Genomic DNA, 72,089 nt, shown 5'->3' with positions numbered 1-72,089 from the left:
ATAGGTGCCATGTTGGCCATTGCCCAATTTGCGGTGTCCATAGTATAAAACTTCACCAGTACCTACTCCCCCTCTCTTCTCTCACAAGAGATAATTTTTCATTGGCTTTGATGTTGCTATAAGAGATGTGCAGGGTATCGAACTCACGACATCCTTCAACTTGAACACCTGAATTACTTAGCCAGTGAAATCGTAGGATGTTGCAACTAATGAATAGGTTGAGATGGGGAATGGACTTACTGGGCTCAAGGTGAACCTATCTGGGCTGGGCTCGAACCGAGCCCATGTGGGTCAATTGTCTTTGGTCTTGGAAGTAGGAATTTGGAGCTTGTGTCACGAGACTGCTTGGGTGACGACAAGTGCAACCTGCCAATGGGTCCCGGAAAGGGCTCGTGCGCAGTGTGCCACATACTAAAAAAAAAAGAGAAATTGACAAGCGTAACCTTGAAACTTGAGAAAAATGACACACCAAAATGGTAAAGGGTTGACTGTTGAAAGGGTTTCACAGAATAGGCATCTTGGTCATTTTCATTGTTATGCGGGCCAAAATTCGAAATTAGTACAATGTCCCAACCTGTTCCCAAAGATTTTTATAGGTAGAATTTCACAGTTGTAAATTGTACGACAATCATGGCCATGACTTTATAGAAAAGGACAATTGGTTTATACACCCGTCTGAGTGGCAGTGGACCTAAGGAAAAAAAAGGTGTTGACACCTTCATCCCAGGTTCGACTCCTACCGGGTGTGCAAGTGCCTTTAACGGGTGGACTCTATAAGAGCTTGGGTGTAGGTGACCCAATCCGAGGTTTACCTCACACGGTAGGCCCATTCGGTGACCCGGTTCCCAGCTTATCAAAAAAGTAAAATAACAAAACTACGGTCAATGCATTAGAATTTAGTCTGAGAACACCTTGTTGGACATAATGAGTCTGGGTCCAACCCACACGATGACCAGGTTTGACAGCCATTAGTGGGCCACATAATGGGGGTTAGTAGGTGGTCCATCATTATATAAGGGGGTAGGCTGCTACGAAGATGATGTGGGATTCGTAGCTATAAGCCTACCTAAATTCCACGTCCAGTTTACGTGGTACAGGGTCCTTCTCATCGACGACCTAAGGCCTGAGCTCATCGTGGGCGTCGATCGGCTGAATATAACGCCGAATACCCTACACATGCCTTATGGTGAATGCAGATACGCTTTTTGTGTTTGTTTTACAAAAATGACCGACATTGGGTTATGGGTCCACCACGCTTCCACTATGCATGCAGGGGCGTACGGTGTTTCCGGTGTATTGTTGTGATTGTCGCTGCAGGGCGACTGTAATAGATTGAGCCTATCAGGCTCATCTGTATTCAGTACACGATCGTCGATGACTGTTGTCATGGGGCGACTGTCGTCGTGGGGCGACAGTGTTTCTCAGCATCACATCCACAAAAACCTCTGTCGTTAGGCGATGGGGTTCTTCGTCGGCAAAGTTGTTGTGGGGCGACAATCACCAGCGGCGATGGTCGTCGTGGGGCGATAAACATCTTCGGTGGCAAATCAGATCCATATATAAAAAAAGGGTGGATCATTGTATTACCTATGGTTGTTGGACTGCAGGGAGGTTCTACCAGCATCGGGATCATCGCAGAATGTGTCGCCGGTGGGAGGGTGTGATCGTCGGAGTGCCAGCGACAAAAAATCTAGAAAGGGGTTTGAAAACCCCCCTTTTTTCCCTTTTTTGGTTCCCACGGTCGTCGGGTTGAGGTTTCGGCAGATGGTTTCTCGTTGAGATGAAGAGAATGTCGTGGATGACGACGGCCTTGTCGACGCCGCTGGATGCCCGGTGGCATCGCCGGTTTATCGATAGCTCAGACGACTATTTTAAAAAAAAATCAAACCCTTACCTATTTTCAGGGTGTCGCCGGAGGTGCGTCGCCGGGGCAGGTGACTGTCGTCGGCTGGGCACCGACGTCGGTAGCCGTGGGGTGACGAAAAGGGGAGATGCTCTGCTTCTTCAGTCTATCGGGGTCGATGGCGGTTCTGCCATGGTCGTTGGTAGGTAGGGTGTCACCGAAGGTGCGTCGTCGGGGGAGGTAACTGTCGTCGGCTGGGCACCGACGTCGGTCGTCGTACGACGACGTGGATCGTCGTGGGCCAACGAAAAAAAAAAGGGGGCAAAAATCCTTCGGTTTCTCAGTAAAATGCAAACAGAAACCCTTGGGTTTCTGTTTTGTTTTAATAAAGTTAGTCGGATCGGGTCTGGCTTTTTGACCAGGTAACAAGCTCGATCCAAACCCTTCTCACGGTGGATCGGGTATGATGTTTTTATTGGATCAGACCCAGACTCATAATGGTTCCGGGTCTGGGTCTGATCGAGGCCAAACTCGAGTCCAGATCGGATAAGGTCCACTTAGGATCGGGTCAGACCCGGTCTATTTTAGGCTGGGTCAAACCCGAGTCCAGTTCAAATCGGGTCCAACCGGGGTTTCATTTCAGATCAGGTTAGATTCGAGTCCATCTCAGACCGGGTCAGACCCAGGTTCCTTTTGGTTCCAGTTTGAACCGGGTCAGACCCGGGTCCAGTTCGGACCAAGTTAGACCCAGATCCTATTTGGACCGGATTGGATCCATGCTACTGCATGATCCAGGCACTATTTAGTCTGAACCGGATCAAGAACTGATTAGACCCTTTTCAGGACCGGTTCAGAGCTATTTTTTGATCGGTTCCGAGATGTTAAGACCCTGTTTTTCATAAATATGAGAAGATATAGGGATTTTGGTATACGGTTATAGGGCTTTATGAACTTTTGTTCATATTTGGTACCGGTTCATAAGGTTCAGAACCGGTTTGGACCCATGGATGATCGATTCTGGTTCGGGGTATTTTTTGACCGGTTTCTGCATGAAGACCCCGAGTTTTACCCATATGAGCATGCTTTTGTTATTTTTCATGCTTTATAAAGTGTTTATTATATGTGATGCATGACTTATGCATGCTAATTCATGTGTTTTGTGTTTGTTAAGTTGTACAAATGGTTTTAAGCATGAATTATGACTAAATTCATGATAATTAGTTTATGTATATTAGTTGAAGCACGAACTTGAATTTTTGTCATAGATATGCATGCATTTACATGTGTGCATGGGCGTGCTTCATAATACGAATAGGTTTTCGGTAAAATATTTTAATTGACCGATTTATGTAATCACCAAAGTGATCTGAGTCATATTGATTAAGGATTCTTTGAACCGTATTACGAATCGTTATCAAGATTGTGTGTGAATTTATAAAACATCGATTTTACCCAAAGGTAGGTCGTTGTGTTTCAAATTTACACAGGGTGTGATAGTAGATGTGTATTCCAGCCCATGAAGCATGTTTGTACCCAAAGGTACAATGCTAAATTGTCTTTGGATACATGATCTGCTAGTTTCACTAACTGAAGTCAATTCCTTGAGAATTGAAGAGACGGAGCAACTATGAGTATTGTCATTTTCACTAAAGTGGAACGATAATAGCCCAACTATACTTGTCTTAAAAAAGGTGAAAATAAAGGGTCTCACTTTTACCTTTTCAACACGAGTCTCGTCTGAGCAATAATAGTAATGTTTTTCCATTTTTGTTCCTTATTGTATCAGGTTCCTTCCTTATCGACATTTCTAATAATATTCTCCTTTTAGACGGATCTAACTTTTCATATTGGAAAGAAATTGTCATATTCACTTTGGGCAATATGGATCTAGATCTGGCCCTTAGAATTGATGAACCTTCCGCTCTTACAGAACCGAGTACAGCCCATCAGAAGGTTGCCTCTGAGAAGTGGGAGCGCTCGAACAGACTTAGCATGTTGCTTTTGTAATCTAGGGTGGCTAAGAATATTCGAGGTGTCATTCCTTAGTGTAGGACAGTGAAGGAATTTTTCAGAGCCATTGAGGCTCAATTCGTTACTTATAATAACGGTCAGTACGCTCATGTCCAAATTAGTGTCTATAAAATATGTTGGTGGCAGTCACATCCGACAACATATTTTGGAAATGAAGAATATTGTGACTCAATTGAATGACATGAAGTTCGCCATCTCTAACTTCTTCTTGGTCTATCTGATCTTAACCTCATTACCAATTGAGTATGGACCCTTCAAAATCTCCTACAACATGCATAATAATGAGTGGTCTTTTAATGACCTCTTGGCCAAGTGTGTTGAATAAGATGAGAGATTTAAGGGTGAGAGGGTGTCAAGTGCACATATGACCTCTCATAAGAATAAACAGAGGTTGAGGCCAAAGAAAAGCTCATTCAAGAAAAAGAATCAGAAGAAACCTATTGGAGAGAGTTCACACTCTCAGGCGAAAGCTAAATCCCAGTCAAAAGGCTCTTCTTTAAAGGGTTTCTTCTGCAAGAAGAAGGGGCATAAGAAGGTGGATTGTTTAAAGTATAATAAGTGGCTCAAAAATAAAGGTAATAAGAAATTCATTTTTCATGAGTGCAATTTAATTCATGTTTCATTACATAGTTGGTGGATTGATTCTGTTGCCATGATACACATTGGCAACTCTTTGCAAGCATTTTTGAACAAGAGGAAACTAATAGAATATGAAAGAAGCATCTTTTCTAGAAATAAGATGCATTCGCATGTCAAGAATGTTGGGACCTACAGAATTATATTGGAATCGGGATTCATAATGAATTTGGTCGCTACATTTTATGTTTCATCCTATAGTCAAAACCTGATTTCAATTTCAAAACGTGATAAGTTTGACTTTGTATTTAAATATGAAAATTTAAAACTTATTATTATGAAAAATTCAATGAATGTAGGTTCTGCATATATGTGTGATGGTTTGTATCGATTAAGAACCAAATTCCAAATTCAGGAATCTCACTCCATTGAGAAAACAATGATTAGCAATAAACGTGGTCTAAAGAATGATCAATTTTATGTGCTTTGGCATCAGAGGTTAGGACATATCTCGAAAGAGAGAGTCCAAAGACTCGTAAAAGAGGGAATCATTGGATCCGTTGATTTTACGAATATAGAGTCATGTATTGACTGTATAAATGCTAAATAGTCTAACATGTATAAGAAAGATGTCAAACGTGGCAATAAAAAGTTAGAAATAGTGCATACAGATGTATGTGGCCCTTTTTCACCGTGTTATATGTGTGAAAAGTATTTTGTCACCTTTATAGATGATTACTCACGGTATATATATATATCTACTTATTATTTGAAAAATCAGAAGTCTTTCAAATTTTTAGGGACTTTAAGAAAGAAGTAGAGAAACAAACTGATAAAGTTATTAAGGTTGTCAGGTTTGATAGAGGTGGCGAATATTATGGTCGTTTCACTGAGATGGAACAAGAGAAAGGTTCATTAGCGTGGTTTCTAAAAGTGGAAGGCATTGTACCTCAGTATACTATGCCTAGTAGTGCTTATCATAATAGTGTACCTGAAAGGAGAAACCGTATGCTTAAAGAAATGGTTCGAGTAACGTTGAATCACTCAAACCTTCTTTTGACCTTGTGGGGTGAAGCTCTTAGTCAGTGCATATTTTGAATAAGGTTCCTACAAAGGTTGTTCAAAAGACTCTTTACGAGTTATGGATAGGTAAGAAATCCTCTTTGTCATATATGCGCATATGGGGATGTCCGTCAGAAGCTAAATTGTATAACCCACATATAAAAGCTTTTAATCTTAGGACAACTAGTGGTTTCTTCATTGGTTATCCAAAAAAGTCAAAGAGCTTTAGGTTTTATTATTCATCTCATACATCACAGATAGTGAAAATAGATAAAGCAAGATTTCTTGAAAATAGTTCTGTTGGGATAAATGCATCTTAAAATATTGATTTTGAGAAAATGCAGGATTAAGGTTTCACACCTGCTAAGGATAAAGGCTCAATTTTTCCTATCATTATCCATTCGGATAATGTAAGAGAAATTCTGGTCAATGAACATCAATCCCAACTAGATTTGGTTGTTGATGAGGATGCACAACAACAACATGATACAGAGACTCATTTTGAACTACCTGTAACACTTGTATGGATGTCCACCAGAATCAGAAAATTTGCTATCCATCCAGACTATGTGGTGTATATACAAGAGCCAAATGATTTCATAGACATTGATGAAGATCCCTTCACATTTTCAAAAGCCTTTAAAAGTGAAAGATCAATATATTGGATCAATGCCATGAAAGAAGAGCTTGATTCTATGACAAAGAACCAAGTGTGGGATCTCGTATCTCGACCTGATGGAGTTAGAACTGTTGGTTGTAAATGGGTCTATAAGACAAAAACAGGTTCTAAAGGTCATGTGGAGAGGTACAAGGTTAGGCTTGTTGCAAAAGGTTTTACACAGATAGAGGGCGTTGATTATAATGAGACTTTTTATCATGTCTCAACTAAGGAATCATTGAGGATAATCATGGCCCCTCGTAGCTCATTTTGATTTAGAGCTACATCAGATGGATGTGAAAACTGTATTCCAGAATGATGATCTTGATGAAGAGGTATGCATACAACAACCTCCTGGTTTCAGTATAGATGACTCAAATAACTTAGTTTGCAAATTGAATATGTCAATTTATGAACTTAAACATGCCTCTCGCCAGTGGTATAAGAAGTTCAATCAGGTAATTATGAACTTTAGATTCACTAAAAATATTGTTGATCAATGTATTTATATTAAGACTAGTGAGAGTAAGTTCATAATTTTGGTTTTATATGTTGACGATATTCTCCTTGCAACTAATAATTTGAGTCTATTACATGAAACAAAAAAAAATTCTCTTATTTCGATATGAAGGACATGGGTGAAGCCACTTATGTCCTTAGAATCGAGATTCGTCGTAACAGAACTAAAGGTGTCTTTGGCCTATCTCAGAAATCCTATATCATTAAGGTTCTTAAAAGATATGGGATAGAGAATTGTTCTTCTGGTTCGGCACCTATAGTAAAAGGGGATAAATTGAGCTTAAAGGACTGTCCTCAAGATGATATTGCGAAGGCTCAGATTGATGATGTTTCATATGCTTCGGTAGTTGGGAGTTTACAGTACGTGCAGACCTGCACTCGATCTGATATAGCATTTGCTTGGTAGATATCAGTCAAATCAGGCATTGCACACTGGAAAACGACAAAGAATGCCATACACTATTTACAAGGAATAAAAGACTATATGTTGACCTACAGAAAAGCTGACCACCTAGAGGTCGTTGGATACTCTGATGCAGACTTAGGAGGATGTATTGACAGTAGAAAATCTACTACTGGATACATTGTTCTACTAGTGGGTGGTGTTGTCTCATGGAGAAGTGAAAAACAGTCTACCACTGCTGCTCATACCATGGAGGCAGAATTTATTGCTCTATACGAGACTTCGTCACAGGCCATTTGGATAAGAAACTTCATTATAGGTCTTGGTATTGTGGACTCTATTGAGAGACCACTAAAGATTTTTTATGATAATGAAGCAGCCGCGTCCTTTTCAAATAATAACAAGAGCTCAATATCGTGTCGACACAAGGAGTTAAAATATTTTATTGTTAAAGAAAGGACTGAAAATCATCTGGTATGTATTGATGTAATTGGGACGAAGAAAATGATTGTGGATCCTCTTACTAAAGGGCTAGCACCGGGATTGTATTCCCAACATGTAAAGGGGATGGGTCTTTTTTATTCCTTCTTATGTATGACAATACACTTTGTGATCACATTTATGTGTATTTGATTCTCTATGACTTTGTAAATTATTGATTTTGTATAAAAGATCTCTTATATGGGTTAGAGAGAATAGCAAAATAACAATATTAAAGGACCAATAGAATAGGTAAAAGACCAACATATTTATAAAGGTAATTTCTACATGCCTAAGCACTGAAGGTAAATTATAGAGTAGTACATGAGAATATGGCATTTCATAAAAGAGTGTTCATCTCCATGACTCATATGATTCATCCTTTTGATAAAGAATGGCATGTGAACCCACGTGAAAAATTAAATCAAGATAACGGTATACACCTCGATTTAGTATATTTTTGGTGTCAATGGGTCAAGTGGGAGAATGTTGGACATAATGAGTTTGGGTCCAACCCTCAGGGTGACCCGGTTTGATAGCCATTAGTGGTTATTTTCCTTTTTATTTCTATTTTTCTGGTTAGGATGGCTTTCGTCCAACTCCAACACCCTCTATAAAATTTTCCTTTTTATTTCTATTTTTCTGGTTAGGACAAAGAGTAGGGGTGTCAACCTGTTGGGTTTGGTTCAGACCCAGGTGAAACCAGACTTAGACCCGATTTTTGGGTATGGTATCGGAACCGGACTTGGGTCTAATCGGGTTCACTATAAGTAAAACCATACACGGACTCCATAAAAACTACATGAACCAGACTCAAACCATACCCGATAAAACCATATTTTTTATCATTTTTACATAGAAAATTTGTGGGTCTTAATTGGAACTCAGGTTGGGTCCAGGTCTGGTATAAAATTTCACAAACTATACCCGGGTCCATATATTAATCGGACCTTTGGGTCTGGACCCAGGGCTTAATCGGATCTTCTTATTTATCACCATACCCAGACCCTATAGGGTTTGGTTCGCGTCGGGTCCGAGTAAACCGGACCCATTGACACCCCTAACAAAGATGAAGCCCTCTATCACTATCTACATATTGACAGGCACCCAGTTGGTAAAACTCTTGATAACCCCTGTGCGGCTTTGACCTTCGGCAAAAGATGACCCTCTGTGGGCTTTGAAACACTATCATCCCTACCCAAGAAGGCAAAAGCCCTTATGAGCAGCATGGTATATAAGATGGCACATTTGAAGTACCCAAAAAAACATAACATGTGAAAGCACTGTGCAGAGGACCATACATATGATTGCGACTTAGTCCTCAACGTTGTCTGCGAGTTTTAGATCTTTGTTTTTAACTGTCAAGGCTGAAAATGACAGCCAACCTACCTCACCCTCTTATATAGGATAGATTTACAGGTCAATGATATAAACCTGGTCAGGTTTGTGCACAGTACTTGGACTCCAAACCTTTAAATATTTATCTTGATCAACTTCTTTTGATGATATTCTCATGTAATTTGCAATCCTTTTGTACTGGCAGGCTCCTGCGCTCCTGCCTAACCCCAGATTGCTTATCAAAAAAAAAAAAACACCAATCAAAGGGTGCTCGGACAAATATGAACAGTCCATTTTATGCCATTCATCTAGATGATGAATGGGTACTGAAAAGTTTCGTCAGACCCATCTAGATGGAGATCTATCATTTGATGGGTCCAGGGCACCTTGGACACTTTTTTTGTGGAAGGTCCCTTGGACCTGATACTCTCTCGAATACCAGCACGGCTAGGTCTCCATCTAAATGAAGTTTCTCTGGGTATAAGAGACTAGAATATGAGAATTAGAATACGAGAACTAGAAATATGGGCATTTTTACTACTTTTTTGCAAATCCAATCATGTGGATGTGCTTGGCATGGTGAATTTTATAGGAATCAACCATTGGATCGTGTATTTTGGATGAAAAAGATAATGCTTGAATGCTTGAATATTTATGAAGATGATGAGCCATTGATTTTAAAGCCTTAAAAAAATCTAGTTTATGCATCAAAATGGGATGATTCAAGAGAGGGTTCTTATAAAATCAAGCATGTAGAGCACATATGTGCTGTTAGATTCAAGAGAAAGAACAAAAAATCTATGAAAATAGTGGTTCACACATTAGTTCTCGTATTTTCAGTTTCATATTCTAGTGACTCAATAGGTATAATATGCAATAATAATAATGTGACAGAACTCAAAACTGCGGCTCAAGCTTTTGTCTTCTTTCATTTTTTTCTCTCTCTTGTCGACTTATCCCAATGTTTTTTTCTGGTATCTTATTCCCGCTTGCCCGGATCCTAGACTAAAAATCAACATCAGCATGCTTGACAGATACACGAAAGTATAGTAAATTTGTTTCAGTGAGATCTGCTACAAAAAAGCCTCAGTTAAAACTAGGAAGGAAAAGAGGGGCCATTGGTTTAATAGAGCTATTTACTTTGTGTGGGTGTACAATAACGTGAAGGGATGCATGTGTTTGTTGTACTCGGCATGTTCTCTTCTGACACCCTCCACTCTGTGACTGCCTGTTATGGCTATAGTGCATGTGGGCATGCATGCATGCACAAGGTTTGAAGACTCCATTAGCACCTAATATACAGCAAGGAATCACAATGTTTAACCTAGTGACCTGTTTTTTAACATGCTTTAGACCGGGATTCTAGCATCAGCAATCTCATAATGATAATCAAATGGCATCATGACATTGGCCACGGGTGCAAGTGAGCAGCGGGCCCCACTTAATCCAAATCAGATCTGAAGAGGTAGAGTTGGAATTCTGATCCGTAATATATGTTGGTAGGGGTGTCAATGGTTTGACTCAGCTAAAATGGGTGGGTCCAAACCTGGATTTGACTAAGTGATGCAGGTATATTCGGGTCGGTCCGGATTTTTCATAGGAAAAAACATACCCAGAACTGGTAAGAATTGCATAAACCAGACCCGGTCCATACTCAATAAAATAATATTTTTTAAGTTTTTTTACATTGAAAATTTGTGGGTTGAACGCAGGTTTGGTATAAATTTTCATAAACCATACCCAATCCGTTGACACCCCTATATGTTGCTAATACTAGATCTGTTTGGGAAAAAACTCTTCATATATATATATATATATATATATATATATATAATCAGATCAGATTTTGATCTGAGTCCAAATTAGATCCACTAAAATGCTGATCTATGATCCAATCTCGAATCCAATTTATCAAATCCAAATGCACATTGGAATCCAACTTTATGGATCTCATTGAGAAAATAACCTCAAATTCAGATTTGGGTATCTGACTATGTCCCATGAGGGAGGATCAGGTGCAATGTGATTGCACACTTTTAGTGTGCCGTTGCACCTGATGACCCTCCATCATTTCTTGGGCTCCACAACTGACAGGCCCTGTCCTCAAGATGGAGGGTGATGAGGTGCAGCGGCACACTAAAAGTGTGCAATCACATGTGCACCTGATATGTTTTCATGTCCCATCCGTGTGTGTTTAGAGATGTGACAGTGCAAATATTTCCTTGTTTAATAAATCAGGTCAATCAGTCAGTAGCACTTTATTTATTGAAAGATTTGGTTGGTTGAAAGCATCTTCTAACTTGAATTAAGTGCATTATTAACAATGCCCCTTAGTCATTGGTGCTATAGCATGTGCCACTAAACAAATGAAACTTCCATTTTAAAGTAAGAGTTCTATAAGAAAAATAAGGCCATCTACAGAAAAACTGTCATGGATTGTCTCCTCGAAATGGACACACAGTAGTGCAGTAATTGTTTAAATGGTTGCCCCTCCTTGCATAGCTGCATTAACAAGTTATATGAATAGTTGACTGAGATGCCCAAATAAATCTCACGTGAAACATAACCTCATTCTACTCACATCCTGTTGAAGTAATTAAGGCTCCGTTTAGGAGCCTTGAATCTGAGCTGTCCTGCGGTTTCCCCAGTGTTCTCATGCTCTCTGCCGTTTGAGAGTAATGGTATTGCTAAAACACTCCATTGAACATGTACTTGGCAGCCCTGACACCACATTTTAACACCAGTCACAAGAGGATGTTTTTGGAAACTACATTTTTTTTTTTGGATTTATAACCTGAAAAAACCGCGCCCCCGGCACGAAGACCTGGTCGTGTTGGCTCAGCCTGCCATACCTACTGTCGCCGTGCTGGCAGCGTAAAACTCCAAACTCCGAAGCTAGGACCCCCCAGTACCGATGCTACACTACGTTGGCTTGTGCAGAGGGACAACACCCATGAAAATCGAACCTTGACGGATCGTCTAACAGCCAAGGCCCCACCCCACATTTTGGTAAAGCCATGTTTTAGCCACACATGAAAATGGTGTTTCAGTCTCAACGCAAAGGCTCCCAAACAGAGCCTAAATGAGATGGAAGTGTGATTTCTTCTCTATTGTTTTCCCTTCAACAAACAGTCAATTTTATAAATTGGTTGGTCTCGTGTCAAATATGTCCACTCAAAATTGTATCCTATTTCATATCCCAATAAAAATAATCATTCTTCTCATCTGTCATATCCCATTGAATACAAGATTTTGTATCAAAGTCTGGTGATGACGAGAGGGTGGTGTATGTTCGCCCCCGATGATTCACTGAATCCCACGTCTGTGTTCGGGGCTTTGAATGAGCACCACGTATACAAACATATGGGGCTCGTATTCCCGTGTATGTTGACATAACTTTGCATCGGACTCTGGTGTTGTTGTAAAGACTTAAGTACCCTTTCTTGCTATTCTACTCATAAAGTGATGGTTTGAGAAAATGACAAAAATGCCCTTCATTCAAAAAAGAAAAAAACAGACAGTTCAAAAAAATGACAAACATGTCCTCCATCTAGAAAGTCGAGGATGTTGTTGACTCTTCAAAGTCTTCTTCTTTTTTCTCTGTTCAAAGAAAGGACAAACATGTCTTCCATCCAGAAAGTCGAGGATGATGTTGACTCTTCAAAGTCTTCTTCTTCTTTCTCCGTAAAACACTGTAAAACCCCCTCTCTCTCTCTCTATAGAAGAAATCAATGGAGGCAAAAAGTTCTCCCTGGAGAAGGCCATGAACATCAACCTTCTCACTCTCTCTCCCTTCTCTTTCTACTTCTGTGCACATCCAACAGACGATCCTACATTGCTCCATCGCCATCTTCTTCTTTTTCCTTCTCCGTAAAACACTGTAAAACCCTCTCTCTCTCTAGAGAAGAAATCAAGGGAGGTAAAGAGTTCCCCCTGGAGAAGGCCATGAACATCAACCATCTCACTCTCTCTCCCTTCTATCTCTACTTTTGTGCCTGATTTAGAGTTTTTGCCCTTACAGGAGGGGGGTCCGAGGGCTCCCCCCCGGCGCGGATCTGTAGTATTATCGGATTTTCCTACATCAATTTGTAGTATTTTTGGGTCTCCAACGAAACGCTATAGTGATTTGCGGAAGACACAACAAATCGTTATAGTGATTTGCGGAAGATACTACAAATCACTATAGTAATTTGTAGTGTCTTCCGCAAATCGCTATAGCGATTTGTAGTGTCTTCCGCAAATCACTATAGTGATTTGTAGTGTTATTCAGTAAGCAAATCGCTGTAAATCGCTACCCGAATTAGGACAAACTTGTCAAGGCCATATCTCCCTAACCGGAGGTCATATTCCAAATCCGTAAAAAGTGGTATCTTTGTTATTGAGTCTAGTTTATTTCTGTAAATTTTCAGCGATTTCTATTGTCATTTCATTCCTCATTTTAACTAAAAACCAGACCAATATTATTTTATGTTATTTGAGTTGCACAACACCATTCTCGCTTGACATCCACATCTTGATTCTGGCATGCTCCTTGTTGGATTTTCCATTGATTTCTGCCAACCTTGCTTGGAACAAAAATATGTCTTTCTCACCACGATACCCTGTGTATTTTTTGACCACGACACCCGGGACCCGTGCCGGGAGGAGCCCCCGGACCCCCTCGTGTAAGGGCAAAAACTCTAAATCAGACTCCATAATGAATCAAGTTGAACGATGCTACCCACGCTGGGAGAAGCCCCCAAACCCTCCTCCTATAAGGGCAAAAACTCTAAATCAAGCTTCACAATGAATCAAGTTGAACGATGCTATCAACGTTGGGAGGAGCCCACAAACCCTCCTCCTATAAGGGCAAAAAAGCTGAATCAGACTCCACAACTCATCAAGTTGAATGATGCTACCCACACTGAGAGGAACCCTCAGACCCCCCTTTCTGTAAGGGTAAAAACTCTGAATCCGACTCCACAACTCTTCAAGTTAAATGATGCTACCCACGTTGGGAGGAGCCCCCAGACCCCTCTCCTGTAAGGGCAAAAACTCTGAATCAGGCTCCACAACAAATCAAGTTGAATGATGCTACCCACGCTGGGAGGAGCCCCCAAACCATCCTCATGTAAGGGTAAAAACTCTGAATCAGGATCTACAACTCATTTAGTTGAATGATGCTACCCACGCTGGGAGGAGCCCTCAAACCTTCCTTCTGTAAGGGTAAAAACTCTGAATCAGACTCCATAACAGTCAATGTGCAGGTCAGCCGGTGCTTGATGGAGCAATGTAAGATCTTCTGTTGGATGTGCATAGAAGCAGAAAGAGAAGGGAGAGAGAGATTGAGAGGGTTGATGTTTATGGTCTCCTCCAGGGGAGATTTCTTTCTCAAATAATCCTGCAGTGCAGAGACTGGGTCTTAAATAATCATCTTCAGGGCACTTAAGTCTTTACAACCACTCCTTTTCAAGAATCGTCATTTTTTTTTGCACCAATGGATGAGAGGGTACTTAAGTCTTTGCAATCGCATCAAACTCCAATGCTAATTAATGCTGATAAACATGGGGATACGAGACGCACATGCTTACCTACATGGTGCTCTTTGGGACCCCCGAACATGAGATGTAGCTAACTGCCCTGTTCGGGGGGAGAACATATAACCTGCTTTGGGTGATGATCTATTGAACATGTTGCTGATCAAATGTGGGCCTTTCATCCAAGAACCGTCATTCTTCTGCATGTTCTCATGGACCATTATTGCATGCAGCAATAGACTAGGGAGACTGGAATCTTAGATTAGTTGACTCCTTAAGCGGATAGCTCTAGCATCCATTACAACTTTCTTCCGAAGCTTCCTGCTACATCATAAAATATTTATCACGCAACAATAAAAAGTTGGTGTTATGGAAAAAAACAATGAAAAGTTGACCAAGAAAGACTCTTGGGATAAAAAAACATAAGAAAAGAGGTGGTAGAACCATGAGCTATACAGCTAATGTTTTACTGTTATTTCTTGTGTAATTACCTTTTTTTTTACCAAACTACTGCTGCTTGATTCTCGTGGTAAAAGAATCATTCCACACACCTTAAGAGACAATTGTAAAAGGATCATTTCACACACTTTAAGGAGATCACATGCATGGAGACTGTCAACAGCACCAGAGTGTTATTGATGGATTTGTGTGTGCCTGTATATGTGTGCATAAGAGAGAGAGAGAGAGATCATATCATGTCATATTATATTGATATTATATATAATCGATTGTTCAGTTGTATTCAATCCTCACCGCACATCTCACTTTATGGAGATATGCATGGGCCCAACCACGTTCTTAGATCACAACTCATAAAGTGGTGACCCCTCATATTGCTTTTCCCAAAAGGAAATGATGGTTTTCAGCTTTTGAAAAATTTAATTGTTTAGTGACGTTAACTAATACAAAGCATCAGTGTTATTCGAAGAACCATAAGATGCAGGAGACTTAAAACTTGCTAGTGTTAAAGCAACAAACGGCACCCGACCATCATAGCCAAATTGCTTATGTCCTAGCCCTACGCAAAAAAGTGTGTTGCAAGACTACCACCACCACGTCCACAAACAAGCACAATATCTGCAAAATTTTCACTTGTATGATTAACATATATATAATAATAATAAAGTCAATCAAAAGAGAAAAGTGATGAAATTTCACTTCTAGGGTGTCCCTCTAAAGGGACCTCATATACTTGAGCACCCTTTTCTTGCAACTCCAATGTCTTCTGAGTTTTCTTCTCCCTTGGACCAACAGTGTAGAGTCCTCACACGGATTGCTGAACAATATAGTGTTGCCCCACAAGTTTCTCTACTGTGTAGCCAATTAAGGCAATCCATTTGTTTCCTATTGATAAGACGATAGTCCCATATGTTCATCAATATAAATATATTTAATTATCTCTTTAGTTAAATACAAAATTTATATGGATTTAAACATAAATATAAAAATATATAAATAAATTTTTTTTTTTGCAAAAAAAAAATAGATTATTAGTGACAGCTCAAGCCGTCACTATTCGTAAAGTGTTTTTTTCAAAAGAGACTTATAAAGCTGTCGCTATAGGTACCCCCTTGTGACGGAAGTCAACGTCACTAGAGATTTTATATAGTGATGGTTTGATCCATCACCGAAACATTTAGTGATGGCTCTCGGGGCTTTTGTAATAGATCTTGGGGGTCTTTAGTGACAGAAAAGTCTATTTTGTTATAGTGACCAGATATATATTTTATCTATATGAGCTTTCTCTGGCCGAACTCTATTTTGTTGTAGTGACTCAGGCTCGAGTCGCTCAAGCTAAACGAGCTGCTCTATACAAACCGATCATGAATAAGTTCATGACGAGCCAAACTGAGCTGAGTCACTAGCTGCTCGATTCGCTTACTAGCCCTAGCCATGTTGACTGTGAACCTGTTTAGTATCCACTGTGTAAAACCTCACGAATGCTTCCTCCTTCACATAAGGAATAGTTTCCTGTTGGATTCAGCCATGCAGCAAAGAACACACCCCAACTCTTCTATCTAACTCTAGACGTCCTTCAACTTGAATGCCTTGAACTGACCATATAGTCAAGTGTGCAGAGCTTCTTCTGCGGGCACAAAGTTAGTGAACTTATAAGTTTCAATCCATTTCCCAAGAAATAATAAAATTTGTTGTTGTATCAGTCACACACTTCGAAGGCGAGAATTTCTTGGCGCCTTTTCCCTGAGGATAACTTGGAGAAAACCATCTCATTCACTGAGTTCCTAATTGGCATAAAACCCTAGGCCCTAGGCTCTCTTTGCCCACCACGTAATACACACGACTTTGAGAGGGTGGTGTATGTTCCCCCCGGATGATTCACTGAATCCCACGTCTGTGTTCGGGGCTTTGAATGAGCACCACGTATACAAACACATGGGGCGTGTATTCCCGTGTATGTTGACATAACTTTGCATCGTACTCTGGTGTTGTTGCAAAGACTTAAGTACCCTTTCTTGCTATTCTTCTCATAAAGTGATGGTTTGAGAAAATAACAAAAATGGCCTTCATTCAAAAAAGAAAAAACAAACAGTTCAAAAAAAGGACAAACATATCCTTCATCCAGAAAGTCAAGGATGATGTTGACTCTTCAAAGTCTTCTTCTTCTTTCTTCGTTCAAAAAAAGGACAAACATGTCCTCCGTCCAGAAAGTCGAGGATGATGTTGACTCTTCAAAGTCTTCTTCTTCTTTCTCCGTTCAAAAAAAGGATAAACATATCCTTCATCCAGAAAGTCGAGGATGGTGTTGACTCTTCAAAGTCTTCTTCTTCTTCTTTCTTCGTTAAACACTGTAAAACACTCTCTCTCTCTCTCTAGAGAAGAAATTAAGGGAGGCAAAGAGTTCTACCTGGAGAAGGCCATGAACATCAACCCTCTCACTCTCTCTCTCTCTTCTCTCTCTACTTTTGTGCACATCCAACAGACGATCCTACATTGCCCCATCAAACACCGACTCACCTGCACACTGACTGTAACATCGTTCAACTTGAAGAGTTGTGGAGTCTAATTTAGAGTTTTTACCCTTACAGAAGGGGGGTCTGAGGACTCCTCCCGGCGTGGGTAGCATCATTCAACTTGATGAGTTGTGGAGCTTGATTTAGAGTTTTTGCCCTTACAGAAAGGGGGGTCCGAAGGCTCCCCCCCCCGGCGCGGATCCCGCAAATCGCTATAGCGATTTGTAGTGTCTTCCACAAATCGCTATAGCGATTTATAGTGTCTTTCGCAAATCGCTATAGCAATTTGTAGTGTCTTCCGCAAATCGCTATAGCGATTTGTAGTGTTATTCAGTAAGCAAATCGCTGTAAATCGCTACCCGAATTAGGACCAACTTGTCAGGGTCATATCTCCCTAACCGAAGATGATATTCCAAATCCGTAAAAAGTGGTGTCTTCGTTATTGAGTCTAGTTTATTTCTGTAAATTTTCAGCGATTTTTATTGACATTTCATTCTCCATTTTAACTAAAAACCAGACCCTTACTATTCTATGTTATTTGAGTTGCACAACACCATTCTTGCTTGACATCCACATCTTGATTCTGGCATGCTCCTTGTTGGATTTTTCATTGATTTCTTTCAACCTTGCTTGGAACAAAAATATGTCTTTCTCACCACGATACTCTGTGCAATTTTTTACCACAACACCTGGAACCCGTGCCGGGGGGAGCCCCCGGACCCCCCTCCTGTAAGGGCAAAAACTCTAAATCTGGCTCCACAACGAATCAAGTTGAACGATGCTACCCACACTGGGAGAAGTCCCCAAACCCTCCTCCTATAAGGGCAAAAACTCTAAATCAAGTTCCACAACGAATCAAGTTGAACGATGTTATTCACGCTGGGAGAAGCCCCCAAACCCTCCTCCTATAAGGGCAAAAAAGTTGAATCAGGCTCCACAACTCATCAAGTTGAATGATGCTACCTACGCTGGGAGGAGCCCTCGGACCTCCCTTTTGTAAGGGTAAAAACTCTGAATCAGACTCCACAACTCTTCAAGTTGAATGATGCTACCCATGCTTGGAGGAGCCCTCAGACCCTCCTTTCTGTAAGGGTAAAAACTCTGAATCAGACTCCACAACTCTTCAAGTTGAATGATGCTACCCACGCTGGGAGGAGCCCCCAGACCCCTCTCCTGTAAGGGTAAAAACTCTGAATCAGGATCTACAACTCATTTAGTTGAATGATGCTACCCACGCTGGGAGGAACCCTTAAACCCTCCTCCTGTAAGGGTAAAAACTCTGAATCAGGCTCCACAACAGTCAATGTGCAGGTCAGTTGGTGCTTGATGGAGCAATGTAGGATCTTCTGCTGGATGTGCACAGAAGCAGAAAGAGAAGGAAGAGAGAGAGTGTGAGAGAGTTGATATTCATGGCCTCCTCCAGGGAAGATTTCTTTCTCGGATAATCCTGCAGTGCAGAGACTGAGTCTTAAATAATCATCTTCGGGGCACTTAAGTCTTTACAACCACTCCTTTTCAAGAATCGTCATTTTTTTTACACCAATGGAGGAGAGGGTACTTAAGTCTTTGTAATCGCATCAAACTCCAACGCTAATTAATGCTGACAAACATGGGGATACGAGACGCACATGCTTACATATGTGGTGCTCTTTGGGACCCCCGAACATGAGATGTAGCTAACTGCCCTGTTGGGGGGGGGGGGGGGGACATATAACCTGCTTCGCACGACTTCCGCCTCACGACAAACGATGCACAGGGTGGGTTTCAAACTTGTGATGTCCCATCAACTTTTTTTTTTAAAGGCAAGGGGTTGGGCAGACCCTACAGGATACCATTGGGATTTGAACTTGCAACGTCCCAACACAAGGTGACTTGCACTAGCTGCTCCTACCAAACAAGCCCCGTCAACTTAGTGATGTTTATGAGTTACCACTAAGAGATGAGCAGAACCCTGGTAGGCTAAAAACTTCATGGCACTTTAGTTAATAACTGTTGTAGTTGAGAAAATATGATGACATGAGCATTGTGATATGAACAATGTATCTCCACAAATATTGAAGGTTTATGTATAAGATGGGGCCTATGTCACAGGGACACTTCAATGTGCCATCGTGTCGTGTCTTCTTGTATACTATTTTTAATAGAAAACTGCACAAAAATGGCATGTCTCGTGTCCTTTTAGGCGTGTCCTTGTGACATGGAGTGGGGCATGTGTCTTAACCTGGAAAGGTAGATGATGATGGAAGTAGTAGTGATTGTATGTGCTTGAGCATGCATATCCCCTAATAGGCAATCGAAAATCTTCTAGTTTCATTGAGAACAAAGGAATTGCATTATTGAAGCTTCTCCTTAGCATTTTGCCAGAATTTCCCTTACCAGAAAAGTTCATCATTGGTAATTTTCTTGGGTACCAATTTCCTGCCTCGCCAATTCAATAATAGCGCAGATGCTAATACCGAATTAATAGCAATGCATCAAGAAACCCAAGTGTTCCTGCATCATTGGCAACAAGGAAGATATTTTTTTCCATTTGACAGTGGACCCAGACATTTGGTGTGGATCCCAGACAATCTCTGTTGGTGGACCACAATCCTTTGGAAATGTACCAATAATCATGGCCCCTCATGCTTCTACTTTTCTGGACTATAATGGTGTGATCTTCACCTCCCTCTTTGTCCACCAGCTTCCTTTATTTATTCAATTATTAATTTCTTGTCTTAATGTCAGTGATAATTAAAAATAAATTTTTAAAAAAAGTATCATTAATAGACTGACCCTTAGAAATGATGCAGTGCTGTTAGAGTGCATAATCAAAGTGATATGAAGCATCCAATAGATAGATATTAGAAATCAAGAAAATAATCGTGCTACTATGTTTCTATTTTTTATTTTTATTTATTTTTGAGCACTAGATTAAGAGCACAGTACCAATTGCACGTGGGGGCCGCGATGATGTGGCACGGGCTCTATGCCAAGATCCAAACTCTCTCAAATGGAGGATTTGAGATCCGTTTTTCAAGGGTACGAAATTCCTGACTTCATGGGAGAGACAGGGATTGGTTCTCGGATCAGAGGATCTGTGATCCTCGGTTTTCGAATTTGATTGTTCGAGTCTGAAAACCGAGGCATTCACATGCACCCTTACAAATTCAGGAATTAAGACACTGATTGGATCAGAGCAGACTAGATTATAAGAGATATCACATATCAAGTACCGTATGAATAGGCTTAGGACAGACAAAACCCATGGATGGGGTGAATGAGTTGTATGATTGAGCCATGTTTAAACTAGCCATAACTGAGTTGGATCCATGTGTGTACCAGGTCCAGCATGGTTGGAAAAATCTCATCATCTTTTAATATGAAAATGCATGTACCGTACTTATTTTAGTTCCTAGTCCTTTCCTTATTGGTATAATGGGATATTATTGAGGCCCTCCTAAAGTTAGCACTATGGAAATAGGCTACTTGTGATATAAGTGAACTTTTTTCCTGCTTAAAGCAAAATCCGTTTTTCAAGAAAAAAAAGATTGAGAAAAAGAACATTGAAACCGACTCCAATAATTCATAGAAGAATATGCTTGTACTAGAGAAATGATTATTGTGCTACAATCGACTATAGCACTCAGGATTATTTTAAACTTTTCTTGTTTGACAATGTCATTGTTCTTGTTATTTTCCAATTCCAATACCAAAAGTAATTGCCGACACTTTGAGCCGTGTCTTAAATCATGCAAGTTGGTGGACTCCGCAGCCTAAGAGTTTGAACTTTGGACTGATACCACCAACCAAGCAGTAGAAGTCGAGCACAATCAGACCCAAGGCGTTTGGCATAGTGGGGATGGGGCCTAGGCTGCTTGATGGGCAGCCTAGGTTCAAATCCCATGAGCGTCACCCCCTGCCTAAGCCAAAGCTTGGCGACTCCCTGGGGTTGAGGGGTAAGCACTTAGAGTTTAACACTGACAGAAAAGCGACGACTAGGTCTGTGCGCCTGGGGTGGTTTCTCATGTAAAATATCGAAAAAAAAGAGTCAAGCACAATCTAAGCCAATCAACAAACAGGGCCATATGGTCAGTTCTGACCACATACTCGTGCACGTTTATCTCCATTCTCACATGCTTGACAGTGTGTGTCACGTCACAGAGAGAGAGAGAGAGAGAGAGAGGGTGGCCGGCGGGGTTTCAATTTTCAAGTTGGTTTTTATTTTCAGGCTCCATGTTTGACAGACACCAAGAGAGACCATCAGTATCTTAAGTTTACTGAATCTATTACACTGCAAAACCCAGACATGCAGATGACAGGACAGAGTCACCCAAGTCTGGTATGAATTGTTAATGCCATCCAAAAAGGGCCATTATAATATGTAACAAAAAAATGAAGATTAAACACTCCCAAATTTTACCATAATATATAACACAGATCATCTGAGTTTCACGAACATGAGAAATGCAGTATCAAGTTCTCAAGGGGACTTTATCTTTTCCATAACAGAGCTGGGGAATTAGGCCCCATCCCATTTACAAACAGCCTTTAAACCAACCCAGACAGGCCAGAGGCCTGTTCAGACTGCCAAGCAGTTAATTAAACCACCCGTATACCAGTGGGGTTCAAACTTGCAATGTCCCATCACATGGTGACTTGCACAAACTGCTCCTACCAGATGCTTGGAGCCCCCCGTCGGTAAGTTCTCAAGGGGACTCACGCGACATTTTTATTGTAGGACTTCCTATCAATGACCTCAAAAGTTTCAGATCCCCTGTATGTTGCAAAGCAAATAGCAGTTTAAAGATAGAAGTTATTCTTTTAACAGATGGTATAAAGTATACACAAATGGATGACGTAAATAAGAACCTGCTGTATACATGAATTACATTTTGACATGAGGCTCATGCACACGGAAAGAAGAAACCAATACGATGAGTCTAGGCTTAGATGTGCACCTCCATAGTCCATAGCGTTTCTAAACACACCGTCAAAGCTTGACAAAAACAAAAGCACATTCATTCTCTAATGTTTTAGCTTCTTTTGGTATCATACAAGAACAGGATAAGTCAAAGAGAACCGCTTCCTCTTAAGATAACTTTTAAGTCCATGTAAAACCAGACCACATAAATACAAGAGCTATACTAGACCTAGACAATTCAGTGGAATATTACTTGTGGATTTCACACAGACCACTGTAAGGAATGTTTTTTGTCTGTCCCCTACTTCAGAAACATCTTCCATTTCTCAAAGTTGATGCCTCATGTAAGCTTTACACACTTGTCTAGCGCTTGAAGAGGTGGAATTTGGCAAATGCATGCACCTGTATACATAGCCAGATAGATCATACTGAGAAAATGAAACAGCAGGTCTCAACATCATTGGTATCACCTCTAGAATGAGTTTCTTTCATCCACAATCCACCACATAAATACAAGAAGAGACTATTGTCTTCCCTATCACCATAACACTCCCTTATAATAACAGATCCAAAAAACAGTATCGCACATTTAAGATGTGGACAATGTATCCTTGGCAGCAGTATTGACTTGTTTGGCCAAGTAAGCTTCATATATCTCTACCACTAGTCTAGGGTCCTTGTCTACCAACTCCTTGTATTCATCTCGAGTAGTCAGCATGTGCATATTATCCGTGATCAGAGAAAGTGCTGCTTCCAGCAGATGCTTTGCATTGTGCTGATGTGCAAATGCAAAGCTCATCACTGCATTATCGTTGTTGACTTTTGATGTGATGAGTTTCTCGCAGACAGCCTTGAGATGCTTCACTTGATACTTCTCAGCAACTATTAATAGCTCACAAGCCATTTGATCATCAACAAATATGTCAGCAGTGTACAAGTAATGAATGAAAGAGCGTAGAACATCATAAGAAACATCAATTATCTTGATGGTGCCACTCTTGCTTTCCTCCATCTCATTCTCTAGCATTGCCTTGAAAACTGGAGATTTGCTGATCTGCGGAGAACACAGTAAAAGAAAAGGAAATTTAGTGCTAGAAAAATAGTTACTTCATCACAAGGATTATAATCTCGCATGTATAAGAAATGCCTAACTCCAAACGAAAAACAGGGTGAAGCACAACTTGGTCACTGGAATCCTATGCAGTAGCAGGAATATAAGTGTTTCTAAGGATGATCTATGCAATGCAAATGATACCATATCCTAGCCACCTCACAAATTGCCCCAAAAATATGAATTTATGCCATTACAAGCACCACCATTTCCTATAGGAAAGTTGATTGCTAGCTCTGGCAGGATACAGAATTCAGATCCCAAGACACTTTGGCCGTATGTCAAATATTTAACTGCATCATGCCATCAACATACAAAACAAGATTGTTTGGCCTCATCTCTTCAAATGAAACCCATGAAACTTTGTCTAAAACCAAATAGAGACTTCAAGTGATTACTTTTGAAGTGTAAGAGGAAACTGCACACATTTTCTCCAGTCCACATGCAGAGAAGGCATTCTTCATTCAAATGCACAGATAACAAATGCCAAAACAGATTGTCAAGAATGTAAGCAGCGACTACATGCATACCTTGTCCACAAGGTCCTGTATGAAAAAACTAATTATGTATGACTACAATTATAATCAAATTCACATATGCATCACATAAGCAACTAAAGCAAATATGTCAGTGAAATTGATTGTAAACATTTTAAGTAAAGCACATCTTGAGACTGTAGATTCAACCGCATCCTTCAGATAATACATCCAAGATCAGGAAATTTGTGTAATGAAACAAGAGTGCACTATTACAATGCCAAAAGGCTACACAAGTGCACTAATAAAATTGGTCACTAACAATCTCACGAAGGAGATACCGAATGTCACTTTCACAAAATAGCACAAGGCTTAAAGCCAAAAAGGAATTTCATATATTCACACAAAATGCATTTACAAGCATAGCTCACAATAAGAAGTGAGGCGCTATTTATAGAGCCTCACTTGCTCTCACAAAAGGGGGGCAGCATGGTCAGTATTATGACCATTGGGGGCAGTCCACAGCCCCCCAACGGCTACATAAAGTTCAAAAAACAAAAAATAGAAAAAACAAAAAATGGAAAAATAAAAGACTTTTCAGACCCTAACGGATTGTGCTCAAGTACAATATATGAAATGACCAAAAAACCCTGATATACGTATATTTATAAATATACGTATATCAAGAATTATATATTATTTTAACACTCCCCCTCAAACTTACGATGAGATCACCAAATGTTTGCTAAGAATATACAAGAATCTTGGTAGAGGAAGAGCTTTGGTGAAGAAATCTGCAATCTGAAATTCAGACTGAACATAATGTAAGATAATTGTCTCTTTCAAATACTCTTCACGAACGTAGTGACAATCCATTTCAATATGTTTTGTTCGCTCGTGAAAGGTATGATGGTTCGCAGTATAATTTTAAAGGCTCTGAAATATCAACTCTCATATCTGTATAAGTAATGCTCGCATCCACACAACTTCAGTGGTTGTTGTAGCCATTGCCCTATACTCAGCTTCAATGGATAATAAAGACACTTTTTGTTGTTTCTTGCATCTCCAAGAGATAAGGGAATCACCTAAAAAAACACAAAAACCAGTAGTTGAGTGACGGTTATTGTGGTTTTCTCCCAAAGTCAGAATAAGTATAAACAATAAGATTTAAAGATGAGAAAAAGGATAAGAATAACCCTTTAGAAATAGTTTTTTGGATGTATCAAACTATTCTCAATACGACACTCATGTGAACTGATATGGATGCATGTTAAAATTGGCTGGCATTGTGTACAGCATGCGCGATGTCAGGTCTAGAAATAAAAAAGTACATTAGTGATCTGATAAGTTTCCTATAAAGAGTTGGATCATCTAATAGTATTCCATCTTCAACTCTCATTTTTGCATTTATCATCTCAGGTGTGTCTGCACACTTTGTGTCAATGATTCTCAAACGTGCAACAATATCTGCTGCAAACTTGATTTGAGATAAAATGTAACCCCTTGACGAGTAAGCCACTTCAATTCTTAGAAAATATATCAAAAAATCAAGGTCAGTCATGTCAAAAGACCTTTTAAGCATAACTTTAATTTCTTATGATCATATCATCAACATACAAAAGAAGAAGAATAAGTGAAGTACCGGTAGATCTTACTGTCAGAAATATCCACCTGCAAGGGTTAGAGATGAGGTAAAGAGAGAAGAGAGGAGTCGGCGACAATAGGGTTTTCCCTCTTTTCCTTATTATTTATAAGTGTTGTACATAACATTACACAAGTAATAAAGATAAATTACAAACATGCCACCGCCCACGCATCCCAAGATGGATCCTTGGAATGTGGTGCGGATCGAATCCATGATCCAAAACTAACAGCGTCCCTCAAGTTGAGTATGGTCTTTGATCATGCTCAACTTGCCATTGAGTGCCCAAAACTGATGAGTGGATAATCCCTTGGTAAAGATGTCAGCAACTTGCATATCTGACTGAACATATGCAGGTTCAATTTCTTTTTCTTCCACCTTTTGCCTAACAAAATGTTGATCGATCTCGATATCCTTCGTGCAACAATGAAGGATGGGATTGAAGGCAATATTAATAGCACTCTGATTATCGCAAAGAAGCATAGAGGACGAGATCGGTTCTTGTAATTCTTGCAGTAGATGTCTCACCCATGTAACATCGGTTGTTCCTGCTGCCATTGCACGATATTCTGCTTCAATACTAGATCGCGCCACTGCCTTTTGCTTCTTGATACTCCATGTTACAATATTATTTCTGATAAGAATGCAATACCCCGAAACTGATCTGCGCTCGTCAGGATCACCAGCCCAGTCCGCGTCTGTGTATGTGAATAGTCGATGCCCTGACATATAAGCTGTGTTCTTGGTGTACATCAAACCATCTCCAATCGTACCCTTTAAATACCGAAGGATCCTTTTTACTCCTTCCATATGTACATCTGTAGGAGCATGCATAAACTGTAAAGCCTGATTGACAGAGTATGCTATGTCAGGCCTAGTGAATGTTAAGTATTATAACATCCCTACAACTCGATGATACAAAGTAGGATCATGATAAGTAGTGCCTTCTTTAGCACTTAGCTTATGATTTAGAAGGCAAGGTGTGCTAATTAGTTTACAATTCTCCATCCCCGTAGCAAGTAAAATATCAATGGTGTACTTATGTTGGCTCAATGTAATAGTCTCATGTCGACTATCAACTTCCACACCCAAAAAATATCGCAAGGGACCCAAGTCTTTCATCTTGAATTTAGCCATCAGCATAGACTTAAACTTAACCCAAGATATGTGAACCTCATCACTCCCGGTAATAATGATATCATCAACATATATAAGCACCCAAACAATAGCTGAATCACTTTTGAATATGAACAATGAATGATCTAGAACACTTTTAGTGAACCCATGATGCTGGATCTCCGTGGAAAAACTCTCAAACCAAGATCGAGAAGCTTGTTTCAAGCCATAAAGAGAGCGTCGAAGTTTACATACCCAATTGGATGAATCATGCATACTATAACCAGGTGGCTGCTCCATGTAAACTTCTTCCTTTAGTTCACCATGCAGAAAAGCATTTTTAACATCAAGTTGACTGAGTGACCATCCATGTTGTAACGCCAATGCAATGATAATCCTGACGGTGCCCAATTTTATTACTGGGTTGAACGTTTCATCGTAGTCCTGCCCATACTGCTGCGTGAAGCCTCGTGCCACCAGACGAGCTTTATAGCGCTCAACACTGCCATCCAGTTTGTGTTTGATCTTGTACACCCATTTGGACCCTACAACATTCTTGTTATCTGGTCTTGGTACAATTTCCCATGTATTGCATTCATGGGATGCTTCCATTTCCTCATTCATCGCCTCTACCCAGGCACGGGAATGTACAACATCATGAAAGGAGGAAGGTTCTGTTTCTTTGGGCACTCTGGTTAGAAATGTTTGAAAATCCAAAGAGAAATTGTTATAACTTACCCAACGATCTATAGGATGTCTAATCCGAGTGGAACGTCGTAGAGGAGTTTCATCATTGACTGGATGAGCTCTACGAGAATAAACAAGACCAGAAAAACGTGAGGATGTTGTTGTAGGAGGAATGTCTTCCATATGCGGTTCCACATCGAAAGTATAGGGTTCATTGTCTGTCAATAAAGATGAATCCTCATAAGGCAACGAGTCATATAAAAGTGAGTCACTGAGCCAAGGATCATAACTGTCCTGTGTATCTGTGGAAGACGAACCCAGAGTGTCAAAATTTTCATCATCAAAAACATTTCTAGATACCCGAATTTTGCCTGTATGAGGATCATAACACCTGTATCCCTTATAGTCATCTGCATACCCAAGAAACTTGCATTGTAGAGCTCTGTCTTGAAACTTATTTCTCAATGAATGATCAATGTGAACATAACATACACAACCAAAAGGATGTAGTTCTTCATATGATGGATGACAATTATAAAGAACAAAATATGGAGAATTATCTTCAAGGATGGTCTTGATAACGTAAATAGTTGTATGAAAAGCCTCGGTCCAAAGAGAGAAGGGAATACCCACAGTGTGCATCATGCTCAAGGTTGTCTCAACAATATGCTTGTGTTTTCTCTCAACTACTCCATTTTGTTGAGGGGTATGAGGGCAAGAAATGTTACGTGTAATGCCATGCTCCTTCAAATATTCACTAAAATCATGGGATATGTATTCTCCCCCCCCCATCACATTGGAAATATACAACATTGGTATTGAATTGGTTTTGGACTAGTGCATGAAACTGTTTGAACAACTTGAAAACTTCATGTTTGTTTTTCATGAAGTAAATCCAACTAAATCGAGTGTAAGAATTAAGAAAGACTACATAGTATCGAGATCAAGAAAGAGAGGCAGTGGGCGCAGGACCCCAAACATCTGAGCATATAATCTCAAAAGGCTTTGTTGCTCTTTTATTGATACTATGAAAAGGAAGTACATGACTTTTGCATAAATGACAACTTGGACATTTTGACTCTAAACTAACTGCGGGTATTAGACCTTTAGCAGACAACTTGTCAAGAAAAACTTGACTACAATGACCCAAACGAAGATGCCATAAGTCTGGCTTATTAAGTTTCAAGACTCTAGATGAAGAACTATGATTTGTGGATCGACTCAAAAATGTTGGAAAGGAAGGAGCTGAAGAAGCCACGGCTACGGAAGACGACGTCTTCAAAGGCACATGAGATTCTTCAAAGACGTACATGTTCCCGCACCGTTCACCTTTAGCGAGCGTCTTCTTGGTGTGAAGATCCTTAAGATAAACAGAAGGAGTAAATTCAACGGAAGAATTTGTTTCATCAACTAATTTAGACACAGATAGAATATTCTTTTGAATAGCAGGTTTGAGTAAGACATTTGACAAAGGTAATTGAGATTCAGGCAAAGAAAGGGAGACATTTACAGTGTGAAAGATGGGGTGGTGAGATCCATCTCCTATGACTATAGAGCCATTTCCAGTGTAAGGAGTCAAGTGAGAAAATTTACCTGCATCAGAAGTAACATGTGTTGCTGCCCCTGAATCAATATACCATATACCATCATCATTTTGGCGCAAGTTCATCTAATTGAAAGTAGTCATAAGGATATTTTGTACGTCCTGAGGAAGAACCTGCCCCTGAGGAGTGCGTGCAAATGTCTGAGTTGCCCTCTGCCCTGGCCTCCCTGTTTTGTTCTCGTTCAGAAGATTGTACCAGCAATTTGCTTTAACATGTCCCCGCTTGTTGCATAGAAAACAAGTAGGAACACATCCCCTCGTGGTACACTGCCTGAGCCAAGGCCTCCTCCAGCTGGTGTAGGTAGTAATCCTCCTTTGTTTATAGTTGTTCCATTTGGACGAGGAGGAGTAAATAAGGCTCCTGTTTGAATAAGCGTATGTGCCATCATCACAGGATGAGTATCATCTGACGCGTGTTCCTGATTTAAACTAACCTCATATTGCAAAAGCTTAGATTGAAGATCATCAAAACATGAAAGAACTGAGACAACCTGGAGTGTTGTGCAAAACATGCGATATTCAGGTCCAAGGCTACCTAATACCTGTTGTACCATGTCCTTATCTGATACAGGACTTCCAATGGCAGCTAACTGATCTGTAATAACCCTGACATCCCCCATGAACTCTGTAATAGATTTGTTTCCTTTTCGCATGGATTGGAATTGCCACTTGAGTTGCAAAGCCCGAGATTCAGAAACCTGAGAAAAGGAATGAGCTAGTCCATTCCACAACTCGGCAGCAGATTGATCATCAGAAATAGTTTGTAAAACACGATCAGAAAGTGTGGAAGTTATGTAAGCAACTAATGTCTAATCCCGTTGTACCCATATGTCATAAGCAGGATTGGTGGTTCGAAGTTGACTCACCTTCCCATCTTCACCTGTTATTTCTTGCATGATATGTATAGGTGGGGCGAGTGATCGCCCATCTAGATGCCCATAAAGACCATGATTGCGAATAAAAGACACAATCTGACGTTTCCAAAGTAAGTAGTTATCATGAGATAACTTGTGGGTCATGAGGTGAGTAAGAAAACTAGGGTTCAACTTGGAATCCATGGATTATATGAAGAATGAGAAGTCAAACTGTTCTAACAGTGTATTGAAGAGGAGACAATAATGTTGTGTGCTGAAAATAATATCATCACACACGTTATACAGAGAAAAAGAAAACAACAATGTTGTTGTGTGCTGAAAATGATACCAGTACACGTGTTATGCAGAGAAAAAGAAACAGCAATGTTGTTGTGTGCTAAAAATGATATCAGCACACACGTTACACAAAGAAAAGGAAGCAGCAATGTTATGATCCTATTTATAGGTTATCCAAAAAATCAAAAGGGATATCGATGTTATGATCCTATTTCTCGCAGAGAGTATGTCAGTGCGGATGTATCTTTCTTGGAATCCACTCCATATTTCTCTAGTTCTGATTCCCCGCTGCAGGTTGGTCCAGCTAACCCTTTTCCCTTACCTATACCTCCTTTTCCTTTGGAATTTGTGCCCTTGGTACCTAACCAAACTTCATCCTCTTCACGATTTAATAATCCTCCATTGGTATATGTACGTAGAGGTCCACCTCTGCCCGTGCCTCCACCATCTTCTTCTCTTAAGGTAAGTACTACTGACAACAGTGATCTTCATGATGATGATAACATGCCTATTGCTCTACGCAATGGGACACGACAATGTACCTTATATCCCATATCTCATTTTGTCTCCGATGTCAGAATTGGAAATCAGATGAAAATTTTTATTTCAGCCCTATCTGCTGAAACGATTCCTCTGAACTATCACCAGGCAGAGCTAGATAACCGCTGGAAGCTGGCTATGCAAGAAGAAATGGATGCTTTAGTGTCTCAACATACATGGGATTTAGTTGATTCCCCAGTAGATGCTGACATTGTTGGATGCAAATGGCTTGGGAGATAAAGGTTTAGAATGGTTGACAAATCTTTTTAACTTGATTTGGCGAACAAATAAGATGCCTAATGAGTGGAGGAAGAGTACTTTGGTGCCTTTATATAAGAATAAGGGTGATATACAAGATTGCACAAACTATCGTGGTATAAAACTCATGAGTCATACTATGAAACTTTGGGAGAGGGTGATTGAGTCTAGGTTGAGGAAGGTTGTCATGATATCGGAGAATCAATTTGGTTTTATGCCTGGAAGATCAACTATGGAAGCTATACATCTTCTTAGACAACTTATTGAAAGATATAGAGAGAGGAACAAAGATTTGCATATGGTTTTTATTGATTTAGAGAAGGCATACGATAGAGTACCTAGGGACGTTCTCTGGTGGACAATGATGAAGAAAGGTGTTTCTCTCAAGTACATTAGTATAATTAAAGATATGTATGAAGGAGTAGTAACCAATGTCCGCACTTGTGGAGGGGTGACAACCAATTTTCCGATAACGGTTGGGTTACATCAAGGATCTGCTTTAAGCCCTTTCCTATTTGCAATAGTGATGGATGAGCTTACGAGATCAATTCAAGAAAATGTACCGTGGTGTATGTTGTTTGCTGATGATATTGTTTTGATTGATGAGTCTAGAGCTGGGGTTAATGCTAAGTTAGAATTATGGAGACAGACATTGGAAGCTAGAGGTTTTAAGTTGAGTAAGAGTAAGACTGAATATATGGAATGTCGGTTTAGTAAGCAACGAAGTAGTGATGGGAGTGTAGTGAAGCTTGGTGAGCAAGAAATACCGGTGTATGATTATTTCAAATATTTGGGATTCATCATTCAAAAGTATGGAGAAATTGATGGAGATGTAAATCATAAGATAAAGGTTGGGTGGATGAAATGGAAAAGTGCAACTGGAGTGTTGTGCGATCGTAGAATGCCATTGCGGTTGAAGGGAAAGTTTTATAGGACGACTATTAGACCCGCTTTACTATATGGTACGGAATGTTGGGCTGCCAAGAGACATCATATTCAAAAAATGAGTGTAGCTGAGATGCGAATGCTTAGATGGATGTGTGGAAATACAATAAAAGATAAGATTCGGAACGAGGAGATACGTAAGAAGGTAGGTGTTGCACCCATTGAAAATAAGATGCGAGAGAATCGTTTACGGTGGTTTGGACATATTCGGCGAAGGCCTAATGATGCTCCAGTTAGAAGGTTGGAGAAATGTGAAAATATATTAGTTAAAAGAGGTCGGGGTAGGCCTAGGAAGACTTGGATGAAGATGATAGGAAAGGATATGAATGCTTTGAACCTCACCGAGGACATGGCATTGGATAGAAATGATTGGAGGAAAAGGATTCATGTGGAAAACCCAAAATGAATTTCTTTTTTGGTTCATATCGCTGACCCCAATTGTTTTGGGATGAAGGTGTAGTTGTTGTTGTTGTTGTTCCAATTCTGACATCGGAGACAAAATGAGATATGGGATATAAGGTACATTGTTGTGTCCCCTTGCGTAAAGCAATAGGCCTGTTATCATCATCATGAAGATCACTGTTGATCATTGTTGTCAGTAGTACTTACCTCAGGAGAAGAAGATGGTGGAGGCACGGGCAGAGGTGGAGCTCTACGTACATATACCAATGGAGAATTATTAAATCGTGAAGAGGATGAAGTTTGGTTAGGTACCAAGGGCACATATTCCAAAGGAAAATGAGGTATATGTAAGAGATATGGTTCAAGCTGGTTATATCTCTACCAAATATCTAAAGTCAGAGGACCAAGTTGCAGATATGTTTACAAAGCCTCTTGCTAGACCAAATTTCTCAAAATGTTGTGACAAGCTGAGCATGATTGATATCTATGCTCCAGCTTGAGGGGGAGTGTTGAGAGTAAGAGGTTTCAAGTTTAAGTTTTCTTATATTAGAGGTTATTTGAAATTTTAAGTTAATGAGGGACTTATATGTAATTTTTCCTTTTTGGCATCTCTCTATTTAACATAGAGATTAGCCCTAATATTAGATTAACGAGTTCTCCTATTCTAAACAGCTCTCTCTCTCTCTCTCTCTCTCTCTCTCTCTACCTAGGGTTTGGTGCATCTCATATATTCTTCAACATTCTTAATTGCAAGATATTTAATATTTTGCATTGTTCTTGTGAGATATGCATGCAATATTATATATGATTCTATATTAGTTGATGTTTGATGATGTTTTATGTGGCTCATAGAGACATAAATGCTTTATATGTGATTTTATTGTTGTATTTTGTGCAATTCATCATTGTTTCATGTGATATGATTTATTTAGAAATTTTGCTAAATTTTTTTTATTTTTCTTGATTTTTTAAATTTTTTGCAAAGTTTTTATTAAAAATTTACAATACGATACGGTGTAACTATGGGCCCGACCGATACGGGTTACGATACAATACATGCAACCTTGCTAAATATTGTGATATTATCGCAATATTTTTCCAAGAATTTCAAAAAACATCTTTTTATATATTTTTAGCATTTATTTCCTTTTTGTTTGTTTTATATTTCAAAAACTTTTGTAATTGTTTCTTTACATTTTTTGCAAGAAAAGTCTATTATTTCTTATCCCTTTTATAATTCTTTATATTTTTCAAATTTTAAAACTGCTGATATTTTCCCAAGATTTTCCAACAAAAACAACTTTTTGAAAAAAAAAACTCAAAGGATAAACCTTGTTGAGAATGATATTGGTGACTATGTTTTGATGTCAATGAAATCATAATTCAAGGCATAGGCTGCACAAAATAATGCTCTTAGAAAAGTGATTCAATCAGTTGTCTAAGAGACATTAACCACAAATATTCATTGTCTAAGACACATTAACCACAAATATTCATCATTTTAAAATCTTCAAAAGGTAATGCATGTGTGTAGTTGAATTTTAGTTCATCATTTTCTACAACGAGGGAATAAAGGGAGAAGAATTGTGATCACAACGAGGGTGAACAAAAGAAAGCTCAACGCATTTAATTCAGTCCCAATTTTGCCCGAGGGCTATTACAGTTCAAGCATAAGGGTTGCTCCTTCGGGGTATTGATTCACCTAAACCGGGCAGCTTAAATCAGACTCAACAAAAGCAAAACAGACTCTAAGCGCAACTTTACAATGCAAGTCGCAAGGGAACATGCTCCTCCCTTCAAATCATGCGTCGTCCTCGACATTTGTTTCATGGTAAGCCCTGACTTCAGCCGGGTAGCGGCTGTTCATTCGGAATGCAGGCTCCCACGTTAGTTTCGTTGTTTCCTCCCACTGCACTAGATATTTCTTCGTTTCACCCAAGTAGTTGACCTTGTGACAAAGGATCTTACTGAGGCACTTCTCGGCCCGTTGTGTTGTCGGAGCCCTCTGCATGATGGAAGCGCATTGTGGCACGCTACGTTCCAGATCTCCATCGTCTGGATGGAACTGCTTGAGGTTGCACACGTGGAACACCGGGTGCACCTTGAAGTCTGGAGGAAACTCTAGTTTATACGCCAACTTGCCCACCTTCTTTATGATGGTGAAGGGTCATTCATACTTTCTGAGCAGTCTGCGGTGCCGCCCGCGGAAGATGCCTGTGCACCCTGTATATAACTTCACCAACACTTGGTCCCCAACTTGGAACAAAACGGGCTGACGATGCTTGTCCACCCACTTCTTCATTCTCTTTATCGCCTTGTGTAAGAATGCATTTGCTAACTCATTTTGCTTGTGTCAGTCGCAAACAAACTGATAGGCGAAGGATGGCCTTTCCTTTTATTGTGCAGCAAGAGTGTGTGGGGTTAATGGTTGTTGCACCGTAGCTATCTCAAACAGGTTGTAGCCTGAAGACTCGTTCTTCTACAGATTGTAACAAAATTGTGTCATATCAAGGAGCTTCACCCAATTTTTCTTATTGGCACTAACAAAGTACCTAAGGTACTGCTCAAGTATCCCGTTGATGCGTTCTGTCTGCCCATCTGTCTGTGGATAGAAGCTTGTTGAAAATAAGAAATCAAAGCCAAGTAGCCAAAATACTTAACGTCAGAACGTGCCCGTGAAGCAAGCATCACGATCACTCACAATGCTCTTTGGTATGCCCCAGTGCTTCACTACATGCATTACGAACAACTCTGCAGGGCACTCCTTTGAAGCTCGGATGAAGGTGGCATACTTCGAGAAACGATCCACCACAACCAAAATAGAACTGAGGCCCTCTACATTTGGCAGACTAACAATGAAGTCCATGAAGATGTTATTCCAAGGACGTTCTGGAATTGGTAGAGGCTCAAGGAGACCAACAGCCTTCTGATTTGTCCTCTTATCTTGCTGGCAAATGAGGCATGTTCTCACATACTCCTCAACGTCATCCCTCATTTGCGGCCAATAGTAGCCGTGCTTATAGAGTGCTAAGGTCCGCTCCTGACCAGGATGATCAGCCCATAGTGTATCATGGCACTCCTTGAGCAGTTCTCGACGGAGGCTTCTCTATCGCGGCACGAAGATGCGTCCTCCTTTTGTCACAAGGAGGCCATCATGTAGCCACAATCGCCGAGTCTTCCTTGCCTGCGCCAGAGAAACAAGGTGTTGTGCTGTCGGATTTTGTTGTGTCCCTTCGCGTATGTGGCTCAGCAATGCGCCCTCCAAATGCACTTCAGAAGGCTTCGCGTGTGCAGCTGTCGCAGGGCATCCGCAACAACATTGGTCTTTCCCACCTTGTACTCCAAAGCAAAGTCAAACTCAACCAAAAACATTTGCCACCGAGCTTGTTTAGGCGTCAGCTTCTTCTGTGTCTGAAATAGCTTGTGGCCACATTGTCCGTCTTGACGACGAACTCGGCACCCCGAAGGTAGTACAGTCAGGTCCTGAAGCAATACACGATAACGGTCATCTCACGTTCATGCACCGTATAACGTCTCTCTGCATCCTTCAGCTTCCGACTCTCATATGCAATCGGATGACCCTCCTGCATAATAACTCCGTCAATGGCAAAATTCTGAGGCGTCTGTGTAGACCTCAAAGGGTTTTGAGTGATCAGGCAGTCGCAACACTGGCTCCCTCACAAAGGCTTTCTTCAAACCATCGAAGGCATCCTGTCTAGAGCCATACCCGATTCTTCTTTAGCAAATCTGTGAGGGGCGCAACAATGAGAGAATAGTTTCGATAAAACGTCGATAGTAGTTTGTCAAACTAAGGAATGACCGCAATTCTGACACTTTGCTTGGCGAAACCCATTTCTGGATAGCCCTTATCTTTTGCCCATCCATGCGTAGCACACCATGCCTCACAACGTGGCCAAAGAAGTTGATTTTCTCCTACCCAAAGAGATACTTCCCTCGTTTGACACAAAGGTCACTCACCTTCAGCACCTGAAACACTGTTCGCAAGTACCCGACATGTTCCTCCATGTTGTTATTGTAGATCACGATATTATCCAGGTAAATTACCACGAACTTGTCTAAGTAAGGGTAGAAGATCTACTTCATTAAAGTCGTGAACATGGCTTGAGCATTCGTCAACCCGAATGGCATTACTAAGAATTCGTAAGCATCATAACGAGTGATGCAAGTTGTCTTCGGCTCATCACCTTCAGCAATCCTCACCTGCCAGTAACCCGATCGCAGATCTAACTTGAAAAAGATACGGGCATTGCCTAGCTGATCAAACAAGTCTGCTATCAATGGCAATGGGTACTTGTTATTCACCGTGACTTTGTTCAAAGCACAGTAATCCGCACATAACCATTTAGAGTCGTCATGTTTCATCTGAAAAAGAATCGGGGTGACAAATGAGGCTTTCAATAGACGAACGATGCTTGCGTCCAACATCTCGTCTAACTGTCTGCGCAGCTCCTTCAGCTCAGCTGGTCCCATGCGGTATGAAAAATTGCGAGAGGCTTCGCTCCCGGGGTCAACTCAATCTTGTAGTCAACCTCACGTCTTGGTGGAAGACGCCTTGGCAATTCTGGGGGCATCACCCCCCGAAACTCCTCCAACACTAGGGTCGGCGGCACTGCTGCTTCTACCTTCCCTTCTTCTGCACGCACAGGAACTAAAAATGTCTACTCCTCATGCTTGACACTCTTTTTCAATTGCATCGCCGATAAAACTAAAGACTTGTCTTTCTGCGTAAGGCACTGCACTATGTAGGACAGGTTTGGCGTCTTGATCCTAAGATCTTCAAGTGTCACATTTTGAATATTCAAGTAGTCTTCTATTTGAAATAAAAAGTTCTCAATGGCCTTGCTGTCTCGAGAACCATTGAACTTTGTTGGTCTTGGCACATCAATCCTTGATGGCCTCTCACCATTTCCCCCATTTAGGGTCATTGACCGCTGCAATATGCGATTTTTCAACTAAAGCTCTCCTACTTCAGTCTGCAAGTCAGTCACTGTTGTCGTCAATGAAGTGATCTGCATCATTTGTAAGTTCACCTACTCTTGCAGGCTCACCACCATATCATTCAGTCCACCGAATGATTCAACTGCGCGTGAAATCGCTTTCTTATGTGAAGTCACATCTTCCACCAGCTTGTTGACAGTTGAAGCCATCTCCTCTTGGCCCCGAGGTGAACCCATCTCCTCAGCTTCGGCAACTGCCTTGCCTTTGGTGTTGTGCAGGTTTTGATAAGACGTCACAATGTCTTGCTCACAAATTGCAGCCTATCGGCATGTCTGTCGACACCGACTCCGGAGTCCCTTCTCCAGCACGAGAATAGACTCTGATACTACTTGACACGAGCCTATTTTCTTCAATGGGCCAGAGCAACGCGACGGTCCTTTCTTACCGCCACAAGCCTACTTGTCAGCTCGTTTGCCAGTCGCGGAAGCTTGTAATCAGAGTGCAAGAGAGCAAGAGAGAATAGAAAGAGAAGAATTGCAATCACAACGAGGGTGAACAAAAGAAAGTAAAACGTATTTAATTCATTCACAATTTTGCCTGAGGACTATTACAGTTCAAGCATACGGGTTGCCCCTTCGGGATATTGATTCACCTGAACCGGGCAGCTTACATCAGACTCAACAAAAGCAAAACAGACTCTAAGCGCAACTTTACAATGTAAGTCGCAAGGGAACAAGGAGAATCCTCTTTTAAAGGCAACAGAAGCAGGACCCCACACATCTGAATGAACTAATTCAAAAGGCATTGAAGAATAAAAAGTTCTTTGACCATAAGGCAAGACTGTCATTTTACCAAGTAAACATTCTTTACATTCAAAATTATCTTTACAAAGATTCTTGGTAACAGGTATAAAATTTAATTTTCTTATATTTGGATGCCCAAGTCTATGATGCCAAGCCGTATATCTTTTGTTTGGGCAGTGTTACAAAAAGATTCTTTTGGAATTGTAATAACCTAAATTTGTCCATTAATTTTTAACGCATAAATTGTTTGATTTGGGCCTAGGATCTAAGTTTCGGATCCAGGACCTATAAGGGGGTATAGACATATATATAATTAATATCATATATATTCATATATATATATAAATAATAATAATAAATATTTAAAATATAAATCTAACTCAAGGATCCACAGTTGGATCCGTTTGAATCCAACTTGTAGATCCATATCGAATGGGTGAGATGCGGACCCAACTCGGGGTTGGCTTCCGGGTCCCGGGTTCAAACCCGGGCCACGCCCCGTGAAATGAAAAAAAAAATTAGAAGGATTTTAAGTAAAGAGGCGTACGAAGGCCCGATAAAAAAAAATTAAGGGTTCTGAAGGAACCCTAACACGATTGTGAAGGGGGATTTGAAAAGGGGGGGAAGGTGTGTGCGCAGCCACCAAGAGGAGGGAGGAAATCTCCTTCCTTTTCGAGAGGCCACCCTTCTACAAAGGCCCTTCGTTCCTCTCTTCCTCCCACTCTCTTTGTCTCCTATCGAGGTTGTTCCGAACGCAGACAGAGTTTCTTTTGAGAGGTTCCTGAAGTTAGACTCGCCGACTTTTGCGGGAAAGGCCGACCCAGAGGCAGTAGAGAGTTGGGTCGAGGAGATGGAGCCAACGTTTGACGTCCTACCTGTCCCCGAGGATATGAATACACTATTTGGCACGTACCGTCTGAAGGGCGATGCCAAGAAGTGGTGGGACACCCTGCGAAGGGTGAAGTTCGTCGACATGGACGAGATTCTCTGGGAGGTGTTCAGAGAGGAGTTTCTGGATGCGTACTTTTCCTCTTACGCCGAGGAGCATATGCAGCAGAAGTTCCTCGACTTGACTAAGAGGAACATGAGTCTGGTGAACTACACCACTAGATTCTGGAGTCTCAAGAGGTACTGCCTGAACTTCTTCAAGAATGAGAAGGCGAGGGCGATTAAGTATGTACGCAGATTGAAGGACGGACTGCGGACTCTAGTGCTTATGAGTCGACCTACTACCTTGGCCGATGTGATCGAGTCAGCTACAGTCCTGACAGAGGACTGGGAGAGGTCCAAGACCACATTTCAGAAGGGGGGCGGCAATGGAGGTGGTTCTTCGGGCGGAACAAGGAAGAACCCACCTGCAGGCCAAGGTAGCAGAGCCGTGATGGGCGACAGCAGGGTCGACCCCAGCAGCAAAGGCAACCAGGAAAGGCCCCGCCAGTGTGTCGCAGGTGCGACAAGAATTATCAACTGGGCTTTTGCCGATGTTCAAAGGGGTCTATTTTCAGTGCTAGCAACCAAGGCACATCACTCCATTTTGCCTGAACAAGCCAGTGGCTCAGGGAGGACAGCAGCAGTAGCAGCCACAGCAGCAACAACAACAAAGGCCTCAGCAGCAACAAAGTCAGCGCAAAACCAATGGACGACTCTACGCGGCTATAGCAGCTACTCAGGGCAATCAGATTGACCTGATCGAAGGTATCTTCTTAGTCGTTGATCACTTTGCACGTGTGATGTATGATTTGGACGCAACCCATAGCTTTATTTCTGCTTTATTTGCGAAATTGCTCGAATTGGTTCCTTCCAGCCTTGAAAAGGCTCTTTATGTAATGTCACATATGGGTGCATCCTCTTTGTGCGGGAAGTATTTTTCAACAGTATGCATTGTAATCGAGGGGCATGAGTTGTCTGTCAACTTGGTCATACTAAATATGACGTGTTATGATGTCATTCTGGGTATGGACTGGTTGTCCACACATAATGTTACCCTCCAGTGTCGGGGCAAGAAAGTTATCTTGGATTGTCCCGATTTATTTGCGTTGACTTTCCATTCGACCGAAACGGCAAGCGAGGTGAAGATTGTTTTTGCATTAAAGATCTCCAAGTACCACAAACAGGGTTGTATGGTGTTCTTGGCCAGTGTGTGTGTCCGCTCAGGACAGTCAAGCGACACCCTTAAAACAGCTAGACATTGTTCGTGAGTTCTTGGATGTCTTTCTCTAGGATTTGTCGGGTTTGCCACCGCATTGAGAGATTGAGTTCTCGATTGAGCTAGTGCCTAGTACGACACCAGTCGCCCGAGCTTCGTATCGTATGGCACCTGCAGAATTAGGAGAACTGAAGAAGCAATTGCAGGAGCTTCTTGACAAAGGTTTTATTAGGCAGAGTGTATATCACTGGGGTGCACCGATCCTCTTTGTCAAGGACGATTCAATGTGATTCTGTATCGACTACCGTATGTTAAACCAAGTGACGATAAAGAACAAGTACCCATTGCCTAGGATCGATGATTTGTTCGATCAGCTGAGGAAGGCAAAGGTGTTCTCGAAGATCGACCTCTGTTATGGGTAACATCAGTTGAGAATCAAGACGGGGGATATTCCAAAGACAGCATTCAAGTCCAGATATGGGCATTATGAGTTTCTGATGATGTCCTTTGGACTCACCAATGCCCCTGCAGCGTTTATGGATCTGATGAATTGGGTTTTCAGTTTATGATTGAATTCGTTTGTCATCGTGTTTATCGATGACATTCTTATCTACTCAGAGAGTGGAAGAGCACCGAGAGCATCTACGGATCGTATTACAAACACTGAGAGAACATCAGCTCTAATGCTAAGTTCTCAAAGTGCGAGTTCCGGATTGATAGGGTGATGTTTCTCGATCACGTGATAACCGAGAGGGGCATGAAAGTTGATCCAGCCAAGGTAACTGTTTTATCATGGGAGCAGCCGAAGACGGTGACTGACATCAGGAGCTTATTGGGATTGGCGGGCTACTACCGTCGATTCATTTAAGACTTCTCGCGTATAGTTGCCCCTATGACTCGATTGTTGCAGAAAGGAGCAAAGTTCGAGTAGTCATCTCGATGTGAGGACAATTTTCAGGAGCTAAAGAAGAGGTTGACCACGGCACCTGTTTTGACATTGCCTTCTGGGATGGGTGGTTTTGTTGTGTACAGTGACGCTTCGGGGACCGGGCTAGGTTGTATCCTTATGCAGCATGAAAAGGTCATAGTGTACACCTCCCGACAGCTGAAGGTGCATGAGAAGAATTACCCCACACATGACTTGGAGTTGGCGGCAGTGGTCTTCGCATTAAAAATTTGGCGTCACTACTTTTATGGAGAACAGTTTGAGGTCATGTCCGATCACAAGAGCCTCAAGTATATATTCATGCAGCGTGATTTTTTAAATTTGAGGCAACGTAGGTGGTTAGAGTTCCTAAAGGACTACGATTTCTCCATCACTTATCATCCTGGTAAGACGAATGTAGTGGCGGATGCGCTTAGTCGAAAGCCGTCGGTCACAACAGCTAGCATGATTGGACGTAGTTGAAATCTGATCGAGGAGTTCGTCAGATGGCAGCCGTTTGCGGATGACTCCGGACGCATCTTTTGTGCGGGGATACAGGCACGACCAAAGATCATAGATCGGATCGAGGAACTTCAGTCAGTCGATCCAAATTTTGAGAAGTTATGCGAGAGTGCCCAAAAGCCAGAGGCACGGTTTCGTCGAGAAGAGGACGAAACCATCATGTTCAGAGATAGATGGTGGGTTCCGAAGGCGTTGCGGGAGGAGTTGATGAGTGAAGCTCACAGGTCTAGATATTTTGTTCACCCTGGTTCCACCAAGATGTTTAAAGATTTTCAAAGGACTTACTGGTGGAATGGTACGAAGCGAGACATCGCGGAGTTCGTGTCCCGATGCCTCACCTATCAACAGGTAAAGATTGAACACCAGAGACCTGGTGGACTTTTGCAGCCACTTGAGATCCCAAAGTGAAAATGGGATGACCTCTCGATGGATTTCATCGTAGGGTTGTCGAAGACCCGACGACAGTGAGATGACATTTGGGTGATAGTGGATCACTTGATGAAAAGTGTTCACTTTCTCCTGATCAGAATCAGTCAGAGTTTGGAGAGCTTGGTCGATCTCTATGTGGATGAGATAGTTAGACTTCACAGGATGTCGCGTTCGATAGTGTCAGATCGGGATCCGTGTTTCACGTCTCGATTCTGGCACCAACTTCAAAAAGCTTTAGGTACTACGTTGAAGTTTAGTACTGTGTTCCACCCACAGACGGAGCGTACAATCCAAACGCTCGAGGATATGTTGAGAGCGTGTGCTTTGGATTAGGCAGGCGATCGGGACAAACATGTGAAGCTTGCAGAGTTTTCGTACAACAACAGCTTTCATGCCAGTATTGGCATGGCCCCCATATGAAGCTTTGTATGACCGACCATATAGATCCCCTGTGTGCTGGAACGAGGTTGGAGTGAAAGCAATGAAGTCTCCAGAAATCATCCAGCATTATGTGGACCAAGTGCGTTTGATCCGGCAAAGATTGATTGCAGCGCAAAGCAGACAGACAAAAGAGTTATGCCGATCAGCGATGCAGAAAGCTCAGTTTTGAGGTTGGCGACCACGTGTTTGTTCGGATCTCACCTACAAAAAGTGTCTTCAGGTTTGAGAAGAAGGAGAAGTTGAGTCGTCGGTATGTTGGACCCTTCGAGGTTCTTGGATGCGTTGGGGAGACCGCATACCGACTAACACTCCCTGCTCAGTTTTCGCAGATCCACGATGTATTCTATGTTTGGATGTTATGGAAGTAGGTACCTGACCCCTCGCATGTGATTCACTACGATGTGATCGAGGTACAGCCTGACTTGACTACGGAGGAAAGGCCAGTGGAGATTCTGGATCGTCAAGAGAAGACATGCGTAATAAGACGATTTCGTTCGTGAAAATGTGTTGGCAGCATCACGGGTTGGATGAGTGCACTTGGGAACCTAAGACGGATATGCGTCAACACTACCCACACTTATTCGGTACGTTCTAATTTCGAGGACGAAATTGTTTTTAGGGGGTAAGGATGTAGTAACCTAAATTTTTCTGTTAATTTTTAACGCATAAATTGTTTGATTTAGGCCTAGGATCCAAGTTTCGGATCCAGGACCCATAAAGGGGTATATATATAATAATAATAAATATTTAAAATATAAATATAAATCTAACTCAAGGATCCACAACTAGATCCAACTTGTGGATCCATATCGAATGGGTGAGATGCGGACCCAACTCGAGGTTGGCTTTCGGGTCTCGAGTCCGGACCCAGGCCGTGCCCCGTGAAATGAAAAAAAAAATTAGAAGGGTTTTAAGTAAAGGGGCATATGAAGGCTCGATAAAAAAAAATAGGGTTCTGAAGGAACCCTAACATGATTGTGAAGGGGGATTTGAGAAGGGGGGAAGGTGTGTGCCCAGCCGCCGGGAGGAGGGAGGAAATCTCCTTCCTTTTCGGGAGGCCACCCTTCTACAAAGGCCCTCCTGTTCCTCCCACTCTCTCTGTCTCCCTGTCTTTCTCCCTCTCCCCCCGTGTTCTCTCTGCTAGCTACCGACGACCTTCCAACCACCAGCGACCTCCATACACTCCCGATCGCCCCTTCACGACAGAGGATCAATGGTCGACAAAATCTCCTTCTCGCAACGGCAGCAGCCCCCAAGCGCCGGTTTGAGGTATGGGTCTCCCCTTTTGAAAATAGATGAGAAATCGAACATCGGTTCGATTTTATGCTTTTGTGGGGGATGGAATCGATGGAAAAAACGTTTCCATGGTGGATTCCTCCACGATGCATGGAGGATGGCCCATGGATCGTCCCCATGGCTGGTTTCCGGTGTCTTTGCATCCTTTTCTTAAAAAAAAAAGAATTTGTAACTGCATGTTTGGGTGGTTGGCTGCAGGCCAGACCCAGCCGACCCGTTGGGTCACGTTTGTTCATAAAAAAAGGGGGCATTAAGGTGTTTGGGCCCAGCCGACCTGACGTCGGCTGAGCCTTTGGGCGATCAGCCCCAGCTGACTCAGTCGGCTGGGCTGCGTGTTTGACCCAGCCGACTGGGTCGGCTGGGAGGGTGTGGTTGTATGCCAGACCCAGCCAACTGGTCGGCTGGGTCACGTTTATTGTAATAAAAAAAATGTTAATAATAAAATTTCTTTTGGTGGCTGTTCAGCCCTGACAGCACACAGGCCCGGACTGGGGCCTGTGCATGGGCTGTTATGGCCAGCCGGCCTGACAGGCAGTCTGGCCTGGGGCTGACCAAACCTGACCCAGCTGATTAAGGTCAGCTGGGCCTATTTGGAGCCCCAGCCGACTGGGTCAGTTGGGTGCAATCTTCAAAAAAAAAAAGGGACTGAGTATTTAAAAGTGTGTTGTGCAAAACTTTATTTAGACATGCATGTGTTGTGTGATGCAAAATTTTATTTAGACATGTATGTGCTGTGTTATGCAAAACCTTATTCAGCCATGCATGTTGTTGTGTTATGCAGAATATGATTGAGTTACGCTTATTATTATAAAATATAGATAGATAGATAGATTCATGTTTACAGGTGATTTGGAATTCTGTTACAAATTTGTCTCTCTTGCAAGTGTTGTGTATGTATTTAATGTTCATCTTAGTAAGATAGATCATTAAAGTGAGTATGCATTAAGGTATATATATGTGGGACAGTGTATTGACAGGTACCTGCTCGCTTGATGAAAAGAAAGATGCATTTACTAAGTATATGCAGAATTTATTCATAACATACACTGCTATGGTTATGCAGAATTTGATTTTGTACATGCATTAGCTATGCATATGCAATGTTTACATGAGTACATGCATTCAAAGAGACTCATGCATAGACAGGTGTAGTAACACTTAAGGAAATTATGCTTGATGTGAGCAGTTGATTTTAAAGTTGAGCATATATTGAAATATTGTATTTGTCACTAGTATATGAAATGAAATAATACATGTGCATGAATATTTTTGTGTTCATGTGTATAGTCAACGATTTGCTTATACGAATGTGCATTCAGACGAGCAGGTGATTTATTTCATATATGACATGTAATTATGGTTTTTGCATATGGTGCCTCGATGATCAAAATGAATCATCGTGGGCCTGGTGGGCCTCGAGCTATGGTTTGCACTTTCCTTATTCACCTTTAAATGCATCGCAAAAATCATATTTATTTTTTATTGCATTGTATTACATTGTTCTATGTGTTTCCACGAGTGAGAGTCCTGTGATGACTCTCGCAGGGGTAGATGCAAGCTTTTGCCTTGCTTATGCATACTAAATTGCAAAACTTAATAATTGGCTTTTAATAAAAAAATAAATAAATAAGAACAATGTAATATATAAACTGAGATTTGCCATATAAAGAATGGGCATCTTAGAGGTTCGGTTTTTGGGAACCATGAGAATACAAAAAACTCCGTGTGCTTTACTTTAACCCCTGAACCTGATATTGAGGTTCTTTCTCCTGACCACGGTTTTAGGGAGAGTCCGTTATTTTACCTGGAGGTGGTGTGTTCGACATATCTGTTGTTTTGGTATACCAAGAAAGTTGCATTGTTGGATGTGGAGGTTCTTAGTGTCCCGACATTAGATGTGGAGGTCTAATGTTCCGAAGGTGATTCGGTCGAGGGCTAAGTTTGAAACCCAGTAAATAAAATAAACTTGTGTGCTAAGTTACTCTGAGAACCTTACTTGACCTCGGAAAATTGTACTCCTTTGGTGTGTACACGGGCAACGATAATTAAAAAGAGGAACTTAAATTGTATGTATTTAATAGAGCATGCATATGAAAAAAAAAACTTTAATGAAAGATAATAAAGTGTTCATGCATTGCACATAAATCATGCATAATCATGTTATGCATTAGATCATGCATATTTAACCTGTTCCCTTAATTGTTACATGTTGGTGGATGCATGATGTTTAATTTCTAATGCATGTTAAATGTCTTGCTTACTTAAATTGTGATTTCTGTTAGTGATCAATGTTCTTTCATACTTAATAAATGTTTCATATTGCATGAATGCTAAATTGAATTATGCAAATGTCATAATTGTATTCCTCTAAACTATTGCATGAAATCTTAGTTGTGTTCTTTATGCTCATTTATTTCATTAGAGAGATTCGTACGCAGAATTCTTCATATTTTTGACACCCTCTATTTGTGGTTTTTCGCAGCCGCAGGTAATCAGTGAAGTGACTGGCTTCTGGGGGAGCTATGAGTCTCACGCACTTGCTAGACATATCACATATGGACAGCGTGACTCTTCTTTTATTTCATTTTCATTTTATTTAGTTGTTATTCACTCTGAACTCTTCATTTATGCAATTGTCTCTAAACTTATTACTCATTATTTCAATAAAGGTTTGGTTTGGTATGGATGATAATTGTAAGCTCTATTGTGGGTGGTTGTTGAGAGTGAAACTGTAAAGGCCCCGGGTTTCTGAGAAGATTTCCACAATGGTTAAAAAAATTATTTCCGCATTTTCAAAGGATATAAGTTGGAGTCGTTACAGGAATACAAAGGAAATCCATATAATAGAGATCTTCTTGCCTAGAACCTTCCCCAATCAATTTTTCGGACTGGCGATCCTGCACTCAGCATTTACTTGATGAGAAAATGAACTCATATCCATGATCCGATATTTGAGAAACTACAAGTAGGTTAAGATGAAGGTTTGGTATAAGTCTTATTTTTGGAATGTAAAATTTATTATGTTTTGACAACTCATTTTTAAACATTCAACACCCTTTATTTCTAAGGCAGTGCCATCGGCAGGAAAAACAAAGGATGCATTCAAATTAGGTTGACATTCGGATAATATAGACTTATATAGAGTCATATGAAAAGAAGCTCCTGAGTCAAGAAGCCAAGAGCACATACCAAGAGTAGAAGATGATGCAATGGCCGCTCCTGAGGTAGATCATTTGAGTAATGGTTGCAATGCATCCATCAGTTGAGATAATGATTTGGTGAGATCTTTGAGATTCAGAGTATCCTCATGTTGTTTTGAAGGTGCAGCGGCAACACGTTTTTCTTGAGGCCTATGTTTGTATCTAGGATATTGAGGCCTAATATGACCAGGTTCATTACAGTTATGGCAAATGATTTTTTGTTCTCTATTTTTACTAAAATGAGGAGGTTTGCATGGCTTGATGTAATGTCCTGGTTTAGATATTGCAAGTGCGCAATCCTCTTCTGAGTCATTGCTAGAAGTGGCAAGCACACTAACATTTTTACTCATATTTAGCCTAGTTTCTTCTCCACTAAGCTTAGTGATAATCTCATGAATAGGAGGAGGTGATGGAGGTGATGAAGATGATAGCAAGGAGGCCATTGTTTGTTCAAACTCGGGTCTCAAACCATAGAGAAAAGCGAAGAGTCTATCTTCCTCAACTTGAACTCTTCGCATTTCTATACACTTACCTTCCCATTTGGGTACAAATTGGGCAAGTTGGGTCCATATGGAAGATAACTCCATAAAGTAATCTCTTACATTTTTATCTTCTTTTTTATATTTCTAACTTTTTCTTGGAGATAATATTTGTGAGCCATATCTTTTTCGGTAAACATACCTCTAAGATATTCTCATGCTTCATTTGCCTTTTTATACCAAAATAGGTTTGATGCAAATTTTCTCTCAACTCCACTTAACATCCATAAAAGAATTTTTGCGTTTTTCATTTCTTATTCATCCAATTTCTTGTAGTATTCTTCCATGGCTTTGTCTCTTTCGTCAAGACTAGTCTTGATCCCATTTTCACCTAATGTAATTTTGGGAGTAGGTTCAATGATAGTACCTCTTACGAATCCCCACAAACCTTGACCTTTGATAAATGTCTCCAAGTGTCTCGCCCAAATGTTGTAGTTGCTTCCTTCAAGTTTGAATGGCGGAATACAGTTGGAGTTGCTTGTATTGTGTGAGAAAAAATCACCCATGGTAAATTAAAAGAGAAAAATCACCACCACGAAAGAGAATAAGCACGCTTTTCGAGGAAGCCTACCAATGCACGATTGATCATACACCAAGCTCTGATACCATGTGAAGAAGCCTTACAAACAATCAAGCTTTCAAATAACTTGATACTTCAAACACTCAAAATATATGCTAGCACAAAATAGCATTCAAATACTTCACATTACAAGAGTAGGAAAGTGTGACAAATGCACCGTATTCAAGAGACAGCCAGCATAAAAGCTTAGTCATACCCTGTACATATGAACCAATATGAGAATTTCGTTGGGGCGTTCTCTACTGAGTGACGCATTTACTCTATAGGCCTGGAGGCAGTGATAAATGGGCAAGGGTTGCTATGTCGTCGCCCAGAAGCGACGCGTCACACCGGCGCCCGAGTGTGGTGTCAAATAGGCAAGGGTTCCCTCACTTTGTTGGACGGGTGGGGGTAAAGAAGTTAGTCCAAGACCATAAAATTATGTTAGCCACTTAGAACATAGGGTCTTTAACTGGTAAGTTGGTAGAGTTAGTAGATGTTATGTGTAGGAGAAAGATTGATATTTTATGTCTTCAAGAGACCAAATGGATGGGTGAGAAAGCAAAAGTGATAGAACCTTGGGGATATAAGATTTGGTATATAGGAATAAATAGGAATAGGAATGAAGTAGGGATTGTTATGAGTCGTGAGTTTATAGATAATGTAGTTGAGGTCCGTAGGAAGGGTGATAGGATTTTACTTATTAAATTAGTATTAAGTATAAATATTATTAATATTATTAGTGTTTATGCACCTCAAGTAGGTTTAGATGATTTCATTAAGCGTCAATTTTGGGAAGATTTAGATGGAGTAGTACAAGGGATATCTTATGGAGAAAAGCTTTTCATCAGCGGTGACCTTAATGGACATGTAGGCATTAGTAGGGATGGATTTGAGAATATCCATGGAGGCTATGGTATAGGAGAAAGAAATGAAAGTGGAGAAAGGATTTTAGATTTTGGTTTGTCCTATGATATGATCTTAGCAAACACTTGGTTTAGGAAGAGGGAGTCTCACCTAGTAACATTTAAAAGTGGGATTTTTTCCTACTTATAAGAGAAATAGGGGTTGTTGCATCGATTGTAAGGTTATACCAGGAGAAAGTGTAGCTACACAACATAGAGTCTTAATTTTAGATCTTAGAATTAAACAATGTCGCAAAAGGGATAAACATAGGATAGATCCTAGAATTAAGTGGTGGGCACTGAAAGGAGCTAAACAAGGAATGTTTGTAGAGCAGGTAGTTAAGGAAGTTGATTGGTGTCTCGAAGAGGATTCAGAATCAATGTGGAATAAGATAGGGGTGGCATGAGAAAGGTGGCTAAAGAGGTATTGGGTGAGTCTAAAAGCGGTGCACCGCTAGGTAAGGATACATCATAGTGGAACGAGGATGTCAAATTAGCTATTAAGGTTAAAAGAGAGTATTATAGAAATCTAAGTAAGAGTCGTGATAATGAGAATTTGGAGAAGTATATGATAGCAAAGAAGGAAGCTAAAAAAGTAGTTCGAAACGCGAGGGATAAGGTATATAAGGAGGTTTATGACAAGTTGGATACCAAAGAGGGCGAGAAGGATATTTATAGGCTTGCAAAGATGTAAAGAAAAGTAGGGTGATTTGTTTTCCAAGATATTCATGGGCAATCGGTTTATGATATGAATGGTTGAATAAAAACCCTCTCCTAGAAGGTAACTGGAAGGTTACTATCATGCATCATGCTCATTGCACTCTCGACAATATGGCGAAGCTTTCGTTCAGCAATCTCATTGTGTTAAGGTGTATAAGAGAAAGACAATTGTCAATGTATTCCATTTGTCTGGAGAAAATTAATAAAGTCATTTGAGGAGAATTCACCCCCTCCATCACATTGGAAACAAAGGATATTATCAGAAAATTGATTTTGAACAAAAGAATGAAATTTCTGAAATAACTTGAATGTTTCAGATTTGCATTTCATAAAGAAAATTCATGTGTACCGAGAATAGCTATCAACAAAAATGAGATAATATCTAATGTCAGACATGGAGGGAACTGGGGTCGGACCCCAAACATCAGAACAAATAATTTCAAATGGTCTTGAAGCTCTTTTATTAATAGAATGAAATGAAAGAACATGACTCTTACATTGAAGACAACTAGAACACTTTTTATCATTGACATTTAAACTTAGACTTGACTTGGGAATAAGGTTGCTTGAAGCAAGCTTTTCAATGAAACCACTACTACAATGACCTAGACGACCATGCCAAAGATTGGGCTTATTACACTCAGAAAGACTAAAAACATTCTTAGGAGGGACTGAAGAAGAAGATGATGTGAGCTTCAAGGTGGAAGGATTCTCTTGGAACACGTACATATTCCCTTGTTGTTTTCATTCAGCGAACGTTTCCCTCATATGAAGGTCCTTGACACGAACAGAAAAAGGAGTAAACTCAAGTGAAGCATTGATGTCATCTACAAGCTTAAAGACAAAAACAATATTTTTCTTGATATGTGGAGCATAAATGACATTTGAAAGAGCAAGAGAAGAAGTAGACAAGAATGACAGAGTTATCAATATGAGAAATATGATGGTGAGACCCATCTCCAATGAATATACTATTTCTAGGAGCTTACCAGCATCACCAGTGACATGAGTGGCTGCACCAAAATCAACATACCAAGTGCCCTGATCATTTTGTTTCAAATTCAATTTAGCTAGAGTAGATAGTAACAACTCCTTGACTTCGCCACTATTTTTTAATTTATCTGGCACTTTGCTGGTCCCTGGTTGTTTGCCTTTATTTTGATGATTAAACCAGCAATTAGCTTTGATATGCCCCCTTTTATTGCATAGAAAACAGGTTGGTATTGATCTTTGCCTCTGTCCATTGGGTGGAATATTGGGTGTAGGTAGGATGCGACGACTTCCTTGTCCATTTCTTTCTTGACTCCCTCTTTCCCGAAAATCAAACCTACCACGTCCTCATCCATAGACAACTCATGTGGAAAGGACATCGTGTGCTCCAACTTTGGCATGAGTATCTTCAAAAAATCCCTTCAAGGTCATCTCATACTGTAATAGGAAATCGAAGGATCTGGGTATGATTAGATGTATCAAAGATGAAATGCAAAGGGTTTTAGTCAAAGATGAAGAGATCAAGGAGAGATGGAAAGATTATTTTGATAAGCTATTTAATGGAAGTCATGCTCAGGATCTTGGAGACTTCTCAATTCCTTTTCATGAGATGAATCGGGACTTCATGCACAAGATTCAAAAGAAAGAAATTGCAGAGGCTTTGAAGAAAATGAAATTAAGAAGGGTTGTTGGACCAGATGGTATACCTATCGAGGCTTAGAAATGCTTGGGAGAGAAAGGTTTAGAATGGTTTACAAATCTTTTTAACAAGATTTGGCGGACAAATAAGATGTTTAATGAGTGGAGGAAGAGTACTTTGGTGCCTCTATATAAGAATAAGGGTGATATACAAGATTACACAAACTATCGTGGTATAAAACTCATGAGTCATACTATGAAACTTTGGGAGAGGGTGATTGAGTCTAGGTTGAGAAAGGTTGTTATGATATCGGAGAATCAATTTGGTTTTATGCCTGCAAGATCAACTATGGAAGTTATACATCTTCTTAGACAACTTATTGAGAGAAATAGAGAGAGGAACAAAGATTTGCATATGGTTTTTATTGATTTGAAGAAGGCATACGACAGAGTACCTAGGGACGTTCTCTGGTGGACAATGATGAAGAAAGGTGTTTCTCTCAAGTACATTAGTATAATTAAAGATATGTACGAAGGAGTAGTAAACAATGTCCGCACTTGTAGAGGGGTGACAACCAATTTTCCTATAACAGTTGGGTTACATCAAGGATCTGCTTTAAGCCCTTTCCTATTTGCTATAGTGATGGATGAGCTTACGAGATCAATTCAAGAAAATGTGTCATGGTGTATGTTGTTTACTGATGATATTGTTTTGATTGATGAGTATAGAGTTGGGGTTAATGCTAAGTTAGAATTATGGAGACAGACATTAGAAGCAAGAGGTTTTTTAAGTTGAGTAAGAGTAAGACAAAATATATGGAATGTCGGTTTAGTAAGCAACGAAGTAGTGTAGTGAAGCTTAGTGAGCAAGAAATACCGGTGGAGGATTGTTTCAAATATTTGGGATCTATCATTCAAAAGTATGTAGTTTGTAGTTATACACTGAGCGACGCGCTGTACTCTCTAGGCCCGGAGGCAGTGATAAATGTGCAAGGGTTGCTAGGTCGTCGCCCAGAAGCGACGCGTCACACCGGCGCCCGGGTGTGGTGTCAAATAGGCAAGGGTTCCCTCGCTTTGTTGGACGGGTGGGGGTAAAGAAGTTATTCCAAGACCATAAAATTAGGTTAGCCACTTGGAACATAGGGTCTTTAACTGGTAAGTTGGTAGAGTTAGTAGATGTTATGTGTAGGAGAAAGATTGATATTTTATGTCTTCAAGAGACCAAATGGGTAGGTGAGAAAGCTAAAGTGATAGAACCTTGGGGATATAAGATTTGGTATACAGGAATAAATAGGAATAGGAATGGAGTAGGGATTGTTATGAGTCGTCAGTTTATAGATAATGTAGTTGAGGTCCGTAGGAAGGGTGATAGAATTTTACTTATTAAATTAGTATTAGGTACGGATATTATTAATATTATTAGTGTTTATGCACCTCAAGTAGGTTTAGATGATTCCATTAAGCATCAATTTTGGGAAGATTTAGATGGAGTAGTACAAGAGACATCTTATGGAGAAAAGCTTTTCATCGGCGGTGACCTTAATGGACATGTAGGCATTAGTAGGGATGGATTTGAGAATATCCATGGAGGCTATGGTATAGGAGAAAGAAATGAAAGTGGAGAAAGGATTTTAGATTTTTGTTTGTCCTATGATATGATCTTAGCAAACACTTGGTTTAGGAAGAGGGAGTCTCACCTAGTAACATTTAAAAGTGGGGTTAATACGAGTCAGATAGATTTTTTCCTACTTAGAAAGAGAGATAGGGTTGTTGCATCGATTGTAAGGTTATACCAGGAGAAAGTGTAGCTACACAACATAGAGTCTTAATTTTAGATCTTAGAATTAGACAATGTCGCAAAAGGGATAGACATAGGATAGATCCTAGAATTAAGTGGTGGGCACTGAAATGAGCTAAACAAGGAATGTTTGTAGAGCAGGTAGTTAAGGAAGTTGATTGGTGTCTCGAGGAGGATTCAGAATCAATGTGGAATAAGATAGCGGGTGGTATGAGAAAAGTAGCTAAGGAGGTATTGGGTGAGTCTAAAGGCGGTGCACCACTAGGTAAGGATACATCATGGTGGAACGAGGATGTCAAATTAGCTATTAAGGTTAAAAGAGAGTGTTATAGAAATCTAAGTAAGAGTCGTGATAATGAGAATTTGGAGAAGTATATGATAGCAAAGAAGGAAGCTAAAAAAATTGTTCGAAACGCGAGGGCTAAGGTATATAAGGAGGTTTATGACAAGTTGGATACCAAAGAAGGCGAGAAGGATATTTATAGGCTTGCAAAGATGAGAGATAGGAAATCGAAGGATTTGGGTATGGTTAGATGTATCAAAGATGAAACGCAAAGGGTTTTAGTCAAAGATGAGGAGATTAAGGAGAGATGGAAAGATTATTTTGATAAGCTATTTAATGATAGTCATGCTCAAGATCTTGGAGACTTCTCCATTCCTTTTCATGAGATAAATCGTGACTTCATGCGCAAGATTCAAAAGAAAGAAATTGCAGAGGCTTTGAAGAAAATGAAATCAAGAAGGGCAGTTGGCCCAGATGGTATACCTATCGAGGCTTGGAAATGCTTGGGAGAGAAAGGTTTAGAATGGTTGACAAATCTTTTTAACTTGATTTGGCGAACAAATAAGATGCCTAATGAGTGGAGGAAGAGTACTTTGGTGCCTTTATATAAGAATAAGGGTGATATACAAGATTGCACAAACTATCGTGGTATAAAACTCATGAGTCATACTATGAAACTTTGGGAGAGGGTGATTGAGTCTAGGTTGAGGAAGGTTGTCATGATATCGGAGAATCAATTTGGTTTTATGCCTGGAAGATCAACTATGGAAGCTATACATCTTCTTAGACAACTTATTGAAAGATATAGAGAGAGGAACAAAGATTTGCATATGGTTTTTATTGATTTAGAGAAGGCATACGATAGAGTACCTAGGGACGTTCTCTGGTGGACAATGATGAAGAAAGGTGTTTCTCTCAAGTACATTAGTATAATTAAAGATATGTATGAAGGAGTAGTAACCAATGTCCGCACTTGTGGAGGGGTGACAACCAATTTTCCGATAACGGTTGGGTTACATCAAGGATCTGCTTTAAGCCCTTTCCTATTTGCGATAGTGATGGATGAGCTTACGAGATCAATTCAAGAAAATATACCGTGGTGTATGTTGTTTGCTGATGATATTGTTTTGATTGATGAGTCTAGAGCCGGGGTTAATGCTAAGTTAGAATTATGGAGACAGACATTGGAAGCTAGAGGTTTTAAGTTGAGTAAGAGTAAGACTGAATATATGGAATGTCGGTTTAGTAAGCAACGAAGTAGTGATGGGAGTGTAGTGAAGCTTGGTGAGCAAGATATACCGGTGAATGATTATTTCAAATATTTGGGATCCATCATTCAAAAGTATGGAGAAATTGATGGAGATGTAAATCATAGGATAAAGGTTGGGTGGATGAAATGGAAAAGTGCTACTGGAGTGCTGTGCGATCGTAGAATGCCATTGCGGTTGAAGGGAAAGTTTTATAGGACGACTATTAGACCCGCTTTACTTTATGGTACGGAATGTTGGGCTGCCAAGAGACATCATATTCAAAAAATGAGTGTAGCTGAGATGCGGATGCTTAGATGGATGTGTGGAAATACAATAAAAGATAAGATTCGGAACGAAGAGATACGTAAGAAGGTAGGTGTTGCACCCATTGAAAATAAGATGCGAGAGAATCGTTTACGGTGGTTTGGACATATTCGGCGAAGGCCTAATGATGCTCCAGTTAGAAGGTTGGAGAAATGGGAAAATATATTAGTTAAAAGAGGTCGGGGTAGGCCTAGGAAGACTTGGATGGAGATGATAGGAAAGGATATGAATGCTTTGAACCTCACCGAGGACATGGCGTTGGATAGAAATGATTGGAGGAAAAGGATTCATGTGGAAGACCCAAAATGAATTTCTTTTTTGGTTCATATCGCTGACCCCAATTGTTTTGGGATGAAGGCGTAGTTGTTGTTGTTGTTGTTGTTTGTATCATTCAAAAGTATGGAGAAATTGATGGAGATGTAAATCATAGGATAAAGGTTGGGTGGATGAAATGGAAAAGTGCAAATGGAGTGTTGTGCTTGAAAAAGGTGAACAGTGTTTCGGGTCTGGATCTTGTACCAGACCCGAGTTCATTCATGTATAAGCCTATATTTTTATTTGTATTCGGGTTCAGATATTACACCAGACCCGACCCGAACCGACCCACAATGTAAACTTAAGTGTATTAATACATCAATTAGGTCACGATTTCTGGATGAAGAAATCGTGACAGCAGCAGCCCCCTCTTGTAATCATTTCTTTGCCTCTCTCTCTCATTTTCTCAATACAGGTACCAAGGTGGAATTCTAACATGGTATCAGAGTCGAGATCTGTCTAAGGGCTGAAAAAAGTTTCTGTTAGGTGCGACAATCGGAGTTTAGCACGTCTTTATCTCTTCTTCCTTCAGCGAGTCCCCTTCATCTTCTTCAGCCGAACCATCAAAGGTCGAGATCCTTCAGCGAGTCTTCTTCATCTTCTTCAGCCGAACCCATCAACAGTCCAATCTGAAGCCCTCATCTCTTCTAAACAGGAGTTATGACATCCAATCGGAATTTTGAGGGGGTTTTTTCACTTCTCCCCTTATCTACTCTTCTTTATTTCTCTTCTTCTTCCCTCATTCTTCTTCTCTTTCCTGAATTATTCTGTGCACCCACACTTCAAGTGGGTCTGTTTCTCTCTTGGATCTGAGGCTCACGTGAATCATGTTCACGTGAACCCAGACCGTAAAAAGGAGTGGTTGTGTTTCACGTGAATCGCTGAAATTGACTCACGTGAAACACGAGACCAATCACGATCCCTATTTCATTTTATTGATATTGCCTGCTTGACATTCCTTTATTGCTATTGTTTGTTCGATCTTCCTGTGTCCCGCCTTCTCCTCGCACTTGCACATTCAAATATATGTATATTGTATAGTTCCCTTCCTGATTCTTATTTCTGCTACTTGCCTGAAAATATATTTAACGTGTGAAGGTGCCTGAAAATATATTTAACGTGTGAAGGTGTTTTTCACACGTCGTTGAATAGCAGTTTTCACAAGTTGAACATCAGTTCCTGCATTCTCCGATTCTGACAAATTACGACCCTCTCTTCCAAAAAAAAGGGGTTAGAATTTTTCGTGGATACTCTTGTTGATTCTCATTCTCAATGGATTCTTATCCCTCTCAATCAAACCTTTTTCAAGTTTTCTCAACCAGCTTGTTTCTGAAAAGTTAAACACATCAAATTTCTTGATTTGGAAGAGACAAATTATTTCTTTCATAAGGAGTCAAGGCCTCTTAGGTCACCTGGATGGAACCACTTCAGTCCCACCAGAATTTATCCCGAGAGAAGAAAAAGATGATCAAGGGGCGAGTTCAATCGTGTATGTCAAAAATGTTGAATTTCTCAATTGGGAAAGGAAAAATCAATCAGTTGTTGCATACATCACATCAACTCTATCTCAAGAGATTCTCGTTGCCATTCCTGACAATTGTACAACGCTACAACTCTGGGAACGACTGGTTCAGACGTATTCGCAAGTTTCTTAAGCAAGGGTGGTTTTTCTAAAAAGGGAATTTCAGTTGCTAAGAAAAGATTCTTTGACCATCATGGAATATTTGAACAAGATAAAGTTCATCACAGACCAGCTTGCAGTTATAGGGTATGTCGTTAGTGATAATGACATGGTGCAACAAACTCTGAGTGGATTGGGATCTGACTACAATATGATAGTTACATCACTATTGTGCCTTCCTGTTCTTCCTACCTTCGATGAGCTACGAGCCAAATTGGTCCACTATGAAATGACTCTGAAGGGATTCTCTGAAGAAACTCATAATCATCAAAATACTCAAGTTTTGACCACAGGAGTGACTTATGGTAGAGGACGGGAACGAGGAGGACAAGGGCGAAGTGGACACGGAGGGCGTGATTTGCTTCCCACTCCAAACATGTTAGCTCATGCACAGGGACCAAGATTCATTCCTACTTGCTTCCTTTATAACAAGAAGGGACATATCAAGGTGAATTGTTGGCATAATCCAGAGAATAAAGGAAAGGGTTCACAGACAAAAACCAAAAGAAAGTTCACAAATATCAGAGACAGTGAAGAGATTAAAGATTTGCTGATATCTGCCTTGTCAAATTTAAAATTGAAGCAGAGTGATAAAGGCACATGGTTTGTCGATTCAGAGGTAGCAACTCATGTAACCGGCAATGCAGGTAAAATTTCTAACCCTATTCCTTATTTCGGAAAAAGTAAGATTGTCACTGGAGACAGATCTCACCATCCTGTTTCTCATGTTGGAAAGAGTGTGATTCCCATGTCACATTTCACTCTTACTCTTTCTGACGTTCTTCATGCTACTGACATTAAGAAAAATATTATCTCTGTCTCCAAACTTATTGATGATAATAATGCTTCAGTTGAATTCACTCCCTTCTCTGTGCAGGTCAAGGACCTACACACGAGGGAAACATTCGCTAAAGGAAAGAGACGAGGCAACATGTATGTCTTTGAAGAAGCTTCATGTCATGATGTTCGCCCTGCTCACCTGATTTCGAAGCCTTCATTAGAGTCGTGTTTATCCTCTTCTGCCAGTGTTTTTAGTATCTCTGAATGTAATAAGTCATTCTTATGGCATAGTCGGTTAGGACATTGTGGGAGTCATTTTATTGCGAAACTTGTTTCTAATAATCTCATTCCAAAAGAAAGTCTTAATGGGGATGAGAGCAGTCATAAATGTTCTACTTGTCTTTCATGCAAGAGTCATGTATTGCCTTTCCATTCCATTAATAAGAGAGCTTCAAAACCTTTTGAGATTATTTGTTCTGATGTGTGGGGACTCGCCCCAATTGTCTTTGGGTCTGGAAGCAGATATTATCTAATCTTTGTTGATAGTTAATCTCAATACACTTGGATATATTTCATAAAAAATAAGTCAGAAGTCTTCTCTTTGTTTCAAAATTTCCTTTCCTTGGTCAAAAATCAATTTTCTGAGTCCATTCAATTTTTTCAATATGATGGAGGTGGGAAATTCTCATCCTGTGATTTTATTTCTTTTCTTCGAAATAACGGAATAGGAAAAAGGGTGTCATGCCCTCACACTCCTCAACAAAATGGGATTGCTGAACGAAAACATAGACATATCGTTGAAAGTCCCATGAGTATGCTTCATGACAGCAATCTTCCCATCAACCTATAGACAGAAGCTTTTCATTCTGTCGTGCATATGATAAATAGATTGCCCATGGTCGTTCTGGAAAATAAGTCGCCTTATCAGTGTTTCTTTGAAGCTCATCCTAGTTATCATGATCTGTGTGTTTTTGGATATGTTTGCTATGTGCATATTGATCGGTCCCTGAGAAACAAGTTTTAGGATAAGGCCCAGAAGTGTAGGTTTGTGGGATACGCAGATGACTACAAAGGATATAGGTGTTATGATCCCACCAAAAAACGTATCAGAATCTCAAGAAATATTGTCTTTGATGAACAAAATTTTGATGACAGAGCTGATGCAACGAATATACCAACTGAAGTTTACTATCCTTGGTTGAGTTCAGAACTTTTTGTTGGCTCCAATGAAGCATGTTCATCAAATTGTGTGCAGCAAGAAGAAGAGATGTCTGAGAATACTGAGACGTCGGGGCCACAGAATTCAGAAAAAGTATCGGGCAGATACAAAGGCATTGTCTATTCTAAACAGAGACCGACAACATCAAGTCATTCAGATCATGTCTCAGTCAGCAATCTGACTCCTTCTCACACTCTTGAGGTCAAAAAATCAAGTCGCATACGACATCCCATTGACAGGTGGGTTAGATGTAACAACTTCTCCTTGGATCTTTAACTCTTTTTAACTGCTCTCAATAAGGTAGATGAGCCCACTATGTACTACCACGCAGCCACTTGTACCAAGTGGGTAGAAGTCATGAATGTTGAAATGCAAGCCTTGCATGAATGTGGAACCTGGAAAGTTGTTCCCAGACCACCTGACACAAATGTTGTCGGATGTAAATGGGTCTACAAGATAAAGTACAAGCCAGATGAAACCATTGAACGATACAAGGCAAGGCTCGTGGCAAAAGGATTCACTCAAGAAGCAAGGCAAGACTATGATGAGACTTTTAGTCCGATTGTAAGAATGAGAACAATTTGAATTATTATTTCTCTTGCTGTTGAACATGGATGGAAGTTGAGTCAGTTTGATGTAAAAAATGTGTTCTTGCATGGGGACTTAAAGGAGGAAGTATATATGGAGCAACCCCCTGAATATCAAGAACAAAATTGTAAAACTTATGTGTGCAGGTTAAAAAGAGTTATTTATGGTCTGAAGCAAGTATCTCGCTCTTGGTTTGATAGCTTCTCACTAGAGATTCAGAAACATGGATTTTCACGTTCCATGCTGGACCACTCATTGTTTATTTTCAGAAGTCAAATTGTGACCACTTTGTTATTAATTTATGTCGATGATATTGTTATCACAGGAAACTCTGCGGCCCACATCCAAGAAGTAAAAGACTTACTAGGTCAGAGGTTCAAAATGAAAGATCTTGGAGCTCTGCGCTATTTTCTTGGTGTAGAAGTTGATAATCAAGCTCATGGCTTGACACTCACTCAGCACAAGTACATCATAGATGTTCTCAACAAGGCAGGCATGAAAGACTGCAAACCTCTGGGAACTCCGAGTGTGCTTCATAAAAAACTTAGCGCTCATGATGGAGATCTGTGTGATGACCCCACCAGGTATCGAAGCATAATAGGAATGTTACAGTACCTCACATTCACTAGACCTGATATTGTTTATTCAGTCAATCAAGTGTCTCAATTTATGCATGAGCCACGTACTGGACATATGGAGGCCGTCAAGAGTATCCTTAGATATCTGAAAGGGACTGTTGGGGATGGATTGATATACTCACCACATCCATATGGCAAAGATGAGCACAGACTCACTGTATATTGTGATGCAGACTGGGCAGGAGACCCTGATGAACGAAGATCTACATCAGGATATTGTGCCTTCATTGGAAGAAATTTAGTTTCTTGGAGCAGTAGAAAACAAAAGGCTATCGCTAGATCAAGTATTAAGGTTGAGTATAGATCTATGGTTGCTGTTAATGCCGAAGCCACATGGATCAGACATCTACTAACTGAAGTAGGAGAAAAGATCTTCCACACTATCTTGCTATGTGACAACCAAAGTGCTATAAACATGTCATTCAATCCAATACATCACAGTCGTGCTAAGCACATTGAGATTGACCAACACTTTGTGAGACAGAAATTTGAAGAAAAAGAGATTAAGCCTGAGTTCGTCAATACTGAAAGACAAGTTGCGGACCTATTTACAAAAGGGTTAACAAAGGATCGTTTTTGGATGCTTAAAGGCAAGTTGTGCATGATCCATAACCATGATCAACTTGAGGGGGGTTAAAAAAGGTGAACAGTGTTTCGGGTCTGGATCATGTACCAGGCCCGAGTTCATTCATGTATAAGCCTGTATTTTTATTTGTATCCGGGTTCAGATATTACACCAGACCCGACCCGACCCACAATGTAAACTTAAGTGTATTAATACAGCCATTAGGTCATGATTTCTGGATGAAGAAATCGTGACAGCCGCAGCCCCCTCTTGTAATCTTTTATTCGTCTCTCTCTCTCGTTTTCTCAATACAGGTACCAAGGTGGAATTCTAACAGTGCGATCGTATAATGCCATTGCGGTTGAAGGGAAAGTTTTATAGGATGACTATTAAGCCCGCTTTACTATATGGTACGGAATGTTGGGCTGCCAAGAGACATCATATTCAAAAAATAAGTGTAGCTGAGATGCGTATGCTTAGATGGATGTGTAGAAATACAATAAAAGATAAGATTCGGAACAAGGAGATACGTAAGAAGGTAGGCGTTGCACCCATTGAAAATAAGATTAGATAGAATCATTTACGGTGGTTTGAACATATTCGGCGAAGGCCTAATGATGCTCTAGTTAGAAGGATGGAGAAATGGGAAAATATATTAGTTAAAAGAGGTCGGGGTAGGCCTAGGAAGACATGGATGGAGATGATAGGAAAGGATATGAAAACATGGCATTGGATAGAAATGATTGGAGGAGAAGGATTCATGTGGAAGACCCAGAATGATTTTCTTTTTTGGTTCATATCGCCGACCCCAATTGTTTTGGGATGAAGGCATAGTTGTTGTTGTTGTTGTTGTTGTTGTTGCGTCAAATGCACCGTATTCATAAAGATGAGGGGATAAAACCCCTTCTTCAATTACTATATTACAATGGGTTTGATCACCCTTATTTATAGAGAGCATCTAATATGAAAAGAGACGTTGGGTTATTCCCAACAGCTCTAATTCCCAACAGCTCTAATTAGAGCTGTTGGGAATCAGCCCAATGGCTCTATGTCCAGACTGTGTACAACAGTCATAGGCTGACTGTTGTACACTGTACACAGTCAGCTACTGATTGTGTACAGAAAAAGTCCAAAAGAAAAGGAAAATAAATAAAATGAAAAATTACAGAAGATACCAAATAAAAATACAAGAATATACGTATATACTTTAAATATGTATTTATATACATATACTTATACATATACATACTCTTTTATTACAAAGAGTGTGTGTATATATATATATATATGTATTATTTTCTAACAAAAGTAGGAGGCCCACATGAAAGGAGGTTGAGCTCTCTTGCCAACTAGTTGAGCCAAACTAACTCAGCAACGATTCCAGCTACAGCTTTTCCACAGTTTGTTGTTTGGTTGAGTTCCAGGATAAGAGATTTGAACCCAGGAATGTTAAATAGCCTCCTGTAGATTTTCTATCATCTTGATATTCAGCCTAGTCAGCATCAAAATACGCACTCAGCTGCAAGGAATTGAATTTGTAAATTTATAAACTCATATTTATGGTTCCTTTCAAGTATCGAAGAATCCGCTTAACATGAAGCCAGTGACTCTGATTTGGTTCATGCATGAACTGACATGCTTTATTGACCGCATATGCTATCTTAGGTCGAGTAAATGTGACATATTAGAGACCTCCAACAATGGTTCTGTACTCAGTGGCATTTTCTAACAAGATTCCATTGTGTTTGGTTAACACCACATTAGGCGCAACAGGGGTGACTACTGGCTTGCAATCGGTCATACTTGTTTTAATTAAAATATCCAAAAGATATTTTCTTTGACATAGAACCATTCCGCCAATAGAGTCGTAAATAACTTCAATTCCAAGAAAATAATGTAATGGACCCAGATCTTTGACAAAAAATTTGGACCCAAAGTTATGTATTATACGATTGACCTCATTCTGAGAATTTCCTATAATGATAATGTCATCAACATAAATCAAAATAAACATGTGAAGTTGACTGTTGTGGCATACAAATGAGGGATCAGCTTTGGATTCAGTAAAACCTAGTTTTTCCAAATACAAACGAAATCTTTCAAACCAGGTTTTTGGAGCTTGTTTTAGACCATATAGAGCCCGACCAAGTTTACATACATAGTGGGGATGGTTTTTGTTCTCAAATCCTTGCGATTGAGACATGTATACTTCTTCTTTTAGAATGTCATAAAGAATAACATTATTAACATCTAATTGATGAACTGGTCATCAAAAACTAACAGCAATAGATAGAACCATTCTCACATATATGGGTTTAATGATAGGACTAAAGGTCTCAAAATAGTCAACACCTTCCTGATGGCTATATCCCTTGGCAATAAGACGGGTTTTGAACCTAGCAATGGTCCCATTTGTATGCCTTTTGATTTTGTAAATTCACTTACACACAACTAAATTTGTAGCATTTTCTGGTAGAATAAGAATTCAAGTTTGATTTTGATGAAGAGCTCTGACTTCTTCTTTCATAGCATGACACCACCTAGGATATGCATTGGCTTGATCAAAATTGTAAGGCTCATGTTCATCCTGATTAATTTCACTGAGAAGAGCAATAAGATGTTTATATCCAAAGAACAATCTGGGTCGCAAGGTTCTATCTTGGGATCTGGTAACCATATGATGGGTTCTAGTAGGTGTGTGGTTGGAGAGGTCTACTATGAAATTCAACCGAGAAGATGAGGATGACACAATGTTTTCACTCGATCTATCTTCTAGGGGTGACACAATAGAAGATACAGATTCGGGTATAAACATGTTTGGTTCAGGAATGAACGGTTCAAGTGTGGACGGTTCACTGAGTGAGTTACACAGTTGTTAATATGTTATTGGATTAGGTAATTGTATAAGGTTACACGGTTCTCTAGAATTACTGGTTACAGTTGGCTCACTGGACAATTTAGAGTCTTTGGTTTGAACCCAATTGGACACTTCTTTTGATGTGAAGGGTTGTTGTTTTTTTACATAAATAAAATTTCCTTCATCGGAGACCACATGTCTAGACACAAAAGTCTTTTGAGTCACAGGATCATAACCACATATATCATTTGTAGTTAGATCCATAGCCTAGAAAAATGCACGGTTTGGATTTGGGTTCAAGTTTAGATTTGGCATATGGGACAAGGTATGGATAACAGGTACATCCACAAATTTTGAGATGTTCATGACCAAGGGTTTGATTGAACAAAAGTTCATAAGGTGATTTCTGACTTAGAGTTGAAGAGGGTAGCCGGTTAATGAGATAGATGGCAGTCCTAAAGGCATCTACCCAAAAAATTTGACTAAGACCAGCATAAAATAACAGGGTCAGACCAGATTCATCAATATGCATATGTTTTCTCTCAACAACTTCATTTTGTTGAGGGGTTTGAGGACATGAGAGCCATCTTTTAATGCCACTACCATTTAGAAAGTTTGTAAATTTGTCACTAACAAATTCACCCCATCTTCACTGTGAAATATTTTAATTTCTTTTTCAAGTTGTATTTCCACAATATTCTTCAAATTTATAAAGCAAGGAAAAGCATATGATTTTCTCCTCAACGGAAACAACCAAGAAATTTTTGAAAACTCATCTACAAGTAACATATAATATTTGAAATCTTCTTGAGATTGAGTAGACACCAGTCCCCATAAATCAACATGAATGAGTTCCAACGGAGCTTGAAAAAAATATTCAGCTTTATCAAATGGCAATTTATGAATTTTATTGATAGCACATGAAAAGCATAAATCCATATTAATATTGTTAATAAAGGAAATAGAACCAATTTTTCTAAGACTTTTCAAAACCTAAAAACTAGGATGCCCTAAACGGCAATGTCAAATTTCATCGGAAACACGAAACTTATTTGCATATATTCTACCAAAGCAAACCGTAGGAGATGTCGCCTTTGGATCACATTGTCCATACGGCCATGAATATAGTCCTCCCTTAATTGGTCCTCTTAGGAGAATAGTCTCGCTTTTCGGTTCCATAATACAAAACCCATTAGCATCAAACTGAAATAAACATTAATTATCTTTTGCAAATCTAGATACTGATAAGAGATTTTTCTTGATAGTAGGAACATGAAGCACATTTTGTAACTTAAAACTCTTATTTTCATGACGCAAAGAAAGATTACTTGTACTTGTAATAGGCAGCTATGTACCACTTCCAATCATAACACCATCAGTGTCGTGGTACTCTGTTTTATTGGTCATAACTTGATCTTGTGCAGTAACATGGTGTGAGGCTCCAGTATCTGGGTACCAGGTAGAATCTTGCAAGCTATTGAGAGCCATGGCCGCAAAAGCTTTCGGTATGTCATAGCAGATACGGGTTGTATAATTGCAGCGACCACAGAACTGGCAGATAACCTATCCATCTTTCTGATTTTGCGGTGGGCGTGTGGAACCAAATTGACCACTCTAGTAATTTTGGTAGTTTCAAAAACATTGACTAGCCCCCTTGGATCAACCTCTACCTCTACCTAGAGGTCCTCCTCTGCCATGACCTCTCTGAGTGAAAAAAGCAGTGGAAACAAATTCTCCTTGTGCAGGTTGGTCATTCAGTATTTGCAATCTCTTTTCTTGATTGAGCAACATTTCATAAATATCCACGAAAGTGGGTAAAGCATCACGAGTGGTAACTGACGTGACAAAACTCTCGTAATCCCTCGATAGACAGTTTAAAGATAATGAACAAAGTTCTCATCATAAACAAGTTGACAGATGGCACATAAAGAATCTGATAAAAACTTAAACGATTAAGATACTCTACAATGCTCTTATCTTTTTTCTTGATGTCCTAGAGCTCTTTCTTCAATTGGAGAATACAGACACTGAATTGAGAAAAATATGCTCATTCTAACATAGACCATGCTTCATGCGTAGTAGATATTTAAACAATTTGGCCTAACAGAAACTCAATAACAGTGGCACGGATCCAACTCAGGGCCAGTTGATCCGCTCTCTTCCATATCAAGAACTCAAATTTGGTTTTGTTTTGTCCCCTTCTTTAACGAATTGATCTGGAGCAAGGAATGATCCGTCATCATATTTGAACAGATCATGTGAGAACATAACAGCTTCAATTTGTGATTTCTATAATCAGATAGTTGTGTCTATCAAGTTTGATACACACTAAGGACACTAAGGCATTCCATTGAATGGAAGGATTTGGCATGAGGGAGGTGGGAGACGATGTAGTTGTCATATAACGCAACTAACATGCAGATAGATCCAAACACACTAGCATGAGAACCAAGACACTTTGGCTCTGATACCATATAAACTATGGAGGCACACCTAAACTATATAACACAAGCATAATGAACACATGATTTTGTGGTTCGGTCAACGTGACCTACTTCCACGAGTTCTCTCTCTAGACAATTTTTGAAGAAAGAGGTTTCCTTGCATTATATACCAGTTACATCAATCAGAGTGTCAAAGTTTATCTTGAGAGCATACATTCTTGTTTATGACTCCATGAGTATAAAACTGAAGAGATTGAGATAGAATAGGAGTCACTCTTAGACCGTTTCAACAAGTGATGACTCTTGATTTCTTGAGACCTAATTTTGTTGGAGATGAGCTTTACCAAGACAAGGTTTAACAACCATATCTGGTTTATTTCCATAGGGATCGTCCTCCTCCATCAGAGTCCTAGGTGACTGTATTCTTCTTGACTCCTGGTTTCTTGAGACCTAATATTGTTGGAGATGAGCTTTACCAAGAGAAGGTTTAACAATCTTATCTGGTTTATTTCCATAGGGATCGTCCTCCTCCATCAGAGTCCTACGTGACTCTGTATTCTTGACATTCTTTACAACCACCCAACAAAACATGGCAATTTTTCATTGACCATAAAAAAAATAAAAACAGGAAGAATTATCACCCAATAATGTCAAAGGGTTCCTACCCATTTCCGCTCACAATACAACCTCGAAATTTCTCTCTCTAGACCGATGAATACCGATGACCACCTTCATTATTCGTTCAAAAAAAGGAAAAAAATGCAAGGCAAAATGAAAACGGGAAGAATAAAATGAAATAGTAGGTCATACTGACCAGAACGGCTTTGTGGGCTCTGATAGAGGAGCCGTCGGAGGCTTGGAGGAGGACGTCGGAGAAGCGGTCGAGGACGGGCTGGGGAGCCCACGTCTTGAGGAAGGCGATCTTGGACTTGAGCTCATCGATCTCCTTCTTGAGCTCCTCCTCCGTCTCGCTGGCTTCCTCGTAGCACTCCCTGCACGTGCCGGCGTTGTTGGGCGCGTACTGGTCCTTGCATGAGAGGCAGCTCATCCTCCCCCACCCTTCCCTCTCATTCGGCACCATCCTCTCTCTCTCGCTAAGCTTTGAGAGACTGGAAAAGATTACAGAGTGGTGGCAAGAGTTGAGAGAGAACGGTCGCTGAAAAAGTGAAAATCGTTCGAGAATAGAATCTCCGTGAGTTGGTTTGCCGTCGTTTCAGCCCGTGTCATGAATATCGCGATTTTTTTAACATATCGTCATTTTATCGTGGCCTGCCAAGATTGTTCTGTAACAACTATTACTTCATCAGTTTCGATTTGACACGAGGCTACTGTCTAGCTTTTGATTTTTAATGGGTGCGAATTGCTTGAACACATATGAGTGTTTTAATATGTTTGTTATCGATTTTAGCTTTGGATATAGATAAAAAACCAAAAAATTAAACTTTGAATAATTTGAGAAAAATAATAATTGATAATTTATTATATAAATGCTTTAATCAGTGTCATATTTGATCTAAATACAAAAGCTTATCAAAAATTTATAGATTTTAGCCCTCAATATGGATCAAACTACATCCAAGTACAACAAATGTTTATATTTTGTATAGTTTGAAAAAAAACAAAAATTCATATTTTTGTATATGCAAATGCAAAAACCATAAATAAATCATAACATTAAAATGCAAGAAAATAAATCATAAATAAACTAAAAACCTTAAGTTACCAGAAAAATAATCCATAAAATCAAAGAAATTATAAATAATCTATAAAATTAAATATAAAAAAAAACTTAATTCAAACCCTAAACAAAAAAAATCAAAGAAAAATAACCCTAATAAAATACAAAAAAAAACTCCCTAATCAAATTAACTATAAGAAGCTCTAATTAGAAAATTTTGATTCAAAACCCTAATCAAAGAAACAAACTAATCAAATAAAAAAATTATTAATTAAGTTCAATAACAAAAATCCTGATTAAATATGTTTGATTCAAAGCCCTAATAAAAAAAAAACGTAATCAAAGAAAAAACCTAATCAAATAAATTGCTTATTCAAAGCTCTAATCAAAGAATAATAATAAGAAGAAGAAGATAATGATGAACAATAAAAGCAAGGAATGGCGGAAGAGAGAGAGAGAGAGTAAGTCTTTCACCATTAGTTGCACAAGGGTGAGAGAGAGGGTCAAGATTAGAGTGGTGTTCCCCATGCAAGGAGGGTAGAATGGTAAATCAATATGTCACGGGCGTGTGTTTCGTGCGTCCAATGTTTCGTTTTTGTGGTATCTTACGCGCGGTAAAATACACCCACATACTTTTTAAGAATACGTGATGTTTCCAAAAAACATCTCATGCTGAAAATATATCATTCCTTTCTAAAAAAATGTGTTGTTTTTGTCTTGATATTGATACAACAACAACAACAACTACTACTACGCTTTCATCCCAAAACAATTGGGGTTTGCGATATGAACCAACAAAGAAAATCATATTGGGTCTTCTACATGAATCCTTCTCCTCCAATCATTTCTATCCAATGCCATGTCCTCGTTGAGGTTCAAAGCATTCATATCTTTTCCTATCACCTCCATCCATGTCTTCCTAGGCCTACCTTGACCTCTTTTAACTAATATATTTTCCCATTTCTCCATCCTTCTAACTGGAGCATCATTAGGCCTTCACTGAATATGTCCAAACCACCGTAAATGATTCTCTCTCATATTATTTTCAATGGGTGCAACGCCTACCTTCTTATGTATTTTCTCATTCTGAATCTTATCTTTTATTGTATTTCCACACATCCATCTCAACATACACATCTCAGCTACACTCATTTTTTTAATATGATGTCTCTTGACAGCCCAACATTCTGTATCTTATAGTAAAGCGGGCCTAATAGTCGTCCTATAAAACTTTCCCTTCAACCACAATGGCATTCTACGATCGCACAATACTCCGATTGCACTCTTTCATTTTATCTACCCAACCTTTATCTTATGATTTACATCTCCATCAATTTCTCCATACTTTTGAATGATAGATCCCAAATATTTGAAACAATCATCCACTGGTATTTCTTGCTCACCAAGCTTCACTACACTCCCATCACTACTTTGTTGCTTACTAAACCGACATTCCATGTATTTTTGTCTTGATATTGATGTAATAAAAAATAATTTTAATGTTTTTTAAATTTTCCTTACTTTCACCATGGTTTTATATACTTTAGATACAACAATTTTTCAAAATACAAATTTTAATATATTGCAAGATTTTTCTCGGCCAGAGTTCAGGCTCGAGTCAAGTCAAGCTAAATTAGTTAATTGTTTTTATTTAAAAACATAAATAATCAAACATAAAAATGCAATAAAATGGTAAATTTGACCTTGATTCAGCCCAATTCAAGTTGAATTAAGGTTAAATCGACCAATATTTTTAAGGTCCTCTTGATTCAACCTGAAGTAAATCAATTTTTTGTTTTATTTTAGGTTGATTTACTTCGATTCTAATAACATTGGTGATCTACTTTTTTCATAGCCCCAATGGGCTTGGCACAGGGGAGTGGGCCTTGGCCACTAGGTTGGTGGTCAGGATTTCATTTTTATAAGAGTAAGCCCCCTTGCATTAATGAGGGCAAAGCCCACCTATGATGATAAATCCTTGTTGGGAAATAATGTGTCCTTTCATATGTGTCTCTTCTCATGCATCACATATTTTGGTATGATTCATGGTAACCCTTCGGAGGTATCTCTTGGATACCTATATATACCACATCATGGGCAGTGGTGTAAGTGTAGAAATTTGAAGGCTTATAGAAATCAGTCCCTCACCCACTACTTTAAGTCACTACTTTAAGTTTTGTACTCATCAACAAGAGCAGTTAAGTTGAAGAGATTGTTTGTTTCTCATACCAGCGCAATGTCAGGGGCAAGTATGTTGCCCTAACCCCTCTTATCAGTGTGTATTATGAACTTATGTGTTATGCATGTACCACAATGTGTATGCTTTCTTGATTCTCCACATTGTGGTATTAGAGTCATGATTCCCCAATACGATTTCCCCCATTTACCTTGTTTTTCCCCTCTTTATATTTTTTTTAAAAAGGAAATAGGAAAAAACAGGAACCGATGTGGCCATGTTTTTTTTTTTAACTGGGTCCATTTCTGAAGTCGGTTCTGACTTGGATCTGAGTCGGATCCAGACAGACTTGACTTGAACAAAGACTCGGTTCTATTGAACCAATTCTGACCGCTCATCTCAAAAATTGAACCATTTCAGTTCGAGACCCGAGTCAATGACTAGGCTTAGATCTTTTCCATTTCCTCTGTCCCGACCGATGGCATCTGTTGTCAGTCATCGCTAAGAAATTGCGTTTGTAAAAAAAATTTATTTTAGAGAGGGGAAGGGCTTTACCGCCGGGAACGTCAGATTCAAGGTCACCGTGGGTTGACGCCCGGGGGGGAGTGCTTTCGTTTTCTGACAACATGTGGCATCCAAGGGTTTTCAAATCCGACTTTATCTACCCCTATGAACGTCGGACTGCATGAAGTTTTGTAAGTGCCAGGGTCTGCCCGCGGATCATCGGGTTCAATGCCTCTGCTATGTTCGTCGGGACCATCGACCACTGGAAGTCACTCTTTTTTCGGTTGAAGGTTGTCTGCCCCTGTAGGTCGATTGAACTCACTGAAGACATCGACAAGTTGGGGACGGGGAGCGATGCCGAGAAAACTTTTTCTCAGCGTTGTTCTGCACCCCCTGTCGGAGACACCAATCATCGGTGGTCCGTCCGCCGCTTTCGGTCTGTCAACTTTCTCTTTTCTCTCTCTCTCTCTCTCTCTCTCTCTCTCTCTATATATATATATATATATATATATATATATATATCGGAAGTTTTGAGAAGGAGAAAAAACCTAATGGGTTTTTTATTTAAAAACCTGGATCGGGTTTGGAGTTTGCAGACCCGATCCGGGGATCTTGACCTGACCCGTGGTGGGGTTGGGACATTGGACCTGTAACCTAGATACATTTTTGTTTTTGGATTCGGTGTCTACTTCAGGTTTTGAGAATCGAACCGACAACCCGGATCCATTAAGTTTGCTGGATCTGGGTCTGCCACTATGATCGACCGAGCATAACGACCCGGATCCATTAAGTTTATGGATCTCGAGTCGGTGGAGTGCTCTGAGATCCAAATCGAAGATCGGGATCCATTTGGATTTCGGATCCTGAGTATTGTTTTCATTGAACCCGACTCGATCCAGTTCTTGTTCTGGAATAGTGAGAATGGTTCTTTGCGTTCTGGGATTGGTTCAGGTAGCACAAAACCGGTTTGAGGCATTTGAGGGCCGGTTCTGTGTTTGTTGGGACCAGTTATGTATGTTTCAGTCTAATTCAATGTATTTCTAGACCAGTTCACTGCTTTTCTGACCTATTTAGAGGCCATTCTCATTGATTTATCATGTTTTTTAATACCTTTTATGAATAAAATGACCAGTTTTGAAGGTTTTAGTGTCGGTTCAATATTTTTAGGGCTTTCTTGAACCGTTTTGGAGTATCATTGTAATTGATTCATTCAATTTTAGAATCAATTAAGGAGTTTTAAGCACATTCTATCTATAACACTTAGTTTATTTTACACACATTATGTTATGATATATGATGTTTCATTTGTGTTTTAGAAATATGTATTTTTGTGTATCATATGGACAATATTGACATAAAATATGGTATTTGAATTTTGATTAAGATGTATTTGTAATCACCAAAGTAGTTAAATGTATACTTAATTAAGTTATTTTGTACAAATAATAGAATGAGTTAATATTGGAATTGTGCCAGACTTAATGAAATGATGGACTGCTTAAAGGCACTAATGTCATGTTCAAAGTCTAGCAGGATAAAATAAAAATAGTGTATCTCAGTACATGAAACATGTAGCACCCAAAGGTGTCATGTCAACCTGTATTTGGCTACATGTTTTTCCAGTTTTATCAAATAGTGAGAGGCGAAGTGCATTTACGTGTTATGGGTACTCACCAAAGTGAGA

At 40.0% G+C, this 72,089-nt stretch overlaps 1 protein-coding gene across 2 annotated transcripts; it reads right to left on the bottom strand.

Annotated features, from left to right (window-relative positions):
- Nucleotides 1-22,179: 22,179 nt before the first annotated feature.
- LOC149838302 (BTB/POZ domain-containing protein At4g08455-like) lies at nt 22,180-67,226 on the bottom strand. Of its 2 annotated transcripts, XM_090006510.1 has the most exons (3): nt 66,862-67,226; nt 22,889-23,355; nt 22,180-22,703 (listed from the first exon to the last, which is right to left on the bottom strand). In XM_090006510.1, the coding sequence occupies exons 1-2, from the start codon at nt 67,126-67,128 to the stop codon at nt 22,891-22,893; spliced, it is 732 nt and encodes a 243-aa protein (XP_089862636.1). In that variant the 5' UTR covers nt 67,129-67,226; the 3' UTR covers nt 22,180-22,703; nt 22,889-22,890. The 2 variants fall into 2 exon arrangements, with proteins under 2 accessions (XP_089862636.1, XP_089862635.1); XM_090006509.1 differs by having other exon boundaries at nt 22,234-23,355.
- Nucleotides 67,227-72,089: the final 4,863 nt, after the last annotated feature.

The sequence above is a fragment of the Nuphar pumila genome, chromosome 5 (assembly GCF_984573655.1).
Source record: "Nuphar pumila chromosome 5, dmNupPumi1.hap1.1, whole genome shotgun sequence".
NCBI classification, from domain to species: Eukaryota; Viridiplantae; Streptophyta; class Magnoliopsida; order Nymphaeales; family Nymphaeaceae; genus Nuphar; species Nuphar pumila.
This window is presented reverse-complemented; position numbering and strand designations above follow the sequence as displayed.

Excerpts from the sequence above, each read along its gene's own strand:
- LOC149838302 (XM_090006510.1), bottom strand. The coding sequence starts at position 67,128 with ATGGTGCCGAATGAGAGGGAAGGGTGGGGGAGGATGAGCTGCCTCTCA. Across the intron at positions 23,356-66,861 it reads GAGCCCACAAAGCCGTTCTG|ATCAGCAAATCTCCAGTTTT; the intron begins GTCAGTATGACC and ends TGTTCTCCGCAG.